Here is a 72,089-nt window from a genome sequence, read left to right on the forward strand (position 1 = left end):
GTTTAAACTGGGTTAGTGGTGACTATGGGAACAGGACCTTACAGTATTTCAGATTTACCTCTTTTATATAGTGCTTGCTTTTATGCATAATTTTCTACCACATTTTGATCTCCTAATCACAATAGAACTGGTAAGAATATCTCACACATGATAATTTTATTAAGTTCTTGTAAAATCTGACTGTATACTTCCTTGCTTGTGTTTTCAAGTAAATTGTGATCCCCCCCCCACACACATCCAGATTTATACGTTAGTGTTTAATAACGGCAAGCAGCATAGCTGAAAAGGAAAATTTCATAATAGCGATTTAGTACTTATTCTATGAAATGTAATTTCTGGAAATATTATGTCACAGTACGGCCAGCAGTGGAGAAAAATGACAGCATGTGAAGTGAAGTTACCAGAGAGAGGAGGACTATTTACTAAGCTTGAATTTTCTAAAGCATCCAAGGGGATTTGAAAAAGTTCCTTAGTGCTATGCCAATGACGCCAGTGGTATCCCCTTCTTTTAACCACAACTGGCTGTCGATCAGACTGAAAAGCCTTTGAAAAGTAAATCTTAACGCACTCTCTGGCTTTCTCTATGAGACTCCCTAAACCAAGAAAAAGTGCATCTGTCTCCTTGTGGAGTTCTCTGTCTCTTCCCAGCTATGCTTTCTTTTGCTTTCTCTCCTTCCATGTTGTATTTCTTAAAATAACAATGGAATCAAAGAGGCAGAGGAGCTAGTTATAGATAACTAATTACAAAAGGGTAACTTTTAGGGATTACACAAATACTCCAGGAACTTTATCATCCGTAATGATTGCCACTACAGCAATCTCCCAGAAAGGGCTGGATATGGATACAAGTTCAAGAGTGGAACTACCATCAGCCACCTCCTCTACATGGATGATATCAAGCTGTATGCTAAGAGTAAATGAGACATTGGCTTGCTGATCCACCTCACACAGATCTACAGTGAGGACACTGGGATGTCATTCAGACTGGAGAAGTGTGGCCAGATGGTAGTAAAAAGAGAGAAGGTAGTTAAGACTGATGGGGTGGAATTACCAGCAGGCCACATAGCAGACATACAGGCCAGCTACAAGTACCTTGGTATCCCACAGTCACATGGGAACCATGATGAGGAGGCACAGAAGACAGCAACATCCAAGTACCACCAAAGGATAAGACAGGTCCTGAAGAGCCAGATCAATGGGAAGAACAAGATCCATGCCATCAGCACATACACCCTGCCAGTCATCAGATACCCTGCCGGTAGAGTAAGCTGGCCAAAAGAGGACATGGATGCTGCTGATGTAAAGACCAGAAGCTCCTCACAATATATGGAAGTTTCCATCCCAAGTCCAACACCCAGAGATTATACACCAGCCAGAAAAAGGGCAGGCAAGGTCTGGTGAGTATCAAAGCCACTATCCTAGATGAAACTCAGAGCATCCAGGAGTATATCAGTAAGATGGCATCCAAAGATGACCTGCTGAGAATGCCTGAGGCAGCAGCAGACATAGGAGGAAGTTCAAGCAGAGGAAGTGCCATGGGAAGACAAGCCCCTGCATGGGATGTACCACTGACAGATAGCTGAGGTGGCTGACATTGGGAAATCCTATGAATGGCTGGAAAAGACTGGACTAAAAGACAGCATTGAGGCACATCCATAGAAGCAGGGGTCTACCACACTAGACAGGACCCAAGGTGCAAGACTGTGCAGAGACACATAGTGGCAAGGCCTAAGTCCACAGATAGTGGCAGGGTATAAACTGCAGGCAGGAACCGCATACTCTGAAGAGCACAACCAAGTAGCTGGGATTATGTGCAGGAACATCTGCACAATGTATGGGCTAGACCCTCCCAAGTCCAGATGAGATTCCACAGAAGGTCATGGAGAATAACAGGGCTAAGATCCTGTGGGACTTCCAGATCCAAATGGACAGGCAGGTCCTGACTAATCAACCAGACATCATGGTAGTAGATAAGGACCAGAAGACAGTGGTGGTGATAGATGTAGTGGTGCCAAGTGACAGCAACATCAGAAAGAAGGAGTAGGAGAAGCTGGAGAAGTACCAGGGCCTGAAGGAGGAACTAGAGAGGATATACCAATAGAAGAGAATATGTATAGCTCAGGGCTGAACAGTGGAGTCCTTGGTTTTCTCTGAGCTTGGTTGTTTTCTTGCAATGTTTTGTTACCTGGCTAGGTAACATCTTCAGTGCTGGAATGGAATGGGGTTTGCTCTCTGTTTATACAGACTTACAATCAAGCAGTAAACAATACACTAATCAAGGAACTACCAGAGGGGGAAAAAATAAAACAAAGCAAAACCCACACCCCCACTTACACTGGCAGGGCATGCCACTATTTATAAACAGCAGACCCATTCCATTCTAGCACTGAAGATGTTACCTAGCCGGGTAACAAAATGTTTGCAAGAAAACAACCAAGCTCAGAGGACACCAAGGACTCCATAGAGAGAATGTGGAAAGTAAAGGCCAAAGTGGTCCCAGTGGTGGTAGGGGCACTCGGGGCTGTGACTCCTAAGCTGGGAGAGTGGCTCCAACAGATCCCAGGGTCAACATCAGAGCTCTCTATCCAGAAGAGTGCAATGCTAGGAACAGCTAAGATACTGCGCACAACCCTCAAACTCCTGGGCCTCTGGTAGAGGACCTGAGATTGAGGAAGACACATACCATTCAGAGGGGATTTTTTTTTTACATATACATGTGTAAATATATGTATGTCTTTGTGTGTAGTTGGGATGTGTGTGTATCTATATACACATATACATGCGGAGTGGGATAAAAACTGTGTGAAGACTGAATTTTAAAAATGAATATTTAAAGCATTATAAAGTCAGGATAATTTGTCCTATTAATAGTATGATGAAAAAATTCAAATTAGAGATCCGACTAAATTTGATGAACATGCTCAAGACAGAATGCTTGAACTTAAAAATTCTCTTTCATATGCAATTGTCTTCCAAAAAGAAAGTTAAAATCCCAAGTTCTGCTTTCCATTTGAATAGGCAGCTGGCCAGATACCAGGGCAATTGTATTATAAGTCATCAGCTTCAGATGGAGGAGCAGATTATATTTTAACCCAGAGTTTCTCAACCTTGGCAACTTGAAAGCGTGTGGACTTCAGGTCCCAGAATTCCCCAGCCAGCAGAGCTGGCTGGGGAATTCTGAAAGTTAAAGTCCACATGTCTTCAAGTTGCCAAGGTTGAGAAACACTGCTCTAATCTGTGATCCTTCCTATGAATGGAAGGATGCCAGAGTCTGTTGCTCTGTGGTAATATTCCATGCACTAGAACACATGGGCCTAACAATTAGAGAAGACCTATGCCAGGAGTAGACAACATCACCCAGGGAACTTTTTTTGTGCCCAGCGGCTCTCTGTCTTGTCTGAGTTCTTAAAAAAAAATTATTTTAATAAAAACCTCCAATAGAAAGCTGCAAAGTATCAGCATCTAATTTAATAATTTATTAAAGAAATTACTTTGGGACACACAAAGGGCCCACAGGGATGGTAAAAAGCATTTTGCAAAGTTAGTTGCTTTCGGTAAATGATTGTTCTATGACTGGCCATGGCCACCGTGGCAGCCATTTTGTGAATGTACTTGCCTGTGTGCTTTTAACTTTCCAAATGTACACCAAGCTGAAAAGGTTGCCTACCCCAGCAGATGCATATGAACTCCAAAGCACATAGGCTCAGGACAGCCCTCCCCAACCTTGTGCTCTCTGGATGTAGTTCCATGCATAATCCCTTGTGCCTACTGCTGACATCTGGAAGAAGCAGAGGCAGAACTAGTACACAAGGTAAAGACAGAAAGAGGCCATATGCTCTCATTCTTCAATCAGAGCTAGTGGTAGGTCTGGGAATTATCATATGATATAGTCCTAAAAGCCAGGACTGTTATTCTCTTTTCCAACTTCTGCAATACATGAGTGAAAAGTATTTTGACAAGAAATCATGCAATGAAGTTGACGAGGAGGAAGTTTAGGACAGACAATAGAAAATACCTTTTCACTGGAAAAAAATGAAATTTTGTTGTATGGATTTGATGATTAGAAATAAGATGGCTCAATAGAAATAATGGAAGAGTAAGAGTTCGATGTATATTGTTACATATATCTGTTGTGAGGAGGGTCAGGAGTCAATTGTTTTCTTCTGATTTTCCTTTTCTTTTTCTTGTTTTTCACACTTTTTAATCTTGTATATTTCTCATTTCTAATCTTTCTTTCTTTCCATATTCTTTTCTCAATATTAGTTTTTGTTAGTTTTTTATTGTTTTTTTAAACATTAATAAAGTTATTATATAAAAAAGAAAATACCTTTTCACAGAGCACATAATTAATCTATGGAATTCATCATCCAAAGATGTGGTAATGGCCATTAAATTGGGTGGTTTCAAAAAGGAATAGCATAAAATAATGGTCAAGGCCTATTAGTCTTGAAGATTTCATCTTAGTTCTGGGTTGGGGACAGCATGCTTTCAAACGTCAGTTGGGGAACAGTGATGGGGAACAGTATTCCTCCATCTTCTGCTGGGAAGCATCTCAAAGCCATCGGGTTGGCCACTGTAAGAAGCAAAATGCCAGACTAAGATGAACTATTTCTTTATACTTATATTGTACCGGATATACTGTAAATATGCACTTCAGGGGTGACTAATATGGAAACAACTAGGCTTGTTTGTTTATTAACATTTTTAACCCACTTTTCATACAAAAAAATCCTCAAATGTTTGATCAGTTCAAGCAAGACTTGTGGCAGATGGACATTAAGAGAAATATCTATCACCATTAGATGGCATACAAGTATGCATGACAAGAAGGAAGTTCTGCATGTGGGAATAAATTTATATAGAATTGGACTTTGCAACAGATTTGGCCTATTTAAAATAAATTAATGGAATGTATAGAATGTGCAACCAGAGCAAAACAAATCTGATATTCTGATCACATATGAATAGTAACTTGGATTTATTTAAATACGTTCAAGACTGAATTAAAAAAAAAACTTTCCAAGAAGTTACTATATGATGTCTAAACTGAATGAAATGTTTAGAGATTATAAGCATGTATCTTATTTAAACTGATCCTAGCTTCAGTGTGACTAAAACCCTCAAAGGAAGTGGACTGCATCTAAAAGATTAAAAAAATAAATAAATGATGCAATAGTTGAAAGAGACACAATGATTACAGCTATACAATGTACTGTGTCCAATGCAAGCTTCCATATTAATATTTAATTGGCTTTTCTTACCAAGTTCAAAAAGGGCTATTCATAGTTAAGCAAATTTTAACAGGTGTGGAGGCTACAGTGAGGAGGGAGAATTGGAGAAAAATCATTTTCTTCTCAATCCATCAACAGAATTTTCCACTGATCAAAAAGTATTGCTTTGGTTGTTTCCATGGATGGAAGTTGGAGGCAGAACACTGAAATGTATATTCCCTTTCCCTTATGGTATACAAAACTGAAGATATCTACCTGGTCCACAAAATACTTGACAATCTTATTTTTCCAATTCCAGAAAGAGAGGAAATTTATCAAGTTCCTTAGGTCTGCTGTGAAGAACTGGTAGTCTGGATTTGTCTTGGCAGGTCACGGTGATGCAGATTAGTTGCCATGAAGTACCTCATAAGTTATTGTGCGAGTAGAATTACAAAATATCACAAATCCCCAAAGCTAAATACATAATTTGTGAATGATCTTATGTAGACACAGCTGGCGGCAGAGGGTGATATACCTATCATTAATGCTCTTTGGCAAATGCTAAAGTGTGCATTTTTTGTCTCAATTGGCATTCACACAATATAGCCGAAAAGCCTTCAATCTCTCTCTAAACAAGAGATTTTACTAATTACCACATTCATTTGAATTTTTATTACTTTCAAATAATGAAAGCCATTATTAGGGCCAATCTAAATCCACAGTGTTTGTAATTTTAGGATTTTCTGCTACAATTTGGCCTTGATCTTCAAAATCTGTGCTTTCGTATTTCAAGGGTAAACTTTGTTCTAAGTGAGATAGGCCAGAAATATTGTGCCTTTGCTCTGACTTAATGCTCAATGAAGTGCACCATTTAATCAAACACTTTACAGTCTATGAAATATGCAACAATGGTAAATGAGCAAAAATAATCATAAAGCAATACTGTTTAGTTCATGCTGTGATATAACTAGTATAGCGATTATCAAGCGTTTCATTTCTAAAACTCCTTTATATAGTTCACAAGTTGATCTCATATATAGTGAATTCTCAGAAAAAAAACATGGAAGAGAGAGAGTAAAGATCACGGCATCTTAACCTATATACATTCACTTGACTGCCTACATTGTTTATAGGTAACAAACTTCATTCACTTCTGTACTTGTGATGGAGCTTTACTTTCTGAGGGTTATAAAAAAATAGGCTGAAGGCCCATCTAGTCCACCATTCTGTATCATATAATGGCCAAAGAGGAAGCTCACAAATCTGGCCAAGAGCATGATAGCTCTGTTTCACCATCACTCCCCACCGCTAATATTTAAAGGGCTCAGATATGGCAAAGGGTAACATAAATAATAAAAGGGAGAACTACTCATTTCCTATCTTGGCTTGATCTTGTCTGAAAAGAGGATAGGCAAATGTGAAGACCTGGCTGAAGTGGCAGGATTCCATCTCACTCCTGATTTAAAAACATAGTCAGGGAATACCTTCTGGTTTAAATGAGACCAAATCAGGGCCTGATGGACTGCATCCTTGGTTACTGATGGAAATTATTAATGGTATGAGTGAACCTCTCTCTGTTCCTGTTTGAGAAATCCTGAGAAAAGGATAAGTAACAGATGACTGGGGAAAGATAAATGTTATTCCCATCTTTAGCAAAAGTAAAAGGAATACCCAAGAAACTACATCATTCAGTCTCACTGATCTCATGGATGATTCTAGAGAAGAAGTCAGAGTGATTGATCTACAAGCATTTTGAAACCAATGTAGACCAAGTCAAGAACAAATCTTGTCAGACTAGGTATATCTTATTGTTTTATCAGGTACCTTGCTCAACAGGCAATGGTAATGCTATAAATATATCTTATTTCAGCAAAATGTTTGACAAAACATCATATGATAGTCTGATTACTAAGTTACAGTAGTTAAGTGTAGATTGGATGGCATGTTTATTATGTGAATCCACAACTGTCTTGAAAAAAATGCTTAAAAAATAATTCCTAATCAGGCTGGAGAGTGGTATCATGTGGAGTGTCACAGAGCTCAATCCTGGGACTGGTATGCTTCAATGTTTTCGTTAATAACTTGGATGAATAAGTGGAAGGAATAAGTCCTGGATCACTGATATGTGTTCACTTTCCTTCCAAAATAGTTCCATCTTGATAATCCCATAATTCTTCATAGAGTCATATGTTAAGTTCCAAATGCATCTTCAGAATCTTTAAGATGTATTGATCTTTGTAACACCTTATTAACAAACTTATAAATATTAACCAAAGCAGAGGAGTAATGGGACAAACCCAGATCATATGATTAAATATACCTTTACCCATTTTACCCTTCCAACACAATGAAGTGGCTAGCCAGTTCTTTTACAACAGAATTCAGTGAATGCTGCCAAGCCAATACTCTAAGCAAAACCAGATAGATAGCCATCATTCAAAGTTCCCACAATGCCTTGTGAGAATTTTAAATGGGGGCTAGATTCAGCATCTATCATTGCTTGGAGCATTGCTGATATCCTTGCCTGCTGACAGGTAAAATTGCCAAGATACACCTGCAAAGGATGGGACCCAGCAGAAAATGCTATCACCAAACACTTCTCAGACTGAGGAGAAAGAGTGGCTTAATTATTTCCCTGCAAGCTATTTTATCACTTTTATCACTTTCAAAATAGCAGACTCACATGCACACACACCAGCTACTTTTCTCTGCAAGGAGACAATATGGACAGTTAATTACAGTGCTAGAGCTGAGTTTAATATGTTCATTCATAGAAAATGTTTAATCATACTTAAAAGAGAAAAATAACTTCATACTAATACATTCCTAATTCATAGCCATAAAAATGTATTCTTCTCTAATTCATGGGAAGAATAACAGCCATGACTAAAAGAAATAATTTATCATTTAAAAAGGAAAACGTATTCCAGTGCCTTAATATAGTATCATTCTAAAAGAGAGACTAAATAGGTTATTGGCACCCTTTAGACAAGGAGTTCAAGAATTATAGTTTGTTAGTTATGAATTTTTAGCTGTTAACAAACTACAATTCCTAGAATTCTTTAATGAGAACCATGAAATTTAAAATGGAATAAACCAGGGTTTATTTATTCAGAAACAGAGTTAACCAGGAAGACAACATTAATACAGTTGAACTACTCCAGTAAATGCTACTTGAAATCTAGCATTTCTGTTTTGACACTTTTAAAAAATGCATATGTCTATAATCTTAGCTACTTCTACCCTACATTAAGGGTGAGGAATATTGACTAATTAGAAGTGTCATGATAATGAATTACAGCAATGTTTCCAAAAGATCTAATTTTAACTTGAAAACCCACATAGCCAGTTTAACCAATACTTTAAGACGTGGGTTAGAAATCAAAATACTGTAGAAAGTATTTAATGGGATGCTATGCTGGAGAAGTTCTATCTATTTGGTCACTAAGAATTGGCACTGACCTTATGGCACAGAATTAATCAATCAATGATCAAATTGCCATTTCTGTGCTTCTTGTGCTTACTCACTATATTTCAAATGATAGCTCTCCAAGTTCTGAAATTAAGTTTGAAACGTCTTGTAAACGTGGCACATGGCAAAGCAGTCATAAGACTTTTCCCATATCACAAAATCATAGTGATTAAATCCTCACCAACAACACCCCTAGATAAGCTGTGTCATGAAAGGTCCAGGACTAAGCAGACAAAGATTCAGCCAGGTTAATTGACACTCCAGAAGACATTGAATGAATGTTCCTTAGCACCAGCTGGTATCACGATCTGCTGCACTGCACAGCGGGAGTGTAGTCAGCAAGCATCTATTAATGAGTGACAATGAGATACGGAAGACACCTTAGCTTGCTCTGAACCAGCCTACAAGTTCAAATGTAGTGGGCAATGCTGTTTCGTGACTAGTTGCCAGCATTGGCACCTTCATGTTATGGCACGAGAAAGGGGAAGCCATCTTCTTTCCCTCTTCAAGCAGCAACGTATCTTATCTTGGCTCACTACGAGCTATAGCTTTTCTTTCCCTTGATAACAGTGGAGTGCCATCTGAGCACAGATGAAAGCTTGTGCCAGGAAGACAAAACCATCCTTTTCCTGATGCATGAGGTGAGGATGAAAGAGTAATAGAAAAAGTCTTGGACACAGATTTGGTAATGGGGCCATTAAAATCAACCTTAAATTACATTCACAAATACCATAACCATGATGTGGATAATAAATGTAATATAAAAAGCACATTCCTACCTAAGTGCTAATAACCAAGAAGGCTGCATTCTTGTCAAACAACATTTCGTTCAGTAATTGAAAAAGATCCATTAAACATTTACTGAAAGTTAGAATGGAAACACATAGATAAAACAAATATGCTTGCCCTCCCAGATCCAACTTAAGAATTAGGGAAAGCTGAATGTTCTTAAAATTGGCTGCATCATACTGGTAACTCTTTTAATAGCCCTGCGTTGCATAGCACTATATGCCTAAAGCAGCTTTTTTCAACCTAACACCGGTTGAGGACCCTGCAAGTTGTACTTCCATCACAAATGGGGAAAGACTAGCTTGTTTTTTGGATCGGGGTGGCAACATATAGCTCTTCTTTTGTACCCCATGGCCCTCCCAACTGTATCTTTTAATCTGCATTTCTTGCTACTATAAAGTAGGAAGCCTAAAAAAGCCATAACAGAATTCACCAGCCAGTGCCTTGAATCATCCACTGCACTGTGGACAAAAAGTCTATTCCACACTTCAGCTGCCAAAGAGTTTGTTTGTTTGTTTGTTTGTTTATTTATTTATTTATTTATTTAAGATTTGATACTTTACTTACCCGTTTTTGGCCTTTGGGACAAGTTTGGTACTTATCACTTCATACTCTGGAGCATTTTGAGCTGGTTTACAATAAAATATGTAATAAAACAATATTTAAAATCATGGTCAATAAAACATATTCATTAAAAAGATGGGGGATGGGAAATCTTTCAGCCTTCCTATTGGGAAGAACTGGGTGAAGAACTGCATTTTCAACAGGGACCTATAAGACACGGTAGGGTAGTAAGCGCCTCCTGAAGTTCCAGAGCGTGGATGCTGCCATTATAAAGGGCACTCCACTGTTATCAAGGGTACAATGTTGCGCCTGGGTACAACGGTCAGGTGGCATTCAGAAACTCTTGGCACACCTAACAAGACACACACACCCCAAATTGTCCCAGTGATTAACTAGGTCTATAGCAGCAAATATGATTGACAGATCCATCAGTCCCATTGTTACATCATAATGAAAACCTTGAACACAGCTCAGTAGCTAAGTGGCAACCGGTGCCATTGTTGCAATAGAAGTATAACAAGCAGCAACCTGACTGCCTTATTCCACACCAGCTGCAGCTTCTGGACCAGGCATCCAAATAGCCCATATAGTGTGCATTGCCAAGATCTATATGTGATGAATAATGGTAACTAGACTGTCCCTGCCCAGGAAAGGGCATTGTTGGTACACTAGCCAAAGCTGGCAAGAACACTGCTAGCCAGGGATCTCACCTGAGCCTCCAACAGATTCAAGAACATCCCCCAACTATAGAACTGACTTTCTGAGAGAATGCAACCTTATTTTGAGACTTGTTCTAAAAGTCCCTATTCCTGAATGTGGAATCTATCATCCAAAAAGTTTCTGTTTTGTTGAGATTCAGACACATCCAGGCATTGGATCATAACGCACACAGGATCTCCTGATTCAGATATTCTGGAGAAGGAATGCTGAGGTCAATCAGCATGTTTGGAACGCCCAGCTCCAAAACTTCTGATGACTACCCCTAGCAACTGCATATTAATATTAAACAGTTGTGGTGGTGGTGGTGGTGATTTTTGTTATGCTTTCAAGTCAGTGTTGACTCCTGGCAACTGCCTGAGACTAGTCCCTGCAGTTTTCTTGGCAAGATTTTCAGAAGTGGTTTGCCACTTCCTTTTTCCCTAGAGATGAGAGAGAGTGACTGGCCCAAGGTTTTGTGCCCATCTGGCTTTGTGCCCAGGGCAGGACTAAAACTTACGGTGTCCTGGTTTCTAGCCTTAAACTACTACCTCAAACTGGCTCTCTCTCCATAGTATAGCTGACAGGATATAAAGGCATGACTATATAATCATATTCTATCACTACATAGATTGTCAATCCTATATCCAGTTTATATTAAATGTTAGAATTGGGTTTATTAAAATACAGTTGCAGTAATAACACAGTAGTAATTCCAGAGTACCTACTTTGCATAGATCAGAACACCACAGACTTGAAGAAAGCTAGATGGCATTGAAACAGAACTCTCAGTGTATATCTATAAAATGAAAATGCTTGACTTCTGGTGAGGATTCATGGCAAACTAGATGTCCCTGAAGAAGCAGGGATGGCATTGCGGCAGCAATCGGTGGCCAGACAGCGAATTCTGGCTGGCAAAATCTCTCCAGAAAAAGGAGAGATTGTGAGATCACCCACTTGTACTCTGGACAGCTGCTCCTCATGAGTAGACTACAGGGATTGAGGTTTTTGTGGTCAGCTCATGAGTTGCACAACTGGGAGTCAAGGGATTTCAACCAAGCTCATAGCCGTAATGCAGCCTATATGGACATAGGGTTCACCGAGCCTCATTTCTTAATCACTTCAGGAAATTGCTTCTTAACTGTTTTTCAGCTATTAGGAACCTTTGGAGTGACACATTTTAGAGTACCAGGTGAGTTTCCTTCAATCCTTAGCTAAAGAAGTTTTAAATACAAGTTTAAAGACTTTAAAAAATTCTTCTTCTTCTTTTTTTGGAATAAAAGGGTGATTAGAACATTGATTCTGAAAACATTACAAATGGACTAAGAGTCCAGATGGATTTGAAATAAGATTTTGAAATTAATTATAAGAATCCTTCCCGTGAGAAAATGCTGTTGTTTCAAATTCTTAAAAAAAAGAAAATGATAGGATGGGACTTTGAAGGTTGAACACTAGAGAGAACTAGAGGAACTAAAGATACTACAAGTAAATGAGGAGTACACTTAAATTTGACTTACTAATACAGATTGGAGCAAAATGCTTTAACATTGGACGTATTGAAGGATATTTGTGAACAATGGACCTAGAAGTTAATTTTAAGAGTGTCTGCCTCTATAGATAGACTGCATTTCAAAGATGCTATGGAAGAGGAACAAGTTTTACTGGACAAGACTGAGACTGATTTGAAAGTGGATGCTACACCAGATATACAAATGAAACCAGCTGATGTCTTAATAATTAAAAGGGATATACAAATAACAAACCAAGAGAGTGACCTGGATAACTTTCCTAAATTGGATTTACAAAAGGAACTTGTTAAAATTTTGAAGGATTTTGTGAGAAGGGACAATTTAAAAATGAAAAGAAATCAAGTACTAGGACATTATTGAAGGGATTAAAGATCAAGATTGTTAAAAGTAAAAGGAAGGAACATAAAATTGGTTTATCTGATCAAGGTTAAAATAGATATGTTGCTATCTCTGGTAACCCTTAATGGACTTTTGCTGACCAGGGCTGAATGAAGAGGCTTTAAGGATTTCTTTATAGATATGAGATATGGGAAGAAAAGATCATTTGTTGCATTTTATGAGAAGGTGATAAGTTACTAAAATTGTTTATACTTGTTGTGATGAAGGGGCAAGTAAGTTCTTATATATTTCTTTTCTTTTTCTTTACTATATTTTTATTTTTTCTTTCTTTTCTATTTTTCTATTTCTTTCTTCTTTTCTGCACTTTCTATTTTTTTCTTTTCATTCTTGTATTTTTTAGTTTGTATTATTTTTATCTTTTTAATTGTAATGTTAATAAAATTATTAAAAAATATAAAATGAAAATGCTTGTAAACTATTATGCTAAAAAGCATATTTTATTTTAAAACTACCCATTACAGTACATATCCTTTCCATGCTTTTTTTTTTTTTTAAGTATTTCATCACTTAAAACATAAGCTGTCCCTGGATGTGAGGATGAAAAAAACTTCCAAGACTCTTAGGTTCCAGACCTCAGAACTGTATCAGAATAAACGGAATTGATAATTGGCAAAAGAAAACCATAAAGTGGAAATTAATGTACTTTAATAGGTAAGCAGCCTTTGCTGGCTACTGAATGGTAAATAGAGCTGGTTGTGATGTCTAATTAGCGGCTTATAAATTATATATGTATTTTTTGAATTCCAATATATGGATAATATGGGTTTGTTTTTTAAAATTTAGTGCAGAGCATTTGATGTGGCTGAACAAAAAGCCATACTACACCCTGAAAAGCAATCAACGTACTCTTTGAATACATCAAGCAGGATAATTTAGATGGTTTTTAATCATGATTATGAAAATATAATTAGGTGGTTTCATGTTGGTTGTTGAATGTACAGGGAAAAGTGATTCTCTGAAAAGGAAAAAAAAATACAACTAACATTACCCAAGAGCTACAAAGCATGTTCACATTTCCACACACTGCTGGCTTCTGTTACTAGTAGATCAGCAGGTAATATGTTTAAACAGATTGCCATTTCCTTTAAGATTCCAGAAGGACTCTTATTTAATGAATGTTGATCCTGTAGCAATGTCTTTGGAAAACAAAAAAACAAAAAACATTCATGTTCTGAAACTCTTTTATTTGTCGTTGGAATGGGGGGGGGGTGAACAATCTTATTTCATTTTAGGCCTACCACATTAAGCCAAAAAGGCTAACGTTTTTGGACGGCAGTATAACATTATGTGCATGCATTGTGTTATGTGCTCCCTTTCTCCATCCCCTGCAAATCCATTCTACAAACACAGCATTTCTTTCCCACTGTGACAGGAGTAGAACTTGGGCTTCCGTAAAGTTGTCCTGCATGGTTACAAAGCTTGTAAATGTGTACCTGGCATCTAGCTCTCCTTGGGATTCTTTTATTCCTGCCTCTGCTTGCTGTACAGTCAAACACAACGAGGCGTGCAGTCCCCAACTTCTCTGGTGTGTGCTATGCTGAAGCAGGTTCCCACACTGCTTGCTCTTTTCTTATATCCTCTTCAATAATAGTCCACCTTTTCTCAAGGACCTTCTCCTAGCCCATCTGTCTCATGGAAAGCTGCATCTGGTTAAAGACGTTTGTATATACTTATATGCCATACCATTTAACTTATCATGAAAACCTATTTTTACTATTGTCATACAATATGTCTTTGCTTCAGAATTTGGACATGATTGGTTTCTTAATTCATGCAAATTTGTTTTTGTATCCATTTAACTTTTTACCTGTTTATAAACTTTTTAAAAAATGCAGTTAAAAAGAATTTTAAAAAATGAATTCATAGCACCTCGTCTTAAAAATGCGCTCAAATCTATGTATTATTTTCAGTGCAACTTTATGAACATGCCTTAATCATACACGTAACATTTCAGGCCCCAATATAATGATAAGGAAACTTTGGATCTCTTACATGTGCTATTAGCAGAATATCTCATAAACATCAGACCTCTGGAAAATAATGGTTTTAATGTGTTTAGAAATTATTTCACTTTGTCAAATGAACATTCTACATATTCTCTCCTGGGGGATAGGGAACGCATTGCATTCCTCGTGCGACTGGGCCTGAACTGCCATAAAGCTCAGTCAGCACAACGCATGTCTCTGAGACCAATTTAAGATCTTGATTCTGAGCATAGTGAGGACAGGAAAAGGCATCCTGAAGGCTCAGGACCACGTTGCCCTCAAACACTTTCTTGCTGTCGACAGTTGCCAGAAATAGGTGACATGATTCCACATTGTTTTGAAGTAGGAGTGCTGAAAAACAATATAGCAGGCCCTAAAACATTAACACCTAGTCAAAAGGAAACACATACCCCAAATCTAGAGAGGAAAAACTGAGAATCTTGGCCTACCCATCTGCACCATTGCCCTGTTTTCTAAGACATGTAGTCAGCAGCTTCTGACCCCCTGATGCATAGGAACAGCTTTAGGTTCTCTGCTAGAGAATCCACTTACTGCAGTCCTGCCTAAATAGTAAATAAATCGGTGCTGCTTCTTTTGGAGACACAATGCATCACCTGGTTAACCCCGACTATCTAAAAAAAAGTCAAAGCAGACTCAGATTTGGTTAAGACTTGGATGGGAGAAAATCTCATGCCTTTATGCTGCTCTGGGAAGTTGAATAAACTATCTTAGAAGAAGGCTGTTAAGCCCCTAACAGCAGAATATGAGCAGGGAAGAGTCACACAGTTTCTTTTTAATTAGGTTTCATGTCAAGAAATAAGTGTCCAGGAACTTAGAAACTGAATAAGCAAAAGTCCCACCTTCATTTATGAGTGAACTCATTAAGTCAGGGCCTTTTTTTCCCAGATTGCAAAACTCAAAGGCTAATTGCCCCTTTTCCAGATAAGCCTGACACTGAAAATCTGCTGCTGTTAATGATGTTTGGAAGTGTTTCTAAATCATTTTTTTTACCAAGGCAATGATGAACCTCTTCAGCACAATTGCCAAGAAAACTAGTTAGACACATCCGTGAAGTTACCAAGAGATGAATTCAACCTGAGAGACTCTGTAACCTTTTTTGCATTTTGAAAGCAATTTGGATAGCTGCAAACCAGCCCAAGTTGCCATGTTGCCTCAAGAGGTTCAGCAATGGATGCTTGTTACTTACAAAATTATTTTACTTTAGTGCAGCGAGTAATTCAGTTTTATTGATGTGCGTATGAACTTACATTATGTGCAAACAATTTGAGCTATCCTGTTTTTATGCCATCTTCCTTACAAGGAACATCCAGCTGTTATAATTTGTCTCATCCTTCACTCTCTTGTAGAACCGGCCTTTGTTCCTTTTTTTCAGTGCCAGGGACTTGCTGAGCTCCACCTGATGTGATTTGTCCAGGCATTAATAATGCATCTTCAAGATGCACGAGTTCTTTTTGAAACAAATCTGCTGGCAGAGGATGGCATTGTATTGTGCTGCTTTTTTTCCAGGGGACGAAAGCAGGAGAACCAAAAAGAAAAAAGGAAAGGTCATAAGGCTTGGGAGTGATGGGTATCCATTATTATAGGAAGGTCACTGCATCTTCATCTGGGGTCAAGCTCCAAATAATTGATATTACAACAACTGTTCCTTAAAAAGAACTGTTCATACCAACCAGCCAGCCAACGAATCCCTGTGGTTTGAAGAGAACAGACCACAAAAAATGAAAATCGTTTTGGATAATCTGGGAGAGTACCCTCCTCCATTATCTCGCCTAGAGAACAGGTGAGCAGGTGCTGCATTTATCCACTCACCAAATGATTAAACCAGAGACAGATGACATGAAAGCAAACAAATCCAGCTTAAGTTGTGAAGATTGGCAAGCACATCATCATGCAGTATCTCCCTATCAAACAATGTCCTGTTCCTTAACAACAGACATAGCAAGAGCACCAGAGGCTCAGCAGAGAAAACAATCTGGAGAATCAGAGATGGTGGACTTCCGGGGAAAGTGAAGAGGTCTGTCAAATTTAGTCAATAGTTCCTACCATACCTTCCATGCTAGAGCAGGTCTATCCATTTCAACCTTAGCAGTTAAAAAACAAAGCCAAAAAAACATCCAGTACATTTAATCAATAACCTCCACTTTCAGGATAGCTTTTCTTTAGTGTTGTTCCATTCCTGTCTCTGTTACCATGGCAACTACTCATAGAGAGCAGTGTGATGCCCAGTGTATACACATTATCCATATCACCTGACATATCCTTTAATCACTGTTATGGAGAATACTGAAGTTTGGCTACCTTGTCTTTCCTGTTACTATCATCCAGAATAGACCTGATTTACTAAGACCAGAACTCAAAGAGACATTACCTAAAAGTACTGAATTCATGCACAGCTGGACCTATGTGACAACCACTGGATTTCCATACAGCTCAAAACTATTTGCATGCTTGGCTTGATAAATTTAGGCTCTGCTTATTAACAGATAATGGTCAACCACAGCTTTCAAATTCAGATATAGACCTAACAGAGCAGGCTCAGCCAACCTGTTGCCCTCAAGTTATTTGGGATTTCAGTTCCTATGAAGCCCTGCCAGCATGGCCTGAACATCATAATTAGACCTATCCAGAAGGTTGGTCATCACTTATAAAATGGCTTGGGGAAAAAAAATTCAATTATCAGAATTTATTTTATTTATTTATTTATTTATTCATATTTATATAGCTGCCTATCTCACAAAATGCGACTCTGGGCATCACACATAAAAAAATTAAAAAACAATAATATAAAGAACAATTGACAATTAAAACAATAATATTACAATTTAAGAAAAGCAAGGAGAGAGCGACAAATATTAACAACAGTGGAGCCACCTCAGCAACTCACCATTCCCTTGGAGCCCCCAAGCCTGATGACACAGCCAAGTCTTGAGGGACTTGGAGAAAGTTAACAGGGATGGAGCCAGCCTGACCTCAGGGAGATGATGTCCATAAGGCGGGTGCCATGGCAGAAAAGGCCCATCTCTGGGGTCCCACCAGATGTATCTCTTTGGCAGACGGGACCCGCAACATGCCTCTTCTGCCAGATCTGATGGGACAAGCAGATGTAATTGGGCTTTAAAGGTCAAAAACAGCACCTTGAATTGGACCCAGAAACAAACTGGCAACCAATGCTGCACATGGAGCAGAGATATAACCTGTGCTGTTCTAGGGGCACACATAACTGCCCATGCCGCTGCATTCTGCACCAGCTGAAGCTTCCAGATACTCTTCAAGGGCAGTCCCATGTAGACAGCAACAGAATGATAACAAGTATTGGAGTAGGTGCTTTTCTTTAATTATTCTATGCCCTGCTTGGATTAAAATCTAAACCAAGTCCTGATTTTTTTTTTCTACACAATAAATGTCATTCTAACTTAATTATATTACCATGTGAAATTACAGCCATTTGTCATCATTGATTATTGTATCCAATTAACCAATAGCTATCAAGGTGGCAGGTAAAAAGATTATCTTGGTTTGGGAGCCCTCATCGGTCATGTTGGTTCTTGTTTAACTTGAAAAAATGCACTTGCCTTGAGTTCCATGCATTGTGAGAGAATGCAATGAGCCTTGGAAACTTTTGGGTCATTTTTTTCTGAAAGCAGCAGATACAGAAAAATAGGCTTTATTTCTTTCTTAACTACCAAAAATACATATAGGAAATGCTTTTGTATTATTGATGATATTTTTTCCTTTATTTTTTTTACAACTAAATGCATAAATTGGACTTTTAATGCTTTATTCACAAATTTTAGATATTCTAGGATATTTTGAACATATTTCTTGCTTTAGGCCTTTGGAGCAGGAGTACAACCTGTGCTCTTGGGGCTGCATTCTACCTCTCAATAAAATAATTAAGGTACAAGATAGGTTTTGTATGAAAAAGAAAGGAAAATCCCCAAATAACCCCCAAGCCAGAAAAATGGAAAACCCACATGTGACATGATCCATTTTATGTCTTCACACTGCCACTCCATATCATTTTCGCACTGTGAGCCTTTTCCTTTGTACAAAAATTGTCCAAATTTCCATACCCCATGTATTGGCTTATTTAATAAGGAAGAATGAGTGCCTCAAATAATATTTTATGTATGTCATGATTGTGTTTTGCTTTCACCTTTGCATGGATGATAGATGTATTTTTCTCTAGAACTGTAGGCTGTCCATTAGAGAAAGGGGTCATTTACACAGAGTGCCTGTGTCTCAACACCATCTCCTGATCCTCTGCAGCTTTCAGCACTACGAAGCTTGCAGTCCTTCGCAAAGGACGGACTATGAGGCTAAGCCATAATGAAAGCAGAATATAATGATGAGCAGAACTTGTTACAACTTATTTCAGTGAGTCCCAGAAGGAACAAATATATACTGAGGCAAAGTGATAGAGGTCATGAAGATCATGGAAATGATAGGGAAAGGAAAAGAAAGTAAAAAGTGAAGAACCATCCTGTCATTCTGGCCAAGCTGATGGGCAGATAAACTCTGTTAACCCAGCCTGCAGAGGCATACCTACCCTCCCCACCATTTTCTTTGGAGGAGCTGGCTCCCTTGCCATCTGCAAAGCTGCCCTAAGGCATTCAATGAGGACTCAGCTGGCCTGACCTGGAAAGTGTGTGTGCGCGCACACACACACATACACGCCTTGGCAAAAGCAGAGCAAGTGGGTGAGATTGACTATGAGATATATTTAATCAGAGAATCTGCCTCTATTGTTTTCTCTAGCAAGAAAACGTATCTTTCTGACCTATTAGCCATAAAGTAAATGCTCTGCAATACCAATCACTTTTTCATTGTCTGTAATTGTACTAGGCATTCTGTCTCTTATGTAGTTTTTATTTTTTAGATTTATTCATTTATTTATTTAATCAATTTATATTCATATGATAAAATCTAGAACAGTGAAGGTTCAAGTCTTTATGTTCCTAATGTACTTTATTTGGGAGGAAAAGTCCTCCACCTCCTTCTCCTCCTTCTGTTAATCTGATTTTGTTGCTTTTGATCTTAATCTGGTCTTAAATCACAAGACAGAACCAGGAAAAGTTGGGTCTAAATGAGAATGTAAATACACTATCTAGTGCAGTGTTTCTCAACCATGCCAACTTTAACCATGTGTGGACTTCAACTCCCAGAGCACGCTGGCTGGGGAATTCTGGGAGTTGAAGTCCACATGTTTTAAAGTTGCCAAGGTTCAGAAACACTGATCTAGTGGAGTAGGAAAAAAAATTGCATAAAGGAATCCAAAGATAAAATCTATAGAAAAATAAGTAAAGGCCTTATTGCATGCATAGTTTATCAAAAACTCCACTAATTCAGTAAACTATAAAATTTTAGAACAGAGATGGCAAGCTTCTTCTGGGCCACACTGGTCTGTGAGTGGTAATAACAGGGGCCACATTCTAAAAAAATTAATGGGCCTGACCAGGCCAGTTGACCACACTATGCATTTCTGCTTTAAAAGTTTAATAATTGTCAGAACAGGAAATATAGTGACTAGTGACTTCAACTACCTTCATGCCAGACAAAGAATATTTGTGTGACAAAGACACTGTACAATAAGATCCACTAAATGACTATACCTTGGAGGAGTTAGTCATTGATCCCACCGGAAAAAAAATGACACATCATCTTAAATGAAGATGTGTCTAGTACTAGCAACATTTGCATCTGAAATGCAAATGTTGCTAGTACTATCAGATGCCCCGGTGGCATCCAATCGAGCAGAGCTTTATGGAAGGAGTTACCCCCATAAGTTTGAATTAAAAACTTTTATAAATGAGGGAATACTTTCAAATAAAATTGAACATTAAGGTCATTACACCAAAGTGCTTCAGGTTATTAAGTTCCAGACCATCTAAAGCAGTGTTTTTCAAACTTGGCAACTTTAAGATGTGTGGACTTCAATTCCCAGAATTCCCTAGCCAGCATGCTGAATATTCCAATGCTGCCAGAGGTGCTAATAAATAAACAACAATTCTGAAACCATAAAAATGTTTCCTATCTTTTACTGGGACAAAGCTGTTTCCTGCCAATTTAATATCAAGAAGTCAAGTCAACTTAGCACACACTACAGAATGTGTGCAAACTGGGGCCCCACATATAAATAATTTTTTAAAAAAGGAAAAGGAAAGAACATGCCTTGCATTTGGATATCACAGTAGAGTTTTATGGATTTCTTTCTTGCTTATCAGGAAAAAACAGCATACTATTATATGTTACTTCTTCATTCTCACCTGGATCTTATTCCTAGTACAATCTTACTTCTAGTAGGAGTGTCCAATAAATCATAAAAATTCGGTCCTCGTGAATTTAACATTACATGAAAACTGAAACTCTGGCTTCTTCCTCTCCAAATAAGCCAGAACCATAAGCCGATAACACATTGTGGCTCATTCTAAAAATTCTGTTTTACTACGACATCCCAGCATGGTCACTCTGGTCTTACGTTTGGCAGAAAAGTGTTAATTTAATGCATTCAGAAACTAATCTAGCCTAAAAACAAGCAATGATGGTTCCTTTATTTGGTATCTCAAACTCACTTTAAAAAATCTCAACAAAGATACATTAGTCTCTTTTACTGTGGACTACTTTTTCCTAATGTATTATTCCCCATCAGTAAAAAGAACATGGTTTAACATGATACCTCATTTTATAGCAGCATTCTAAAACAGCTCTATTGTTTTATTTTGTTTAGCAGCCTATATGGGAGCGCTTCACATAGAGCAAAGGTGAATGTGCAAAGCCTATTTAATTGTGACTGTAAACAATAATCATAATTAATTACTAATTACTCTGAATTGTCTACTGAGGGGCTGCATATGACACTAAAAATTAATGTCTTCAGCATCAGCTTGCATGATTAAGCATGATTAGCTATTTAAAGTGTAGCCTCAGATTTAACTTACTAAAATCTATGCAAATTATTTCTATTCTTTCTTTAATCATTCCATCAATGGCCAAGACAACAACAAACAGCCAATAAATATCTGCTTTAACTTCACAGTAATAATGGCTAATAACAGATTATATTTTCAAATCTTCAGTTCTTTCCACCTTAATTGCATACCAGGATGCCAAGTTTCATAATAAGCAACAACAGTAACATTACTATTTTTAATAAGATGTCCACCAGTGATGCCTTATTTAGAATCTGATGGCAACGTCAATACGCTGGCCAGACCACCTATTTAGAATCTACTGGAGAAAGGTCTTCTCTTCAGCCTGACTGATGATCCTATTCTAGAAAAGGCAACCTGCACAGCTGGCCCCTATCATTGTACTTCAGCTCTATCACAGCTGGACAGCCAAATAACCCAGATAGTCTTATAAAATGTGAAAGAGAGTGAATCCTACATAGTGTTGCCACTAAAATTACTGTTCATCGGGTTTCCAAAATGGCGGCCTCTTGCCTCCATTTCCTTTTTCCATCTAGTACATATCTGAAATAAAAACATTTGTGGAGGTTTCCCATCAGGATTGAAAATTTGGGGGATGATATTTCATAATCTAAATCCTGTACTATATTCAAAATGACAATCCTTAATTTAAAGATTACATTTTTCTGCATTTTATTTAATTCTTAATATTTAATAAGGACCCCGAATACTTAACATAACATTTTGGTTATGGCTGCAGAGCTATAATTCTGATTTAGTTTTTGCATACATTGTAAGTAGAACACACTGTAGGTGAGAGAGAAATTATATCCAGGGCTCCCTTAGGCATGAAAGCCAGCTGGGTGACATTGGGCCAGTCACACTCTCTCAGTCCAACCCACCTCACTGGGTTGTTGCTGTGGGGAAAAAATAGGAGGCAGGAGTATTAGGTATGTTTGCCACCTTGAGTTATATATAAAAAAGTGGAATAATAATAATAATAATAATAATAATAATAATAATAATATCTGGATAGTGGACATTGCAATACCTGGAGACAACAGAATAGAAGAGAAAGAACTGAGGAAAATCACAAAATATAAAGACCTGCAAATAGAAGTAGAATGACTGTGGCAAAAGAAAGCAAAGATAGTACCAATAGTAATAGGCATCTTGGGTGCAATCCCAAAATATCAGGAGTACCACTTGAAGACCATCGGCATTGACCAAATCACCATCAGTCAATTGCAAAAGGCAACTTTACTTGGAGCAGCTTACATCCTAAGATGATACCTTTAATGCCATCAAACAACAACATCTGCCTATTCCAGGTCCTTGAGAAGGACTTGATAGGTGGATAAAAATGTCAAATCCAGTCTAAACATCTGGCTGACTGTGCGACCAACCATAATTAATTAATTAATGCCAGATTTCAGGAAAAGCAAAGGGGCACAAGAGCAAATAACTAATACAAGATGAATTTAAGAAGGAAGCTTAGCTTTTCTTTATTGCTTTCAGCATGATCTTTGATTATGTAGTTCATGCAATAATATAGTGTATATTAACGCTAACAGGTGTTCTTGAAGAACTGATAATTCTTCTGAGGAACTTTTACAATGAACAAGATGGTAGTGGAAGAAGTGAGTTTGGAAAAACAAAATAGTTTGGAATTGGAAAAAGACCGAGACAAGAAAATCTGTCTATTTTCTAGAAAGAATATATTAGAAGAATGGCAAGATTGAATGCATGACAGCTGGAATAAAAAATGGAGGTTGAAATACTAATAATATGAGACATGTATCACTTTTAGTTAAAATTAGGGGGAAAAAACTTTGAAGAGCTTATTATGAAAGTAAAAAATAGAAGATGAAAAATCTGCATTAAAATTAAATATTAAAAAGAGAGGATTGTCAAGTAATGTCAACCAGCATACTTAGCAAATGCCTAGTGAAAATGAAGAAATTAAGGTAGTAGGACTATGCAGACTTCAAAGATGATTTAGAGGAAGTGCTTTGGGCCTCACAGTAGCTGAAGAAAATCCATCACATTCTAGAACTGTGCATGCTTTGAAAATATTTCAGAAGCACTTCAGACCTTGTGTAAGCACAGTTCTTCTCTACTATTCATTAAAGTAGCCCAACATTTTTCAGGCTTCCATGTGAAAAGGTTACAAGAAATCCATTCATTAAAGTTAATGTGACTCTTAAAGCAGTAGTATCTTTTTTTTCAGTCTCCTGTGAAAGTTTGCAATGATCTTTACTTTCCTGTTTAGGCAGCGGAGACAATGGCTAAGTTTGCATAACATACTGATCCACAAAATAGTCAAACATATTCTGTGCAGACTAATTATGTTATGATTCAGTGTGTCATGTGAGTCCAGAAAATTGGTTAATTGAGCAAATGATGGTTAAATTAACCACAGGTAAGCATGTCATACAAAGATAGCCAATATAGTTCATACCTGTTGTACTGCTCAAGCTGTTTCCCTTTCACTTACTATTCTCCTGGTAGTGTCATTGGTAACTATGAGCATGTAGTGCCTTTCAAAAAGTAGATTTTATGTTATACTGAGCCACAATGTAATCTCGTGCTCAGTTAGAATATGCATTCCTGTAACTTGAACCCATTACTCTGTAACCTCTACTCTGGAATGATAGAGACCTTCTTCTGTGTGACATCCTTTCAGATATTTGAACAGTGTTATCATATCCCAACTTTAGTTTCTCGAGGCTAAGAAGGGCATGAATCACTGTCACTAGGGCTTCTTGATCCAAAAAAGGGTGCAACTGATATACCAGCTGAAGCTGAACAAAGAGTCTCCTGGTGATGGCTTCCATTCACTGATCAAGTTGGAGCCATGAATCCAGGAGTACCTCTAAGTCACCAACTTGATTCTTCAGGGGAAATACTTTTTTTTAGCTTGTTTTGTTCCGTACAGTCCCTGACAGCCTCCAAATTACCAGGTAAGGATGTCCACTGGTCCCTGGTATGGCCTGGAATAGAGATCTATAACTTGGTAGCGACAGTATGCTGAGGTGCCTCATCTCAACCGATGGATTATCCCTCCCAACCATTTCATATAGATGTTAAAAGGCATGTAGGAAAGAGTTGAGCTATGTGTCATCCTACACAGCCAGGAGGTTGATTATTCCTTCCCCATCCTCAACTGCCATGCTATACCAGCTACACTTAATTAACCAAAAGTGAATTATGGTTATTCTTGCAAGTTCTTGGTAGTTGCCACAATTGTTTTCAAGATTTTTCAAGATTAATTTCTTTATAACCTGCTCTAGAACCTTCTCAAATATCAATGCCAAATTGACTAGATCCCCCATTTTCCCATTTTTGAAGACAGGGACATTTGCTCACTTCTAATTGTCTGGCACTTCAATAATTCTTTAGGATTTCTCAAAGATTATAATAAAGGTTCATCCAGACCCTAGGGTACAATTTACAGTATTTGGACCTAGAGATTTAAACTTATTAAAAGTAAATAGATATTCCCTGATTAGGTTTCTATGGATCTTAAACTTCCTACCTCATCATCTTGATCTTCACAATTTCCTGTTGGAGCACAAGCTTTCTAATTAGTGAAGACTGACCAAAGTAGGAGTTGAGTTGTTCTGCCTTTTCTTTGTTACTGATTAGCATTTTGCTATCTTCACTGCGTAGGTAGAATGATTCTTTTCCTTTTATTTTGAACTATCTAAAGCATTGGTACTCAACGGGGGCAGTACCGCCCCCTGGGGGGCGGTGGGAGGATGCTGAGGGGCGGTGAACTTGTTTTGGGTGGTAGGGAGGCGGTGGGCATGTTTTGGGCGGTAGAGGGGTGATGAGCATGTTTTGGCATTCGAACTTAATTTTAAAACTCCCAAAAAATTTTATTAAATCAATTATCCGGTTTACACCATTTGTACCAGCAATAAGACAAACTTATGCGACGGCTGCCCTCACGCACTTCTAAGAATGGTGAGATGAATTTGTATTCTAGGTAGGATGACCTTGAAGAACTCGACACTATGATTCTTCTCCGATCCCAACCAGCACAGCGCGTGCGTCAGCTGTCTTCCCGCGTGATTAATCGCAGTGCGTGCGTTGAGCGTCCTTTCAATATGAATGTTTGATTTGACCCGTGTTTCTTGAGTTGCTTTTCATTCGCTTCATTTCTGTTTTTTCCCCTCAGTTTCGATTTACTTTCATTGTTTATTTGGCCAGTCGGCTAGGTAAGTGCGCTTATTAGTTCTTTATCGTGGTCGGGAATTATTAATTTTGAGAAATAGTTATCTTTCCCTCATCATATTTTGCAGCCGCCAACGATGTCGGTTAATAAAAAGAAGTGTCGTCAATACAGTTCCATGTACTTGAAGTTCAGATTTGTTCCTTCGCCGTTGAACTCGCAACTACCCATGTGTTTACTTTGTAACAAAGTGTTATCTAATGAGGCAATGAAACCGTCTCATTTGCAGGAGCATCTGCAAAAAATTCATCCTGACAAACAAAATAAAGATTTGTCATTTTTCACAAACATCAGGGACAAGTTTCTGAAGGCACCATCTGTCTCAGGCTTACTAGCAACCTCATCAAAAAAATGCGACAATGGTTTGATAGCCTCTTATAATATATCAAAATTAATTGCTAAATCGGGGAAAGCTCATACCATCGGCGAAGAGTTGTACTGCCGGCTGTCAAGGAAGTTTTAGAAACGGTTTTACACCATCCAGCCGCATCCAATGTTATAAAAAATGTCCCATTAAGCAATGATACAGTGCGACGACGAATTGATGAGATGGCTGAAGATGTTGAAGCTTCCTTATGCAAACTTTTGATACCCACCGAATTTTCTCTTCAGGTTGATGAATCAATCTTGCCAAGTACTAATGAGGCTTTACTGTTAGCGTACGTCCGGTTTGTGAAGGAAGGAAAAATTATTCAAGAGATGCTTTTTGCAAGAAGCTTGATTGCAGATACTAAAGGTGAATCTATTTTTAATACTGTCAAAGATTATTTTAAAGAGAAAAATATTCCTCTTGCGAACATTATGTCTGTTGCCACCGATGGAGCTCCTGCAATGGTGGGTCGTCATCGTGGGTTCATCGCCCTTTTGAAGAAAGAGGTACCAAGTATTTTAGCTGTTCACTACGTGATTCATAGACAGCATTTAGTTGCAAAAAACCTCAGCGACCGTTTGCATCAGTCATTACAATATGTCATCTCTGCTGTGAACAAAATTCGCAGTAATGCTCTCAACGATCGATTATTCGGGCAGCTGTGTAAGGACAACGATGAAGAATTCAATCGCTTGCTTCTACACACCGAGGTTCGCTGGCTTTCCAAAGGCGCCTGCCTCAATAGGTTCTGGAATCTTTTCGACTCTGTACTTGAGTTCCTCAGAGAGAAAGATGTAGCTCTGAGAGACAGATTGCTACAATTTAAGATGGATGTTGCTTACATGGCCGATTTATTCGCAAAATTCAATGGAATTAATTTGCAGCTTCAAGGCGAAGAGCTCAATTTGATCACAACAAAATCTGTTATTTCTGCCTTCCTAAAAAAACTCACTCCGTGGAAGCAGAATTTTGGTCGCAACGAGTTCAGCCAGTTTCCAATCTTGTCGGATCTGCATAAGAGCAGTGAAATCCCCTTCGATGAAACACAAGTTTACTGTCAACACCTTGAGTCTTTGCACAAGGACTTTTCTGAGCGTTTTGAGGATATTTTGTCCCTGGAAGTCCCTCAATGGGTCATGAACCCTTTTATGAATATTGAGACAGCAGAGGTTCAGATTCAGGAGGAATTGGCCGAACTTTCAACTAATGAAACTTTGAAAGCCAGCTTCCAGAATGGTGATCGTCTCACAGAATTTTGGCTTCAAAGTAACATCAATCGCCTCTACTCAGGACTGTGGACTATCATCAAAAAATTTTTAATTGCCTTCCCTTCCTCCTACCTTGTTGAGCGAGGATTCAGTGCTGTGACTGATCTAATTACAAAAAAGAGGAGTCGACTCCAAATCGTGGAAAGAGGGGACTTGCACCTTCATCTCTCTAACAATATTGAACCGAACGTTCAGAAAATGGCTCTGAACCATCAAGCACAACCGTCCCATTGACATAATCAAGCATGTTTCATTGATATTACTCTTTTAGCGTATTTTTTTGCTGTTTTTTTAATTATCTAATTAAGAATAAAGAATTTTTAAACATTAAAAAAGCATTTGCAAAAAAAATTAAAAAATTAAATTAAAAATTAAAAGAATTAAAAAAACAAGCATCAAAAAAATAAATAAACGTATTTACAGCATTTTGAAATAAATGTATTTACATAAAAGAGCATTTAAGCATTTTTTTTGCATTAGTCATTTTAATTTTAATAAAAGGAATGCAATTACCTTCCAGGGCAAAAGTATCAAGTTAAATTGAACAAATTTGGTGTGTAAGTCCACTGAAAAAAATTACTTAAAATTTTTGCCTTTTATAATTCAGTTACTCCCCCCCCCTCCCCATACCCTAAATTACAGGATTTTCACAAGGGGGGGCGTTGAAAAATTTTCCACTCCTTAGGGGGGCGGCAGCTTCAAAAAGGTTGAGAATCACTGATCTAAAGAAGCCCTTAGAATGGATGTTTGTAGCTCATTGTGAGCTTTAACTTTCCTGACATATCTCTACTGTTCTAGGCTACCAGAGAATATTCTTCTTTTGTGATTCACCTCTCTTTCTATTTCCTATAAACATCCTTTCTTGTTCTCAGATTTTACTAGGCTTTTTATGTAGCCACGTTGGCTTCTTCTGCTGTCCTCCATTTTTTTCCCCTCATTGGAATTACTTGCAATTGTGTTTTTAATATTTCCCTTGAGCTCCCTTTCCCTTTATTGTTTGATTGATTGACTGACTTGATTTAGAAGGCTGCCAATTCCAAAATCATTCTGGAGTCATTAATTTTTCCTGTCATTGCTCTGTGCTTATTAAAATCCACTTTTCTGAAGCTTCAAAAGTTCCTTAAAGCCTAGAAGTCCAGCAGTACTTGATCAGCTTCCTCTAATATTTCTGATACTTTTACTTCCTCAGGTAGGTTTTCCCAAATGGTTAGTATCCCATCAAAATAGTGGATCCTCCTATGCCTTCCTCTGCTTTATCCCACCTTTTATTAGAATATTCTTTGTTAACATTATTAGAAATATTGATCTCAGGTACAAATTGGTAGAGCTCCAAGGTAATAAATATTACTACTCACTTTTTCATTTCATTTCATTTTTTAAGAATACTAACAGATGATTATGCTTTCCAGTCCTCAGCTTGCTTTAGAAACTAATGATATAGGTTGTTTCTAGCTCAAAGAAAATTGTGTGTCTTACAGAAGTTGATTGATAAATATGAGCATGCTTTTTGTGTGAATTCCAAGAAAAATCGCAGCATGGAGATAGGTGTATCAGTTCATAGCTCATTTTCTTACTAGAGAAAAATCCAGACCCAGCATTACTGGATTCTGATTTCAACCTTTAGGTCTGACACAGTGTAATGGGGTTCTTTTTGAACTGGAGGTATATTTTGGTTTGCAAGGATGGCAATTAACACAGATAAACAAGACAGTGGAGGTTTTCATGCTTTTTTACTATTCACAGTGAAGTATTTACAACAGGTATTTATAACAGGTATATACAACACAATCCCAGTGTTTACTCAGTGTCAGGCTCTCCTGCTTCCTCCCCCTTTCACTCTGTCTCCATCTCCCTTTTCTAGGCTTATCAAGAGAGAGTGAAAAGAAAGGAATGGGCTGGATTTTCTGTATAGTGCTCAGCACAGCTTGACTCTCCCTAGATCTGCTCAGCAAAACACCTTCTGCTGTTGGGGGAAGAACCTCTCAGGATCCTCTGCCCAGCCCTTCTCCAGAGACCAGGGCTTCACCAACAACAGCTGATATTCTCCTTCTCATTTTGGGTCTTGCATGAAGATGCCATCTGTAGCCAGCCAAGTCCCTACTTCCCATCTTGGGTGAAGATGCTGACTCTCCGGGACTTCACTTCCCTTCCTCCAGGGAAGCCGTCCATGGGCCTATCTTTTCCCTCTCTGACCATCAACTGCACCGCACATTCATGTAACTTCACCCTCCAACTTTTCTCACCAGCACTCTGTTTTGCACAGGTTTTCTCTCTCTCTTTCTCTCCTCTCCTTCTCTCTCTCTTCAATTTTGGGTCAGACCCACAGCATGTCCCCCAGCAACTGAGGAGGTGGATGTCCCCCCAGGGCTCAACACCTATATACCAGGCTGGACCAGTGGGACTGCTGAGTCTACATCTTCCCACAATAGCCCTGACTAGTGCCCAGGTCAGCTCTTCAGCCCTCAGGATAGCCCAGCTGCCCTTCAAGGCCAGATACTGAGCTGCTTCTCCCCTTTTCTCTCTCCATTTGCTGACTCACACCAGCACAACTGCACCCATGCCAGGCCACTAAAATCTATATACCACAAGGTCTTCCCACAGAAAATGTTCAGTCTTTTGAGTGAACTACAAAAATCCAGTAGCAATAAAGAATATTTTAGAATCCCTAGTCTCAAAATTGAACCAAAAATCGAGGTAGCCCATATATTCAAAATTATAAAGGAAACTATATCATACTTATTTAATGCTACAAACTGCACATCTTTCAAAACTGACTGCAGAGATGTCCTCACATATCATTTGTGGAACATGGATGTAATGAAGGGAGAGGAAGCAAGAACTCCATTTCCAGATTTTTTGCTACATGAGGCTAAAGGTGAATGAGTAGTTACAAGCTTTGTGTAAAAAATACACATACTGATTTGTGTCTGTAACTTTAGATTCCTTTTATCAGAGAGCACTGATTTCCCTCAGGATATCTTAGATGAAGAAAAGTTGGGGGGAGGGGTGCAGAAAAATATAAAGTAGCATTGCTTGATTCTTCAAGAACACCCATATTTTAAAAGGTGTGTTAGTTGGAGAACACTCGATTTGGTTGCATTGCCTATTCTTGTCTGTGATTTCTGAGCTATGAAATTAAGAGATCAGAATTACATGCTATTTGGAAGCATGGAGAAAATGTGCAAATAGCAGATTAATGTATGTACTTTATGTGTGTGTGTGTGTGAGTGTGAACATATATATATATTCATTCCAGATAGTTTTTCCATAGATACATTCCTCATAAATTCATAACATGTTCTGATGCTTGATATAGTTTTACATCTTGAGAATTTATTATTCATGAAATAGGTCTTTTGAAGTGCAATTTTGCTGTATTGATGTTTCATCTTTAAACCGTGAGCCCAAAAAAGGCTTGAAGGTCCGCTGACAATCACTCAGGAATATGTCAAATGCTGGTGTCTAAGTAGGATCTCCCCTTCACAGGGAACCTTTTGTAAATATTAGTTACTAGAATCTGAAGACTAATAGAGCTAGTTAATAATTATCACCATGTGCCCAAACTGCACAGTTTGCTCCCTGATTACAATATTAAATTGCTATTGAGCTGTGGTATTTGCTTCAGGCAATGCTACAGAGAAGCCTCCAAAGACTGCAGTTGGCCTCAGTGCACAGAAGTGGGAAATGTACAACTGCACACAATGCAGAGGCAGTGAGGGGGTTGCCAGAAAACAAACAGAACTCAGACAATAGAAAGAAAGTTTTTATTGGAGTGGAAGTATCCATTCGCTTGGGAGCTGTCATATTTCAAAAAGAAAGAAGCAAGCCCGCACTCACGAACACATGTGACAGTAGTTTGGATGGCAGACCATTACCAGGGGCGCCGTGACTCAAGCTACAGAAAGAGAATTCAGCACAGCAGGCCTGGAGTGCCCGGGTTTCTTTGCTCTTGATAGGGAGGAGGCAGGGCGTCAACCTGCCCAGAGTATCCACACTGATCATTCCCAAGGAATGGTTTATCCCCCAAACAATTTTTATTCCTTTTCAGCAGCTTTGACAACAGCAGAGCATTACGGAGTGGAAATTTACGCTCACCATTGGCAGAATACTTTCATCTTCATATTGCCTACCAAGTTTAGTTATGATGAAAACCTTATGCTAATCCAGAAGTAATCTAATATCAAGTCTTACTTGGTAATCTAATATCAAGTCTTACTTACTACAACAACAACGCTATTAAATTATGGGGACCATATAATCTTTCTCTGATTAGCTTAATTAAAATGTGTGCTACCTGATCCCCAAAATTTCAAGGCCAAAGTCCAATGCCACCCCAGGCCCCTCTTTGCCACATACCACCAAATGCCTTCTCTTTTTAGATAGTTACAAGCTTTCTTTTATTACACTGCTTTATCGGGCAAATTTATTGCGCCATAAAGAACCCATCCCTGCCAAGATAAAGAGTCTGGTTACTAGTTAATCAGTTAGCTAGTTAGTTAATTTGTTAGTGGATGCCACTCTGTATTATATCATAGAGATATTTAATCCCTGTCAAGAGTCACTTTTAAAGAATGACTTCCCAAATAAGGACGTTTACTATTAAGTAGCAAAGGTCCCCACTCTCCCTTCCCATTTTTCTTTCTGCCACAGCTAATGGAAATGAAAAGATCAAGGCCCACAGTAGAAAACAAGAAGTAAAGAACTGACTAGTGCTATATATGTTACCTTGTCAGCAGCTATTAATTATTTATTCAGAGCTATTGGAATAGCAGCAGACTCAGGTCAGTTTCCTGATTATGCTGGAGGTGGTCGTTTTGCAGGTGTTTATTATTTCCATCCCACCCATTCATATGTGTCGTTTATAATGCTTTCTCTTATGAAAGTGAAGAAGCCCATTTTATAAAAGTGGAATGCAGCTTGGTTTAATTTCCTGGTGATTATTAAAGGCAATTCCACTTTAAGTCCCAGATTCTTTTCTCTAACAAAAGCCAGGTCGATTTCAAATCCTAAGTACAGACCATGCTATTATTTATAGGCTGGTAGAACCACATCAAGCAAGGCATAATTAGGGTTCTTTTCACTGAGATACCAGGAAAAGCCTTACAGTGTAATGGTATGTTGAGTTGTACTGTGTTATTTTAGCTTAGCTGAAGCTACACTTCAATTACGTACAGGTTTGGTTCCTTTCAATAGGCTGTTCACTCTTGTCCACAGTATCAGTTGGCTAAATCCACGATGATTCTTTCCACAGGAGATCAGAACAGCTACACTAATATCGTCTCAGCCCAAGAGTTTCCCAGGATGACATTTTTAACCATAGCCTGGAATTGTAACGGTTGTGATTTTCCTAAAGAGTTTTTCAGTGAAAGTCTTGAGAAGACAACAACAGGGTGACAAGCTGTGAGTAGGTACATCTTTTCTCACTGACAAAATATCTCATCAGCCTTTATTAGTTCATGATGTGCATCGATGCCAGGCTTCTTGGAAGTGCAGATCCACTCATCACAAAGTGAAAAACCATACCACTCAGGGCAAAAGATCACAGGTTTATTCTTATGCTGGCCTCTCACCAAACTCAGCTCTGCAGAGACGCTGAGGCTTCAATTCACCGAGGGTGAAAATTGGTTCTACTGGGAAAGCCTCAGAATCATTTCAACCATTAAAATGTGACTGTGTGTATCTTAAGTATAGGAGAGGTCAAGGGACTCTCTCTGTCGCCTGCTGGAACAAGCCAGAAAATTGCATATTCTGTTCCAGACATGCTGTTGCAGTGTGAGTAAGTCAAGTCTGTACATGAATCTCATTACAATCCTTCTGCCTAACATATTAATTGCCTTTTGTATTTATTGTAACTTCATGTCACAGATGAAATTAAGAGGACAAAATGGGGAAACTAAGCTAAGAGTTCAAAGATGATAATTCTATAGAGTTATAGAAACAACCTGTTTCTATTAAAGCACTATAAAAATATTGACATTAGAACAACAACACAACTGATATACAATGTTGTGAAAAAAAAATTGTCCCCTTCTTTGGAGGTTTGTTTCATTTGTTATACAAACAAAGCAATGATTACATGTGAAAAAAAATAATTGTACCCTTGGATTTAATATCAAGCTGAGCTACAGTGATCACAACTGCTTCCTGTCTCTCACATTGCTATGTAGGAATTTTAGTCATTCCTCACAGTAAACTGTTTTAGCTCATGAATAAGTGAGGACTTTCTAGAAAACTAGCTAGTTTATGAATTATAAGAAATAAGCATCAGGTTTTGGCACTATTTGTTCACTTAGGAATAGGAACCCCATGAAGGTGGATAATATTCAGTGGAAAAAATGCAAACATTCAGAGAATCCCAAAGGGGCAAATAGTTTTTCACAGGTGTGGTGCTGTCTACATTTATATCTGTACTATCTCCACATCTATAAATTAGAGCTGGGCATAAATGACCTTTTGAAATTCTCCACCACAATTGTGGCCCCAGAAATAGAAGATATGATTTATCTGAATTTCTCCAGGGAAGGAAATAAATCTTTTATAACAATTTCTGAATAAGAATCTCCTTGAGAATGGTAATAGCACTGCAACTAAAAAAAAAAAAGAAATAGTGGGAGAAGTTCCTTCATGATATCTTTCCTTTGGATTTAATAGAATCAGAATAAGACGCCAGGGAGGCTATAGATTGTTGCAGAGTTGATTCTACAATAAAGAGATTTATGTACGCTGCTTGGCTACTAATTAAATAAGTGCAAAAACATTACTCAATACTCTCAATAATGTTTTTGGAATTCTATGTTGAATGAATTTTTAAACTAATATCTCAATTATCAGATTGAATGCTCAAAGAATGCAGCATTTCTTTGTTGAGTACAAGTTTATAATACACTATGGAATCTGAACCAGAGAACTATGGTTACCAACTTTGGATCAAGCCAAGATATTAAACCACAGTTTAAAAATTGCTTATGAACTTGGATTGTTCTGAAGCTAGATGTACAAAACGGGATCCAAGACTTCTTTGTTCCTTTCAAATGCTGCAATATCAGAAAGGAAGTGGCTGAATTTAGTACCAAAAGCCTTATCATCTTCTCTTCTCTTCTCTTCTCTTCTCTTCTCTTCTCTTCTCTTCTCTTCTCTTCTCTTCTCTTCTCTTCTCTTCTCTTCTCTTCTCTTCTCTTCTCTTCTCTTCTCTCTTCTAGAAATAAGTATCTGAACATGGCTCTGTTGTCCCATATTTGGACAAAAAGTAAGGGGGTAAAGTTGAAGTTCATACTGAAAAGTGAAAGTATTTCTCAAAGAGGACAACTGAAGCAATTGACATAGATCCATCTTAGCTTCAGTGAAATTCATTTACAGATGTGTGCATCCTTATGCTCCTCTTCTCCCCCCTCTCCCTCCAAACTTCTGTACACTGCATTTGTAATAAAGGTCTATGAGTCTGCCAGTATCCCACATAAGCTCATTAAATGCATTGGAATGTGATAGATTGGGAGTTATTGATGTATAGTATCACTGGTTAATTTGAAGTAGGTCAACAAATTATTTAACAAGTCCATCAAAAAAAAAGTTATTCCATCTTCAGATACAGAGTTCTCTCCACCTAAAATCCCCCTCCCTCTTAAATCTCTAACCTAAAAAGATTCCAATATATGTTTGTACTTATACACGTGTGTCATCCCTATGAGTCATGAAGTACAGTAGAGCAGTTCCCAACTGTTTCCTTTATAGAGAGCACTGTAATATCAAAAGCTTTTGAGGATTATCACATAAACCAGAGGTCAATGATGTGGTATCAGCAGCATGGTATCCATGGGACCCAACTACATTTTCTTTAAAAAGATTGAAATGGCAAAAATCTTCTGATAGTAACAATCTCATGTGATTTTGGTGTTCTCAGATGAATCCATCTGAGGTTTTGGGTAAGAATGCCAAAAATCATGTGTGATTTAGTGATCTCCTGAGATTTCAATAATATTCCCAGACACCAAGGAACACTTGTAATATTTTTGCAGACCATTAATAATTTCAGGACAATAGATTGGAAACCATTGCAACAAATAATTAATGTTTCATTTAAATTCTTCTGTCCACTCCTGAAACCACAATTTTTTGCCTACATCTTACTGATGAATCTTAGACTTATGATTTTAAAAACCAAATAAAATGGATTGCATAAGTGCAAAGTCTGCTTGTGACTTTTCAGAGTATTTCAACACATGGGAATAATCCAAGATGGATTACTTCAAAACAAGACAAATTGCCTTCACAATTCTCCTGTTACTTATTGGGCATCGATCCTATACTTTGCATGTTTGGAAAAGTCACAAACCAGCACCTCCAAAGAGGGTTTGCATTAGTTGACCTTTGTGTTCCATCAGTAATGAATAGTGTTGTCATTATACTTCTTCAGTTGTTGCTTTTTGGAAAAAATACTATACATAAACAAGTGTTCTTTAGTAACTACCTGTATATACTGAGGTAACAGAGGCTTCTATTATATATTTGCATGATCTTTGGGAAAGGCTCTTCTTCACAGAAGGCAGGAGTTTTTTTTCCTAATGTACTACAAATTTAAGGAAATATTCCATGAACAACAGAATGTTAGTCAGAACCTAATGATATACAGTACTTTTAAAGCATTTGCATCTCACATTGGCTGGTGTTCTTGGTTGTTTTCTAATTAAAAGCCTGTATCAATCATCCAATAGACCTGCATGCATTTCATTCACTCCGTATCTCTTTGGTAAATTTAAATAAATACAAAAAATATTCCCCTTAAATGCATATACTTTGATAGTCAGGTTGTGTGCATAGATCCACTAGCCCTCACCAGGTCTTCCAAATAACAGTGTTCATATGCAGGATACAATGTGTCAACACTATTCATTTGTAATGGGATCTTTCTCACATTCCCAATAAAGTAACAGTAGGTGATAAAAAGAGGTAAGAGTGAAAAAGGAAGATACAGAATTGAACAAATGGCCACTGAGGGACTGGCTGAGGTTTTAGTTACCTGGCCAACAAACTGCTACAATAACTCAAGCACACAACCAAAGCATGAGCCAAGAGTTCAACCTTCTTGGTAGTGAGGAATGTTCTGTGAACGTTCATTAAAGGGGAATATGGTTTTTTTAGTGAAAAGTCTATTATCAGTTTGGATTCCTAGGTTTCTCATGAATGGAAAATGGGGAGATCTGTGACTGGCAGCCTTGAAATTTAAAGTGAGAGACAGGAAGGGAAGAGATGAGATGTTCAGGATAGAACACAATAATCTCCTTCATTATTGCCCCCTTGCCCTTTTCTCACCTTTTTCTTCTATATTGGGTGCAGACTCCACAGGGTTATGCTGTGCAGCACCAGCTCTGACCTGTGAGCATTTTTGTTGTGGTGCAGTTCAGCAATGAGACTCTGCAGTAGCTGTGAGTCCTAGGAGAAGACAGAAAGATAGATAGATAGATAGATAGATAGATAGATAGATAGATAGATAGATAGATAGATCAACAAAAACAAGTAATGAAGTTCTTTTCAAAAAGGAGAAGAAAAAAGGTGGGAAGGAGTTTTAAGAATAATGATACCAACATCAGCATTGCTGGCAGTTGCTTCCTACATTATCTGAGCTTGTCATATGTTCTGAAATGTGTTTTAGAACAAAATTGGTCTTACTTTAGGTAGAATAGAGCAGGCATTTTAGTATTACTGACCAACTGAAGCATCATTTGATGTTGTGCTTATTATGTTTTATTTTAGGTACAGTGTTGCTGCCTTTTCTTCTGCAGAAGACCATTTGGTGCCGGTCTGCTTCTGGGTCCAATTCAAGGGGTTGGTTATGACCTTTAAAGCCCCTCATGGCATGGGGCCCAGGTTACCTGAGGAACCATCTCATCCCCATTACATAGACCTGTCCCACCCGGTCTGGCAGGAAGAGTACGTCACGGACCCCATCATCTAGAGAATTCTGACTGGCGGGATCCAGGAGGAGAGCCTTTTCTGCCATGGCTGCCACCCTCTGGAACATTTTGCCCTCTGATGATTGGCCTCCACTCAGTTGGCTTTCCAAAAGGGCCTTAAGACTTGGCTCTGCCAACTTCCATGGGGACCCAACGGGGATTCGCAGCACTGGGGGTGGTTGGTAGCTTAAGGATGCTCTCTCCATCTTTTTAGTTTGTACTCTGGTTTTAACTTTTAGTTTTAATTTTAATCTTTTGTAGCTTTTAATTTGTGTATTTTTTCTAAGATTTTATAGTTTTTTATTTGTAACATTGCCTGTAGTCACTTGTACAGTGAGATGGGTGGCATATATACATTTGAAAGATAAATAAATAAATAAATGAACATTTCCTTCAAGAACTTGTAGGATAATGATGATGATGACGATGATGATGATGAATAGAATATATTCACTGTATGATGTTCTGCCGTTCTACTTGGTATGTTGCCAAGGTAATGTTATGTACTCAGCAAAAGGATAATCCAAGCCCCTTTAATATGAACTCATTCCATGGATTGTCAGGAATCACTCATCTCTAGCCTGAGGCCAAGATGCTGGGAAATAATTAGCTGTAATGCAGCAATAATCCCTGAGTAAATGTAGAGTAGCATATATTTATGTTGAAGGTGAAATACTTGTGGCAATGAATGCCCTCTCTCTCTGACTCAATATGTACTTCCATGTTGCATCATGCATCTGTCAAGGGCTCATTGTCAGAACTGTTTTCAGCTTCTTGTGCTTCAGTCTTTCATGCATGATTTCAGCACATGAGGTATGTTGCTGTAGAAAATAAGGGAATACCACAAAACAATTTGAATTCACCAAACCAAACTGAGCATAAATTCAGCCTGGGGATTCCTTCTCTTCCTTTCATTTTTTTTACAGCAAATGGTTTGAAGATTTTGTTAGGTCTCATTCTGTTTGAGTTTGAATAGGAAAGAGGCTGACTATATATGTAAAGAAATATTCACCAACCTAAAGCCTTTCTGATACATTGATTAATGGCCCCCATCACTCTAATGATGATGAGAATAGTCCAGCACAGTTTGTTGGTAACATGTAGAAATAACTGATCTAAGCGCAAACATCATCAAAGTGACATAGTACCAAAGGATTAATAGGTACATGAATAAGCTATCACTGAAATTTTCAAATGAAATTGATAAAAGGGTCACCTCAAAATCCAAAACTTAAAAGGATCAAAATGTACAGCAGAAGAGCCTCTTTTAAACACTCCTTTAATTGTAGTTTTGGTTTTGAAACTGAAGGCTAAACAACATGTTAATTGCATCTTTGCATTTGTTGTATGCAAATGTGGTATGCATTATGGCAGTGTTGTCCAAACTTGGCCACTTTAAGATGAGTGGACTTCAACTCCCAGAATTCCCCAGCCAGCCATGGGAGTTGAGTTGAGTTCTGGGAGTTGAAGTCCACTCATCTTAAAGTGGCCAAGTTTGGACAACACTGCATTATGAGAACTATGGTGCAGTTTGATAGAAACTTAACCTTTTCTCCTATGATATGAAGCCAATGAAAATAATTTGCACTAGGGTAGATTTTGAGTTCTTATTTTCTAAAAGTTATTTTCCCTGAAAAGAAACTTCTGTTTTTCTGTTTCAGAATTTCTCTATAATTCCTTTTGTGGCATATTTACACACACACATACACACAAATGGGAATATCAGTCTCCTGGAAAATCTTCCACAAAGTTGATAGTGCCCTGACAAAACAACAACAACACTTGGTTGCTAAGTGAGGATCTGTTGTCTCCAGAGGACATATCAAAAATAGTCATGGCAGCACAGAGCCTTGCAGCCAAATGGGAGACTATGGTTTTGCAGTGGGTCAGCTGGAGCGCTACGGATTGCAATATTCCCTCAGGCTTCTTTTCCGTACAACACAGAATGGCCATTCAGGGGAGGGCTATTCCCTCTTTCCAATGAAAATTACTACTTTTGTCCTTGGTTGGCTTCAGCCTGCCTCAGTGGCTGGCTGGCACTGTGATAGAGGTTCCACTGTGAGGACATGTCCTCAACAAATGTTGGAGCAAGGAGAGTATAGGTATGAACTCATAATTCTGCCCTTTGGAATGTAATTGAATCATGTAAAGTTTGAAAGGCACTATGTAATGAAAATAAGTGCAAATTATCTGTACCCCATCTGTAATACGATGGAATTCTCCAGAAATAAATTGTCATCGAAAAAAAAACAGCCAATGAGCATGCTTGTGCCATTTGGGATTAAAAATTTACCTGGAAGTCGCGGAGAGGGCGGAGCTGGCGTCGCGGCGATACGGCGGGCGATCCTGGGCTCCCAGGATCACAGTCGATATCTCCTCCTCTGGACGGTCCCGATGGACCTAAGCCGTCCCGTAGAGATGGCGATCGCAAAGGGCACGTCCCGCGGATCTCAGGGACGCCGCAAGTCCCAGATTGATCCCGGGAGAAGCTCTTGAAGCCGGCGGAGGAGAGGCAGCCAAAATGGCTGCGAAAGCCGGGACAGCTCCAAAGGAAGAAGGAAGAGAGGAGTGTCAACTGGGTGAGATGGACTTTTACTATTCAACTATTCTTAGAGAACACCTTAAGTAACTTAAAGAGATTTTTAAAAGTGAAGAAAAGTGGATTAAGCGGCGAGATTGAGCCTTATAAAAAAAGGGGGGGAAATTTTTTTTTCTTTTCAACTTTCCCTTTTTAGTGGAACTGGCAAGATGTTTTTCTCGTAAAAAAAAAAATATTTAATTGGATTGGCTTTTTTTTTTAATACTCAATAACTCTTTATCTTAAGCCTTTTTTTTGACTAAGATTTCTTTATTGCTATAAGAAATTTATACTTTTTGATTTTGAAATGGGGAAAGTGGAGTTAAGAGAAAGTAAACGAAAGAAAGTTGCACTGCCATCTAGAGGCTCGACATAGTGCTTTTTTTCTTCTATTGTGACGCATGCTCAAGGACCCTGTGCTTTCTAAAAGATACTGGGATGTGCATGTTCATACAGGTGCCATCCGTAACTATAAACAAGAAAGTGGAGTTGAAAGCGATTTTGAAAATATCAAGATGGAAAGTTTGAGCTAGTCACAAGAGCCCTGATTAGTGGCAGTAGCTCTTCTTTCTGCTAGAAGCTCTGCTTTGCTCTCCATTCCCCCCTCAGTTGGATTTTTTTTAAAGAGACTTAGTCTTTTCCCTCCTCTTCTTTTTCTTTTCTTTTTTTTCTCCTCTTGCTTTTTTTTTTTTTCTTATTTTTGGCAAGAACAAAGATAAAGAATCCTTTGATTCAATGAAGGTTTATCAAGATAATAAACTATACGAGAAACACAATGCAGAAAAAGATTTTTAAACTATTGAGGATGACTATAAAAAACTGGAAGAAGAGCTGCAGAAATTCCCGCAAAAAAAAAAGAAAAAAAGAAATTAAAGCTAAAATGGACTTAATTAAACATAAAACGGGATCAATGGAAAAGGAAGAAATAGTACAAGAAATCAGAAACATTAAACAGAATTATTGTGAGGCTTATACACTGAGAATTAAAAGGGTTAATCAACTGATAAATGAAGAGGGACAGACTTGCTCTTGGCACTGAGGGTGAGAAAAAGATTATACAAGATTATAATGGAAAATCAAAAGAAGAAGTAAAACAATATTGAAAGAAACTACTTCAGATGTTTAAAGAAAAAACGAGGGGAATACAACAATGATGGAACTGACAGAAGCTTCAAAAAGCAGAATGTTTGAAAGGACATTTATTATTGCTTTCTCTTATCCAATAATATAGAAAAAGGAATAAACAGCTAGATATTTTGGGATATTGAATGAAAAGGGTGAACTCAAAATTATGCAAGCGCTGGAATAAAGTATAAATCTGAGATATATAGTTAAAAATTGTATTTGATTGTAAATGTTTCAAGAGATTAGACCAAAATTTATACATGGTTGCATATAGTAACATATAGATTTTAAACTAGAGACATTCTTGTTGAAACATGTAGTGAAGAATCTGGTTAGAACTGTAACCCGGTTAGAACTGTAACTGATATTGTAACTGATACTGGTTAGAACTGTAACTTTTAAGAATTGGAAAAATTAAAAAGTACTTATGCAGGAGGAAGTTATTGAAAATTATGGAATGTGCAGAGATGAGTTAAATTGAGATTTGAAATTAGACTAAGAAGATAAGTAATTTTATATGACACTGAGAAAATATAGTAATCTAATGGATTAGGAAATTTTATAATAGAAATTTGATATTAATTATTATATATATACACATATAATCGATAGATGAAAATGTATTACTAATCCTATTGAAAGTTAAAATTTCTTGTAATAAATGATTTTATAGATTAGCTATGAATGATTAATAATTGTTAATTGATAAGTATACAAGTATATTTTGAATAGATGATATGAGAATTTAAGATTATGAAAGGGGCACCAACGAGTTGGTAACTGGTTGACACACGATATAAAATGGAAGATGCTTTTTTTATGCCTTTCTATGTTTTTGTTTGTTCATGTATGTTTTGTGTTTGTTGTAAAAATAAAAAAATATTTAAAAAAAAAAATTACCTGGAAGTCAGCTAAATATCTTCATTGGGAATCAGTGAAATGGCTGATGCTGGGGTGATTGGAAGCAAGGTAATGACATATCACAAACAATGAATGGCCATAACAGAATCTGCATGTGTTAGATGGGTAACTGTCCTGTAATGGTGATTTAGTAAAACCAGAAGTATAGCTTTACATCACATGGTATGATCAGCCAACAAAATCTTAAGTGTACGAGATATTGAGGGCTCCCAAGAACTCTTGCAGTGCACCTGGCCCAAACAGCTCCCTTCATAAGGAAATCCAGGGTCCTCCCTTGAAGACTAAAAGGTAACATATCAACAGTAAAAATGTCTTCTTTTCTTTTGTAGTCTAGAATCTCTCAAACTGGGTGGGAGTCTTCTTCTGCAGCACAATGCATTCTAAACTCTCTACTCTTTGTTAACCAAATAAAATGAGGGAACCATTTAGGGCACAGTCGACACCTTTTGACCATTAAGGGCTACATTGTTGAAAGAGTTTTCTTTGCCTTCCTCGGCACATCGCACATATGAATTTCACTGACATTTTCTTCTTCTTTGGGAAAATGAGGAAAAGCATTTTCTTTTCTATCAGACTGAATGAGAATGCATAACAAATTTGGGGGCATAATTAAAATGCAAGTTTCCTCAAGGGGGAAATGTTTCTTCTGCCAGGGAAGTGAAGTGGACAATGAAGGCACCTACATGTATTCTCATCAAAATAAGCAATGTAGAAAAACATAGATACGCATCACATAGAAGTATTGCACAAGTTTTGAAGCAAAAATTATCAAAGAGAAATAATGGAAAATGTGGATACCACAGTGAGATATCAGAACACAAAACGTTATATTTTAAGTAAACGTTCTAGAACAGAAAGTGGGTCCAGTAAAGGATTTTAGAACAAATAGAATCCCTGCCTGGTTCAAGTTAGTTTTCCTTTCCTTTTAGTTTTGTTTTATTACTACATTTCTTAGCGTACTCTGTCCTATTGAAATGGTTCAAGCAATAGGGTGCTTGGCTACACTTTCTGGAGATTCATTCTCCATTTTAATAGATCTTACTGTTAGGAAAATGTTCATGTTGTTTAGTCCACATTTTTCTTTGCTCAATTTCATCCTATTATTCTTCAATATGCCCAGCAGAGGCTGTTGAAAATAGAAACTGCATAGACAGACCAGACACGTTTGGTGTCCTCAGAAGTAATTTACAGCAGCAAGCAAAGCAATGGATTCAATTTGCTGAAGGAGAAGCCACAATACAAAACCCCATTTTTGGATGATATTAATAGAGCACTTTTTAATCATATGTAAGACCTAGACATATATACATAGAGGATCTAAAATTATTTCATGCCTTTTGAAGCCTAAGGGGAAAATCTGTACATGCATACTTTTCCTATTGGGCACCATGATGTCAATCATATTAAATGGATGTTAAGCAGGCAGTCAGTGTTTTTTACTTAAATGGGAAAGAACATTAATAATAAAATGAGAAAAAGCTTATGTGCATCATGTAAATTCATCTTCCAAGAAAAGAGTATCTGATGACCATATGTATGTATGTATGAATGTATGTATGTATGTATGTATAGTCAGAGGATTATGGAACTGTCCTTTGCAGAATCTGTGCAAAGATGTTGGAATTTGTGTAGGAATGTTTACAACTCTGGATGACTTATGAGTTACACTGATAAACCACTGCTGACTTCCCCAATTTTTCTCTCTAATAGTGATATAGATGTAGAATATAGAAGTAAATTCTTCAACATTTATTTACATTTGTTAAAATAGTTTTTCCCTATCTGGTACTTTTCAGAGGTATTGGGTTTATAACTCCTAAAATTCTCACCCTGTTGGCCCTTCAGGCTGGGGATTCCAGGATGGCACTACAGGTAGTCCTTATTCAGTGACTACTCATTCAGTGATTGTTCAAAGTCATGAAAGCACTGAACGAGGGGACTTATGATCATTCCTCATAGTTGCGGCTGTCACAGTGCCCCCATAGTCACATAATCACAATTCAGGCCCTTGGCAACTGGCTAACAATTATGACATCATAGTGTCCCACGGTCATGTGATTGCCATTTGCAACTTTCCCTGCTGGCTTCCAACAAGCAAAGTCAACAATGGCAGCTGGAACTGCTGGAACTGCCATTGTAAGTCAGCACGGTCATGTGACGTTGCACTTTACAACCATGTTGCATAGCAACAAGTTCCTGGTCCCAATTACCATGGTTAACTGAGGACTACCTGTAGTTTAAGGAGGACTAGGTGGCATTTGAGAGCCAATTTGGTGTAGTGGTTAGGGTATCAGGTTAGAAACCAGGAGTCCATGAGTTCTAGTCCCACCTTCAACACAAAACCAGCTGGGTGACCTTGGGCCAGTTATTCTCTCTCAGCCCTAGAAAGAAGACGATGGCAAACCACTTCTGAAATCTTGCCAATAAAACTGCAGGGACAAGTCCAGGCAGTCGCCAGGAGTCAACACTGACTCAAAGGCACCAAAAAAAAAAAAAAAGTGTGGCATTCATTTTTCCTTAATGGTATAGTTCTGAATATTCACACAATATCCACTTTTTATACTTACTGTATCCATTTTTAGTAAACTCAATTTATACCTTGCTTCTCAATATGTTTTATGAAAATACTGCTTATTGAAATCTGGCATAATGGAAGTATGCTTTACTTTCAATCCCAATTTTACACAGTTTATACCACTATCAACTAATTTAGTGCATTCTTTAATTTCTTCTGCTTTTTTAAAAACTGTAGTTATGCTTGGTTATGATTGGAACATATATCATAAAACATCCTTGGACAACTGTAATATAATTTTAGACCAGAAAATGTTGACATGTTTGGGATGTTGGTCCAAAACATTAAAAAACAGGCACTTGGAAATGATCTGCTACCTCTACCAAATCCACATTCAGTTCACTGCTAAGAAAACTCTTTGCATTTAAATGTGGGGGAAATCTGCAGCCCTCCAGATGTTAACAGATTCTATCTTTCAGCAGCTTAGCCAACTTGATCAACGCTGAAGGACACTGAGAGTTATAATTCAGTAGCAGCTGGAAGGCCAATGATTTCTCCTTCCCAAGTTAAGTGAAGTAGAGATTCTGAGTTTGGGAAGTTTCAAAGGGGGAGAGGTAATTATTTTTGCCATTCTGAGTTAAGAGAATGACTATTACAAGCTGCTCTCTTCTTGGATAGAATAAATTTCTTGTAGGTCAACCTGCAAAAAAAGGCCTACTTTTCCTTCTGGTAGAAATCTTCTCATGCTTCATGGAAGAGTACTGCAAAGTACCACCCCACCACACTCTACCCCCTCATGTGTAGGCTTTGTTTCATATGAAATCCTTGCAATATTTAGGCATAGGAAGCTGGAAAAGGAAAACAGACAGCAGTGGCTTGCATGTTTTGTATTGTGGCCTATAGATATTTTGCCACTGTGCTGTTATCTAGAGAGTTCATGTTGTGCAATGGCTTCAAGACAGTAGGCCCCCTACTTTAAAATCTCACCTCAGCCATGAACTCAACAGGTAGCCTTAGGCAAACTGTTATCTCTCATCTTCAGCATGCCCTCTGTATCTGCAAGAGGGTAGCTCTAATAATAATCCTGACCTATGCTGAGATACATGTGAAACACTCTGAATGGAATCCTGTATCAGTTTTAAATCTTATTAACTACTGGAGATGAAATGAATATTGATCCTCAGTAAGATAAATAAAAACCTTATCCTTAGCTATGTTTATGGTGAATTACTTTTTGTAATCCTTTTGGCCAATCTACCCAGCAAACAGAAGAAATGGGTGAGACAGGGAAGTCATCAGTTCATAATTCCTAAATATTCCATATTGAGCTTGGATGCTCAAACATTTTGTAAGATGTTCAACGTGTGATATAAGAAGATCAAGATGTTCAACGTGTTTCATGTTTGACACAGCCTACATAGCTCTGTCAGTGCCATTCTTCCTTCACATATTTAGATTGCATTCAAATAATAGATATATACTCTCAGGAAAATCTCCTGGAGAGAAAAGATAGGTCCATTCAAAACAGGCAGGGCTGGAAATATACAAGCTTTGGAAATATTGGTATCAGGAATAAAGGGTTTCTTCTACAGATATGTCAAGTTAATGAACAGACGATCTCATGCATGCAAACTATAACATCGGATTGCCAACATCTCCTTTTTACATTATTCTGTGAATTACATGTAAGGTTTATTTATAAGGACTTTAAAAGGCAGAAAAAGAGACTTAGCAGTCTTCTTGCCTAGCCTAGTATTACCCTACCCAAAAAGGAGAGTAAACTATAGCTTTATGGACTCCCACAGAAGTTTTTGCCAATATACTCATTTAAATATTCACACTGGAAGAATATAATGATTTTTCTTAACAATTCAATCTCACATCTATAAAATGTATAAAAAGTGCACAAAAATAAAATAACACTCATTTACACAGCAACCCTCATTTAAAATATCTACTATGAAACAGAAAGCAGCACATCTCAAAAATCTGTTACTGGCACATTTACTTCTACAGTAATGCATTAGATGTTACATGGCTGTAAATGTCCCTCAGTTCATAACACCAGAATAACTAATACTATATAATGAAAACCATGGACTCCTTTCTTTCTATAACAATACGTTGCTTGTTGCTCTTAAGACAGGCAAAACTAGGGAGTTTTCAGGCATTTTAAATCCATTTTACAATCACTGATTCCTACTGTTTACACTCTTTCACATGTTGGGAAAAGTATGGAAACATCTAGCTGCACACATCCAATGAAAACTCTCCAACAGCTTTTGATTTTACTTGTGCTTTTAAACATAAATCTCCCTTATGGAACTAGGAAGAGAATACTATAACAATTCAAAAGGAGAGGCTAGGGATTGCAAGGGGTCTCAGAAAACTCAGGGCCATCTGGAAATCATACAAATGTCAATCTTGTTAACAGGATACCAACCTTTAGCCAAGAATATAGCCAGAATAAGTCCTTCCATGGTTGCAGACCCAATCATGAGTTCTGGCTAACTTCTTGGAGCACATATAATACCTTTCAAGACATCACTGCTAGTAACATTCCAAGGATCTTCTTTTCATCATGCTACAATCAATCATGGAGAAGAGATTGTACCAGATACAAAGTTTCTCCCAATTCTGATGCTCTGGTTTTAAAAGCTAGCAAATTATCCTGCAACCAATAATTTCTGAAATCTTTAGATGTCGCCACCAATAGGTCCACTTCATTTTGGTTGGCTGCTGGTCCAGTAAAAGCAAGGGCAGCTTTTGATTCAGCAGCATGAACTGAGTAAGGAGCACACCTGCTTTAGCCTGTTGAAGAAAGGTGCTGAATTTGCACTAACACCTGTCACAAAGCACCTTTTTCAAATTGTTGGCATAGTCCTATTGTTAACCTGGGCAAACTAGAATGGCTATAGAAAACGGCAATTTTCAAATGAAATGGGAGAAAATATGATGCTAGTTCAGACTTCTCCAGAATTTGGGGCTTCAACCAATATAGCTCCTAAAACATTTGGAGGACAGCCAATTGGAGGATATGTGCTAGTTCATGAGCATTTTTAGACAATTTGACTAGACATGGTATAATATCCATAAGCAGGTACAGTTTGTAAACCTAAACAAGTTTCATGAAGTTAAAATAGGCAGCATTCATCTTTTAAGAAAAGCTGTGTTTTAAAAGACTTTTAGAAATGCACACTGTAATGCTTCCACACCTTGCCTATTTATTTTTCTGGAAGTTATTTCATCATTGTTTGTTTCTTCAATAGAAATAACATGAATAAATGATATTAATCAGAAGCTTATGGAGTTGGCAGAATTTTTATTGATCTTGATTCTTCTACTAAAGAAATATGTTTTCTTACCATCTAACCTTGCTGGTTTATTTGGAAGCAAGCAAATAAACTGTGTTCAGTCCTGCTTTCCCCATAGTAAGAGCATTTAAGGCTGCAGTGTTTGTGTTCTCCTTTCTGCTTTTTATCTTGGAAACACTGCAACCTGTCTAGTAGAAAGTCTTTGGGTTTTTCTAATATGTGGCTAGCTGCCAAAAAAACAAGCAGTAATTTAACTATATTTCTCTTCCCTTCAAGAAACTCCCATAGCAGAAAAATTCACAGCTTGTATAGTTTTGATCAATCCATCCATCAATGCATTGGCTATGTTTCTAATATGAGCGTTTAGCTACTGGAAAAGCTCCAGACATCAGAAAACAATGCAACTAAAGCCATGTTACAGATAAGGTCCAAGAATTCCCAGCTGATCAATCTTTAATCCGCAAGAGGCGTATGCATTGCAAAATACTTTTAAAGGAACATTTGTCATCACAGAGATTTTAGGTATGGCAAGATTTTTCCATGTGACTTTCTTCTCCAATACATTACATTTGCTACTTGGAAATACGTGGCAGGGGTGCTCTTCGCCTTCAGATTAGCTAGCGCGGCTACATTTCACTGATTATTTCTTATTCCTTTTCTGTGTATAACATTGAATAATTTGATGGATACATACGTATGTTTGTATTTATGTTCTACCTCAGGGTTTTTCAATTTTTTTCAGGTACCTGTTAGTTAAAAAAAAAAAGTTCTGGAACAAGTAATCAAGAGGCTAGCTTTGGGGATAGAAAATTGGCTGCTTTTGAGTGAACTTTTCTTTTTTCTTTTTGCCCTTAGTCTCTCACAGGACCCCATCAAGTTCTTGCAGAACTGTAGGTTTTCACAGAACGCAATTTTAAAAACCCTGTTCTAGCTGATAAGTAACTTCAAGATGTATGAATTAGGTAGGTTTTCATTTAAAAATAAACACAATTAAGTTCTTCCTCATATCTATTCCCACTAACTGAAAGTTACAGGAATTGAAAGTTCATCCCCAAAAAAGCCTCGGAAAGCCCCCAAAGGAAATATAAACTCCATCCCCTTTTTTGCTTAGCTGTATTCCTCTGCCCCATCTCTACTCCGTTCCATTATGTCTTATTGTATTATTCTATAAATGGAGCAAGTCACTTGGGCCAGGGAAAGAATGCAAGTAGCAGAAGTATTATCACCCTTTCTACAAAATCTGCTCATTGCGGGGTCTGTGGGATGCATTTAAAAAACCACCAATAAATGTGTCTGCAACTTTCTGCAACATCCTGTCTTCTTACTGTTCAAAGAATTTTATAGTCAGGGATAGGCTACTTGGTCACATACATGGTTACAGATGCTCACTGTGAATATGTATTGTATAAACTATCTGATACTTTCCTATAATGTTTATTCCCAAGGAAAATGTGCTTATTCACACATTAGAAGTATTCTAATTTATAACTGAAGTATTACCTGGTTGTCTAAAACCATTGCACCCAGAGTGTAAGACGATCAAGCTGCACCTTCTTTAGAGACTCAAGGATTCACACAAAATGCTGTACGTCTGCCTTGTTTGGGTTTTCTTAAGTCTGACTTTGTTTATTTTTGCTTGTTATTTCCCCATTGCTGGAGTAGAAATGAAATCTGTCTCACTCTGGCACAATTTATCTTTCTACTGTGGTGTTTAGAATTCAGAAATGCCAAAGAAAAACACAAATGATAATAAAAGTGTGTGTCATACTTATTTCTTTATTTGTGACTTAAAAAGTCTCCTTTCCTTCCTCTATATTTATGACTTATAGAGGTTTCTTCTATAGTATCCCTGTCTCTAAAATTGCTAAAAACAAACCAGAATAGTAATTCTTATTAACTGCAGCGACACCTGCACTGATAGAGTCAAATCTGGCCAACAGCAGGTCCTCCTGCTGTTTTACTCAGCTGGCCGTCTGCTCCATCTGTGGCAGAAGCTTCAGGTAAGTAATTCTTCCAGTCAGATAAGCTCTTTATGGACTTTTTGAAATTCTCTTGAAGAAACAGCACCCTTCTGTCTAACAAGGGCCATTACACTGGATAAAGCAATGAAACTATCATGCAAGCTAACAAAATGACAAAAAGAGAAAACAGGTTTTTAAAAAGTTTCCTTCTTTTTCTCAAGATCGACTGTTTGTATCTAAAGTTGAAAGGGCAGGAGTTTGGACAAAAACAATGGGACAGAGGAGAACCACCGTTTGATACTTTTTGTAACAAAGTTCTGTTAAGCCTCTAGCTATAAGTTCTGCCTTTCCTCTTATATGTTAAAGTCACTAGGGTATGATGTGAAAAAGTTTTTGGTAATATCTCCACTTTATTATGTTGTAAGTTTTATAGAAATCCAAAACATATCTATTCTTGAGAAACATCTGTGCCTTTCAGAAAATATGTATATACTTTAGAATCACCATTTTTATGTCTCCATATATCTATAAGCTCAAAGTTGTCCATCATTTCAAAAAATATTTTCAGCAATTTACCTTCTGTTGATTTAATTCCTTTCACAGAGGTTCTATCTTTTTTGGGGCAAACCACTCTATTCCAATCTCCCAAAAAACACCAATTTTCATAAGACAATTCTATCAACTTTTCCATAAGTCCCTTAAAAATATGGCTTTGTTATCATTTGGCACATATATTCCCAATATATCATAATTTTAGTTTCATTCTAACTGATTTCAACCCCTACATATCTGCTATGGTCATCGTTCATTATCAATTTCGGTTGTAACTTTTTGCCTATATACAAAACAACTCAATTTTTTTTAGTTGTCCCTGCCAATATAAATTCTTGTCCCAAATATTTATAAATCAAATATTTTTTATCTTTTTTCTTATATGTATTTCTTGTGGGCAAATTACATCTAGTTTTATTTTTTTTTCAAATGATGAAATACCTTCTTTCTTTTTTGAGGGGCATTTGCTCCATTTATATTCCACATTAGACATTTAAAATCCATGTCTATTTTATAAACTTAGAAAAGTCTATGCCAGTAGTGCCTAATGTTGACTCCTCATCATTTGCTTGCTGTCTTTGTTGCATAGTTTCCTCTTTTTGATCCAATTGAACTTTCTCCATCTTCTTTTTGAACTTTTCATAAAAATCTCTCACCTTTTGGACTGAGTTGAGTTGATATCTCTGTTGATTAAAAGTTAGGATTACTCCTTCCAGTTTATCCCAATGAAATGGTATCCTGTTGAAGTTTATCTGTCAGAAAGGTATATTCTTTTCTCTTACACAGTATTCTAATAGGTATTTCTTTGAGCACGATTACTTCTGAGTTATTTATTCTTAATTTAGTGTTAAAGTGTTATTGTAGAACCTCGTCTCTTGTCTTCTTCCTGACAAATTTAGTGTTAAAGTGTTATTGTAGAACCTTGTCTCTTGTCTTCTTCCTGATAAATTGTACAAGTATATCTCTTGGTGCTTTTCTTAATTTTACATATCTTGTATTAATTCTGTACACCATGTCCACTTCTGCATCCATATCTTCTTCATCCCGTTCCAAAATTTTGTTAGAGATTCTATAACTCTCTCTCTAATGTCTTCAGTAGGTTCCTCTGGAACTGCTCTCAGTCTTAAACAAAATTCTTTCTCTCTTAATTCCAATAATGCCAACTGTCTAAATCCTTTTCTATCTCTTGATTTATTATTTCTATCTTATTTTCCAAAATCTCTACTTTTCTTTAATTTGTTTAACCTCTCCACTCATCTGTATTACAGATTCTTTCAATTTTTTTATTCATCTTTTCTTCTACCTTTGTAAATTTTTCCTCCATTCTTTCTATTTTGCCTTGGAGGGTAGCCAGACTTTAAAAAATTGCCAGACAATAAAAGAGATATGGAAGATATGGAGAAAAATGTTGTGGATCTGAAAATGGATTTAAAAACATTTGACTACAAAAGTGACATGGAGAAAGAAGCTGTATTGGACTTAAAAATTATGCTAGTTGATGTTTTAACAATTAAAGGGGATATTCAGATTATAAATCAGAAGAGTGACTTGGAGAGTTATCTTATTTGGATCCACAGAAGGGAAGTACTAAATTTCTGAAGTTGTTCCTGAGCACAAACAGGGAGCAAACAATAAGAGATCAATATGTGGGACTTTTTTTGAAGAAACAACTGAAGATCAAGCCTTTCAAAAAGAAGAAAAAGGAGTTCAAGTTAGACTTATTTGATCAGGGTTAAATAGTATAAGTTCTGGTTTTGGGTTGTTACTATTGGAATTTCTTTATTGACCAGGACTGTAAGATGAGGATTTAAAGATTTTTTCATATGAGATAAACTTTCTATATCCTTTTTGTTAGAGAAAGTTATAGTTTAAAAAGTAAATTTATAAACTGAATAAATAAAATAAATAAAATAGACCTATTCAATTTAGTTTAAAACATACTGTATATGTCATTATTATTATTGGTATTCTTTATGCCTATGGAGATAAATCTTTTATGTTTTACTTATTAAAGTTTTAAGTCATAATGTAAACTGGATTTATTTGTTTAGGGTTAAAACATATAGGTTATTATTACTGGTACTCTTAATGCTTTTGCTGAGCAAGATGGATTGATGAATTTCTCACAATCTGACTATTCTTAAGGGATGCGCAATGGGAAGAAGGGGTGTTTTTCTGTAATACTAGAGAAGGTATTAAATTACTGCAAATATTTATCTTGTGGGGGGGGTCATTTTTATATGTCTTTCCCTTTCTTTTCTCTTTCTTTTTTCTTTTTCGTTTGTATATTTCTTTTAGTTTTGTATTAGCTTTTATCTATGTAATTTTTTAAAAAAATATTATTTAAAAACAAGAGAGAGAGAATATGAGCAGAATGGTGGTGGTCATTCATGTCCTACTTCTGGGTTTCCTGCAGGGATCTGATTGGCTGCTATAGTAACAGAAAACACAGGTATACCAATCTTTAGTTTGACAGTACAACTCTTGGGTGCTTATGCTCTTCAAAGTCTTGACTTTTAGAAATCCTAGATGGCAGTAAAATTTCTAGAGGAAATTCAGTATTTTATCGTATATGCAACAAATATGTTGTTGTTTTTTTGGATGCAAATGGCATCTCCAGGTATCCACTTATATGTACACAATATGCAGGATGGAAGCCAAACCTTTCTCCAGGTTGCTGGGGGGGTTTGATAGTAATTAGGAAGGAATTAAGATTCTTTGTAAGTGTTAGATGTGGCTGGGAAACCATTTTAATAACTGAGGCCACATCTTTTTTAGTACTAGTTTTTTTTAGCAAACAGAATCTAAAGGGTGATCATATCATGACACAGATGAAGGGGCTGGTTTTATTTTTTATTTTGTTTGTTCTCACATGATGCTTTTTAGATGCACTATACCTATCTGAAGGCTTGGAAAATGACAAATATAAATGACAATTTATATTTAGCCACTGAATTTCAGCAGTGTGATCCTACAGATTTAGGGACTATAGAAAAGGTGTTCAGAACCCACATGCAGACTGGAGGCTGTAGAATACACATCCCTCATGTAGACAGAGCAAGATACTACCTGTACAATAATTCAAAATGCAAAAATTGATTGCATTGACAGATTTCTGACCTGCAGCCAAGATACACTGCACACATCCAAAAGAATCCATGCAAAGATTAAGATGCTCTTTAACTTGAGTTAGAGTCTAGAATTTGGCTGTAAATTAAAGGAAAGAGCATGTCATCTTTGCTGCTGCCAAGCACATTAGTGCTTCATCTCAAATAATTAGAAGTAATTTAGTAAAGGACATGAAAGTTGCCATTAAAGAAAAGAGGCAGGAGAGATAGCTCATCAAAAGCCATTCACCACATTGTAAAAGCTGTGAGAGGGTGATAAAGTGGTAACATGCTTCCACACCCACATTTCAGATTGGTCTTCTTACCTTACCTAAGGCAGAACCACGTATAAAACAAAATCAAAAACAAAAGCAGCAGCAACATTGAATTCTAGTGCGGAATCTGTAAAGGACAAGCCATGCTGGAAAATTCAGAACAGGAGAATATTGTTAACTATTAAAAGCATTTCTAGAATTATTAATTGTATGGAACTTGAAAGGTAATGTATATTAAAAACAACTAAGGTGCCTCTGTGGAGTGTGCAGAACCAATTCCATATTAGCAAAAAAGGGAAGTTAGATCTTAATTGTAAATATGATGTTGCTAATTATTTGCAAGAAACAGAACTAGATGCTTGCTGTATACTCTTGCTTTCTAAAAAATAGTACTCAGATGGCTTGTATGTGGATAACATTATATGGATTGATAAAAACTACGCATACAACTAAAAAAAAATTGGCTTCTCAATTACTGGTTTCACATGTTGAGCTAAGTTGTTTGTCCATTTAGATAAAGAACTGGCTAGGCTTTTATAACATACTAAACTAAAACCAAACTTTATGGCTTAGTGAGTTGTAGGGACTAGTCAATTATAGTGCCTCTCAGTAACTATGAGCACATTCACAATTAATCTTGCTGGACAAAAAGTTGAATGTCTATGCTCTTGTGCCTTAAAACCTTGCTTAGAGATCTGCATTGTTTAGATGTTGTAAAAGTGACTTTATAATAGTTTGTTAAACTAAGTATATATTAAAAATAAGCACAGATTATTTACTTGAAATACAGTAGCAATAAATATCACTGTAATTTAGAGAAAAACAGCCTGTGTGTCTGGAAAGTTCCTGTCCCTTTTCTACCCTCTAACAAAACTGTAACACAAAAGAAGATTTTTAAGGTGTGTGCAGTTCCCAGAGTTTTTCTAGACCTGAAACTTCTCTAAAGAAGCATTTTTCCCCAAAATGTTTTGGAAATTTGGTACACTGAATTGATTTTTAATTTACTAATATACCACTTCATATGAAATGTTGTATATCAAGAAATGGCTTTGGTTAAGAAACTAAAGTCTAAGAATCAAGAAGAGTTTCCAAAATATTTTGTGTATTACATATATTGTTGTGGGGTTTTTTTTGTAGAAGTAATATTTTTACTTTTATTAATAGATTGTATATTATAATAATAACATTAAATATTATAAATATAAAAAGTCTTTCCAATAATACATCAAATGTTGCAGAAAAAAATGAAATCATATGAAAGAAAAAAATGATATTTAGGAAAAATAAACAAAAAGGACAAAAATATTTTTTGTCCAAAAAACCAATTTTACATTATACACACACACACACACACACACATACATACAGTGGAACCTCGGTTTACGAACTTAATTTGTTCCGTGACTCTGGCCGCAACCCGAATTGGTCGCAACCCAAAGCAAATTTCCCCATAAGGTTCAATGTAATTACCATTAATCCGTTGTGGCGTGGAGGACAGGGAGGCGGCTATTGCTTGGAGGGAGAGTCCCCCTCCCTACGACCACGTGTCAGGGGCGGAAAAATGGCCACGGACCACGTGTCAGGGGCAGAAAATGGCCGCGGACCACGTGTCAGGGATGGAAAATGGCCGCGGACCACGTGTCAGGGGCGGAAAAATGGCTGCGGACTGTGTCACGGGAGGGAAAATGGCCGCATATCCTGCTCATACCCTGAAGCAGAGTTCGCAAACTGAGGTAAATTTTTGCGGCCGGAGCTGGTCATAATCCGAAAAGTTCGTTAACAGAGGCATTCGTAATCTGAGGTACCACTATATATATAAAATTGTGTGTAATTAAAAATTCCATTTGTTTATTTTTAATTGCAACAGCAAAATAATTCTATTAAATAAATAGCAGCAGCAGTTCAGCAGTTAACACTAAATTTGATGTCATGGCCAAAGTCAACAGACCAATACATTAATACAGAGTCCTACCAAGTGAAAATTTTATCATGCCTGTGCTGTTGCATACACCCATGGCTTCTCCATGACTACAAAAACAGTGGCAACCCAACACCCACTTAGGACCATTCCCCCCCCACCCACCCCACACCTTCCTCCATCTGCTGAGGATGAAAGTTGAATCACAAGCAGGCCATTCAGGTGTTTGCTATGAACATAGGCATATGTAGGATGTATGAGTCTTTTAAGGTCACCATGGAGAGCTACCTGGGTTTAATTTGTAAATGTAGAAATCCTGGGTAAGAACCACATACTATGCGAATGGATGTTATAGTCTAAAAAAGATGCTTGAATCCCAGAAGATCTGGCACACCTTGGTTAGAAGTATGGTGGCTACTCCATTTTGTATTATGAACAATGTACTTTCCTCTGATTTGAAAGTGAGATCACAGAAAATTATTCTGCACATCCTAGGGCACTCTTCCACTGGCCTCAAGTCCTGTTTGCACTAAGCTCTGCCTCTGTCTTCCTAAATGAAAGGGGCATGAGGTTCAAGCCAGAGTTGGAGATGCAGCTTCTTCCCTATGCACAGAACCTTTGCTATCTTAACATCTGGACAAGAAGATTAGTTAAATGCATTTGGGAGTTGTACATTGTGAGGGCAAAAAGAAATAGTCAGTGATATTAAGGTTTACTCAGAATGCATTTTTTTTTTTTTTTTTTGGTCTGCGCTCAGTCATTACTGACCCTGCAGTGACTGCTTGGACGAGTCCTTGCAGTTTTCAAGGCAATTGTTTCGGAAGTGGTTTGCCAGAGCCTCCTTCCTAGAGCAGAGCCCAGCTGGCGAGCGCAGGAGGCGGGGTTTCCGTTGCTTCACGCCCTTTTCGGGCATGCACGGTTTTTCGCACTTACCGGCAACTGCTCCCAACTTCTGTGCAAGTGCCCCCAGCATTTTTCCTCCCACCGGAGTGAAAGTACCCATTTATCTACTCACGTGAGTTTTCGACCTGTTGGGTTGACAGGAACTGGGGAGGAAACAGGAGCTCACCCTGTTTAGCGCGAAGGCTGGACTCGAACCGCTGAAGCGTCAGCCATTTCTGGCCGGCAACTTTCAGCGTCATTAAGCCGCTGCGCCACCGCGTCCCCCTCAGAATGCATTGCTGATAGAATAGATAATGATGTGTTCCAGATCAAGTAACATGGATTTGGTTTTGATGAATGCAGGCTTTCCCAGCTTGGTAGCCTTCAGATATATTGGGATTACAACTCCCATGGTTGCTAGGGATTTGCAAGTTTATGTTGATTTCTAGAAACTGCATTTCTAATACTGTATATTTGGAGAAAGTCAGAATGGAAAAAGCTGAATTAACACATATTCCATCCTTATAAAGGACTTAGTTATCCAGCCACTTGATATGACCAGCTAACTAACTAATCAACAACTATAACCATATAATGATCTGAGGCCAGTGCTGCTGTTTTGATTGTCCAGTTTCTCAAAAGTGGCTTGAAGCAGATCTACAGACAGCTTAGCAGCTGTATGTTTCGAGATGCTGGAAATGCATAAGACAATAAGTACTTTCGCTTCCAACTGAACAATTGGAGGGTGAAAAAAATGGCATTTAAACAATACTGTATTTCCAATCATGATTATATTGTATATTGTGTGCACGTGCCTTTTGATAAAAGGGGGCAGGTTATAAGATGATTAAATAAATCAAGTCATCAGCCAAATACAGACACAGGCAGGATCATACAGAAGTGGAAAAAGACCTCACATGGAAAGATCCCTCTGTTTTAAATTTAAGTCTTTAAATTTACCCACCATTAAATTACTTCATTAGGTTAGTAGTAATTTTAAAAAATGTGGCCTTATGAAGACAAAGGAGGGGGTGTATTTATTTGTTTCATCAACCCTCTGTTCATTTGTGCTTGGAAAAAATGATAGTAGAAGAGAAGAAGAAAAATAATAATAATGGAAGTCATAGAGGAGTGCAGAGAAAACATTGACAAAGGAATGCAAGAGTCCTTAGAAGAATTGCTAAGAGAAAATAATCGAGAAAGGAAAGGTCAACTTAGTCCTGGGAAAGTAGAGGGCATGAGAAAGAGACTCAAAATAATTCAGTCTTGATTCTGTTTGGTATAAGAGCGGGCAGGAGAAGCTCTGGCAGGCTTCCAAGATTCTGTTATTATACCCTACAACAGTGTTGTCCAAACTTGGCCACTTTAAGATGAGTGGACTTCAACTCCCAGAATTCCCCAGCATGGCAGGGAGTTGAAGTCCACTCATCTTAAAGTGGCCAAGTTTGGACAACACTGCCTACAACAAGAAAATTGGAGTCATTGCGGTATCTGCTTCCTAATCTGGCCTACCTTGAAAGGCTGAAAAAGCTCAAACAAGGCCAAACCCCCTCACCAATATTACAATAAAACAGGGGAGTTGTCTAAACTCAAAAAATAAAATTACAGCTGGAAGCTCAGTAAAGCAAGGATGAGGGAGCCTGCCTAAATTCCTTCTCTTGGAGTCCTCATTCAGGGTGCTACTACTTAAAATAGCATTTCCATTGCATTTGGTTAATTGTTCATTTAAAAGGCATGAGATCATTACCAAACAACATTTTTCATCCATTTTGAGAATGTTTTAAAATATTTACTCTCCTACTGTTATTTGTTGGTTATTGCAAGATATAAATAGAGAACATTTCAAACTAATTGACACATATTTATGCAAAGTGAAACTGGAGATGACTAGGAGCCCCAAGATGATTCAGAAATAATGCTAAAATATATACTTGAAAACCCTAATCATGCAATTTTATCTGAAGAAATAAAACATAACATCTTGACATAACATCTTAAAAATTATTTCAGTGTTGCTGATGGTTGCATGTCTGTAAAATCTGCAATAGTTTTTTGAAAAAAAAATGTTTGGGTTCCAAATGAAAAGAAACAAAAGGGAGTGGGGATGGGGACAATTAAGTCCCAAGCATCCTTTACTGAATAATTGCTGGATTAAAGCATATTTTGGACTTCCAAGTTATTCCAAGACAATCCTGAAAAATACATGGGATATTATCACAGAGATTTATTAATCCATCAAATCAGAAGGGGAAAAGTGGATAGAGATGTCTCCTTCCATTTTCTAATATTACAACTTACAACGACTCAGTGAAATGCATCAGCCTCAAAATATGCAGCATCAAATGCAAAATGATTAAATTTCTTTAAAGTAACCTTAATTTGGTGTTCTTGAAACCTGTTGGATTTCAATTTGCAGAATTCTCAGTTTGCCTTTATTTCTCCACTACAAGTTATAGTGCCCTCCACTCATTCTTGAGTTGGCAGAAAATTACATCAGCAGGAAATCTACTGCCCCATTTCCAATCCCTATCCTGCCTATATTGCCTGTCTCTCACAATCACTGTGAGATACTGCCTTGAACAGGGTTAGAATAAGGAGAGAACGACTATGTTAATCCTGCCTAAAGCTTATCTCATTTATTTTTATTTTTTTTTAATTTTTCAAAATACAAATTACAAAAGAAAAATTTACAAAAAACTTAAAAATACTAAAAATTCATATGCACAAAATTAAATGAGACTGTGTGAAAAGTTAATGGGGGAAAAAAACAAGAAAAACCAAAGAAAAGAAAAGAAAAATATTTTTAAAACCCCAAATAGATTAAAGAAGAAAAAAGAAAAGAAAAAAAATCTACCTTATCTATTAAAATTATCAATAATCACTGATTTACTAATAATTACCATAGACTACCACAATACAATCAATACAAAATATTGTAAAATAATGGTTTCTCTTCAGATTGTGTAAATCTTTTGCCTTTCAGTAAATCTCAGTCATGGATTGAGGACAAGATAAAGGTAACATTGTGGGACATGGCAGAAAAAAAGATGTTGCCATAACATATTTACGCTGTGACTAAATGCAAGCCAGGGACATAGCTTACGAATCTGGAGGACGTCAGGTCGAAGATGACGGCTTTAAGGCTACTTCAGCTATTATCCATCATATTTTACAGCAATACATTTCCTGATTATGTATTAAATGCTGCTGATTCATTTTATGTAGGCATAAAAGCTGCTTCAAGCAGTCAGTTGTATGCAGAACTAAATATCTCCTCTATGTTCATAGAGTTAATTGGGTCCAGTTGGACATCTACTTCAACACCTGTCATTGCAGGAAATCCAGAGCTAAAGCATCTCCAGAAAACGGTTGTCCAATCTCTGCCTGTGCCTCTAGTGAGCAAGTGTCCATCCATTGTTAAAGTGCTCATATTGTTAAGGTCAATGGAAATTTCAGGTGCCCTGAATAGGAACTCCTGGCAGATAAACAAAGGGAGAGGATTCTTGCATTCATAAGCGATTTGTGGATTATAGTTTTAGTCTGATCCGGCAAATCTTTTAAAATGTTTTTCTACAGACATTCTATTGAAAATTTACATGGTCTTTGCTTTCTTTAACTTTGCTTTCTGCAGAAGCTGGTATAACGAAAAGCACCTGCCTTCCTGTTTTGACATTAGCATTTCAAATAGCTGTGCTAGCTGTTTAGAGAGCCGCTGTAGAATGATTACTAAAAGATATTTCAAGAATGTACTATATAGCACAAATATCAACCTGTGTCAGAAATCTAAATATTCCTCTTAAGATTGCTTTACCAACCCTGATATTTTCCTCTTCTCTTATCTGCCGCTGAAAAGCAAAGAAACAAACATTGCCTGCTCTGAGTATAAAACACAAAAAGGAATCTCATATTAAGCTGTTTGACTGTCAGCAAAGTTTCCATGTCTCCAATTGTTGTCTATTCTTTTTTGTTCCCAGTCTTCTCTTTCCAAAAAGCAATTTGTTCCTTTGACCAGTGCCTCCCTGCCCTTGACTTATGCTGTCAGTTTCTGTCTGATTTCACTCACAGCCAGCCCTCCCTAGTCTTTGAAAATCTGGCAGAGATTTCACGGGGCAGCCTCAAAAATAGCAGAAGTCTTGGAACAAGGAGCAAAGGGCCAGTATGGGTGACTGAAGCAGAAGAGAAAAACTGTGTGGTCCCTGAATCTTACATTTATTTTTAGCTGAATTGCTAACCACAGACAATTCTCAGGTGCATTGGAGGGTATGTAGATGTCTCCTTTTGATATTAGCATTGTGACATATGCTTTGATCGTAAAACATTTTGCCATTAAGAAGTAGAGAGCTGCATGTTTTAGCAGTAAAAATTAGAGTTATCTTATCTCTTTTTCTTTAAAAATGTTGTGGAAGCTTATATACACACAGACACACACATACATATACACATGCACATAGAGAAATAATTATCATAAACAGCACAGAGATATTTGAGAATTTAAGAGACGGAAAATGCTTCAGCCAGACTGTATTAAGTGCTTTAACTATTATTTATCAGGACTTCATTACTTGACAATGATAAACAAAAGCCCCCTTTAAAATATACTTTGCTTAGCTTCAATAGACAATTGATCCTGTACTTCTATTGTTTCTCCACAGTTACTTCAGAAAAACTTCCTTGGGTATCAGTTACACAATAAATATTCCTTATACCCTAACTGTATTCCAGCATCACTTTGAAATTAAACATTTGAGGGTGTTCACCCCTTGACAAGAAGGTGGCTTTAGTACATCCCCTGCTCACCTTGGATTTAACTGTGACAGATAACTAGGCCCCAGTTTTCAACCTTTCCTTCTATGAGAAGGTTGTGGAGAAAGCAAGGAGGTGGCAGTTACAAAAGGCTTTGGAAGCATGGGATGTAAATCATATTGGTTGCTCTCATTGATGACTGTGGCGGGACTTAGTTAGGGGAAGTGCAATCTTATTTACCCTGATGGATCCTTAGAGGACTTCCAAACCATCAATCATGGTATTTTTCTGGAGGGTCCTATAAGGGTTGGGAACTGAAAAACTTGTTCTGCGGTAGTTCTCCTTACAGAGTGAGCAGTTCCAGTTGGGGTGTATGAAAGCTTGAGACCTTGAGCATTCCAATATGAAGCCATTGGAATAAGTTATTTGACAGTTGGGGTACAATATCATCAACATGCAAATGATATTCAACTGTGCATCTTTACCCCAAACTAAATGAGATATACAGTACAAATCTTGACCCATTTTCTAAGGTTGTAAGGGTTTGGATGGGGAAGAATATGTTACCACGTAACCCAAACAAGACAAAGTGGCTGTTAATCTGGAATTTAACTGATTCTGGGACAATGTTAGCTCTGATGGAACTGTGCAACTCCAAAGCAACTTAGTCCATAATATGAGGTTATCCTGCATTCACAGCTCCTGTTGGATCAGCAAGTGGAAGCTGTGACCAGGAGAGGTTTTGTCCAGCTTCAACTTGTGTGTCAGTTATGGCCATCCATAGAACAGGAGGCACTGACAACAGACACTCATGCCCTCATCACCTGGACTACAGTAACTCACTGGACATGGACTACCCTTGAAGAACACTCAGAAACTTCAGCTTATACAAAATGCAGCTGCTTGTGTACTGATGGCAATGCCCCAACACTGTCATATAAAACCTGTACTATGAGTGCTGCATTTGTTGCCATTTGGTTTCCATGTACAATTCATGGTGCTGGTGATAATCTATACAGTCCTGACTTTACAAAATCTTTACAAGACTTGAAAGTGAGCATTCTCTGCTGGGCTTTCAATCTTGTGGAACTAGTTACCTCCAGAAATATAATCAGCATTCTTTCTGTTAATATTCAGAGAGTATACAAAGACCTGGCTATTTAAGTAGGCATTTGGGGATTAAGAAGGCGGAGTAAGTGATTGAGAAGATTGATGAAGTAAGTACGTGGGATGTCTATGGGTGCTGCTTTTGGGTTTGTTTATTGCTGTTATTGATATTAATTGATTGCATGTATTTTTACTGTTGAATGTATTGCTTCTGTATGGCTTTTATACGCCACTTAGATTCACTTGATGAAGCATCATAAAAGCACTTGAAAGAAATATTTTATAGAAAAAAATGGTATTCATGTTGTACAGAGTTTCCATAGTGCCTTTTTTTAGAAACAAAAGTCTCTTAATTTTAAAAAACAGAAAATATTAAGAAACCAATTAGTTGGTATGACTAATAGTAGCTCATCTTCACTATATGATAGTGAAAGGTTGTCACTAGATAATGGAACAAATTGGTTTTTGGCTGTTACAAAGATCAGGACTAAAATCAAAAAGTTTAAATTTCAAAAAATGAAGAAGAATGACTGAATATTAGGAAGAACATCTTGGAGGAATGATGGAGCAGTGGGAGGCCTGCATTAGAGGTTTTAATCAGAAGGATCACCGTAGAAAAGGAAAAGGAAGAAGAGAACAGTTTTCCTGGAAGTTGGGAGGGTAGATATAGGTTACAGAATGGAAGAGATCTGAACACAGAGCAGCAAATAGGAGGAGGAGACCTGTGGACAGTTTAAAAATCAATATGGTTTCAAAGAAACCAAACCCTTACTAGTCTGTCTCTGAAAATAAATTTTTGAAAAATCAAAAATTGATTTTTAAACATGTATCTTAACTAAGGCCCAATCTATGAAAAGCTAAATTAATAGACAATTAATATGAGGTATCATATTTCCAAAAATGGAAACAACCACTTCCATTGTTGTTATTTTGTGGTTCAATTCTTATGATTGTTTGCAATCCGATGGACATAATTTTACCAAGATTTGTGTCAGTAACTGCTTCTTTGAGTTCCTGTAAACTCATACTTGTGTCAAGAGTGAGAGTCTCTAGCCACCTTGTCTTTTGCTGACCTCCTTTTTACCTCTTTAATTTTTCCAAGCAAAAACTTCTTCTTCAGTTCTGTTGCATTTGCATTAATGTGTCTAAAATATTTAAGCTTTAGCTTCACTATCAGTGCTTCCAGTGAGCAGCCTGGTTTTACTTCATGTAGTGCTGAATGATTTGTTCTTGTTGTCTGAGATATTCTCAACCATTTTTTTCCAGCACCGCAGTTCAAATACACCCATTTTCTTTGGTCCAATGGTCCAGTGTTTACAGTCATATCGAATAACTGGAAAAATCATAGCCTTGACAATATATATCCCCCCCCGCCTCAAGCTTAGGGAGCTAATGTTTGTTACTATATTTTCTTCACCTTGTTCATTGGGATAGCATTGCCTATTGATATAATCTAAAGGATTTTTTTTATTACTGAACAGCAGATCAGCGTCTGCATTTTCTTCTTACACTTTCAACAAGAGATTCTTCACTTCCAGCCATCGCAGTAGTATCATCAGTGTATTGTTGTTGATATTTGTCCAAGTGATTTTAATTCCAGTTTCTATTTCTTCAAGTCTAGCATTTCTCACAATATATTCTGCAGATTAAATAAATAAATAAGGTGACCATATTATAACAGTTTCAAAACGTTGAAGAATTTATTTGTTCCATATTCCATTTTAACTATTGCTTTCTCATCACACAGATCCTTCAGTAGGCATACAAGATTATCTGCTACATCCATTCTTTGAGGGCAATCCATAATTTCTTGTAATCTACACAAAACGTTTGTATAATCAATACAGATGTATTTTAAAAATTATCTTGTCTTTCTGTGCAATGTCAGGTGCCCCTGCCTTTTTGGAATCCAACTAATATTTCAGGCAATCATAAGTCCATTTATAGTCAAACTCTGGATTGCAAAATATTAACAACATGTGAGATAAATGCAATTGTTTGGGAGTTTGAGTATTTTTAGCATTCCCCAGTTTTGGTATTGGAATAGTTCCTCGGCCAATGCTTACAAATTGCATGAATCACTTTAACTACATTATCTTGTAATTCTTTAAAGAGTACTGCTGGTATTTCATCAACTCCAGCGGTTTTGTTGTTAACAATATTATCTAGGGCCTGCTTCTCTTTACTTTCCAGAATGTCTAATTTTAGTTCAGGGATCAAACCTTCATACATATTGTTGATCTTTGTCTTCTACCATATCTATCTTTTTAATGCAAAGATGGTTGAGGTAGAAGACAAAATAAGCAAAGTTCAATGATTCCTCCCTTAATCTCTGTAATTTCCTTAAATAAACCCCCTGTCCTTCTCATTTGATTGTTATCCTCATCTTGTTAACTCATCTATAGTGAAATAATGCATATCTGTATTGGTTAATCTTTATTTAGTAATTTGCCTCTTTTTCTTGAGCAATCTGCTCTGCATGAGTTTTGAGTTTTTGCTATTGATTTAGTTCCTGTTCTTGCTGCTACTACATATGCCCTTCCAGTAAAAGAAGTACACATTTGCATATATGATTTCTATGTGCAATCACATATTCTCTGTTACATGTCCTATTTATAGTTGGGAATATCAGCCTCAATTCTCTTGGGATCTTCTTAGGATCTAGTTTACTCATTCGTTTAAAACATTTATCTCCTGGTTATCCTCTATAGTCTTGATTGTGCCTTGATCATGTCAGACCATTCTCAAATAGACTATATTGGAAGGCACTGCTTGATGGATGAGGCATTTAAAGCCCTAGACATTACTGTAGATCAAGAGTAGACAACCTTTCCCTAGTCTTGAAAGGTATCACCTTTTTAAAATTGGCTTGCAAAGGCTACAGGTCATATATTATTGGAGTGCCAATACAGTGCCATGAGATTATTGGAGGGTACCTTTAGGGAACCAAATTAAGTCCTTCTTTTCAGAAAAAGTCATGCCACCAAAACCTGGCACCAGGCTTTAGAAGGAACTCTGGAAGCCACAAAAAGGGACAGGTGGCCTGCATGTAGCATGCAGTTTATAGACTGGACACCTCTGCTTTAGATAAACAAAACAATTCTGCTGGGCCCTCCTCTTGTAGGATTCACCCACTTTTCAATTCTGTTATTTTCTACAATGGCTAGAGATTAGAAAGTAGGAAAACAATCCTATCTTTCATTTAGTCTATGTGAAATAGCCCACACTTGAAAAATAACAAGATATTTTGGCTTCACCTTCACTACCTATTAAACTACTCTGGAGGCCAGCTGTGCTATTTATATCAGGAATAGGCAATTCTATGCCCTCCAGATGTTTTGAATTACAACTCCCACAATTCCTGAGTATGGAACATGCTGGCTTGGTCAGATGGAATTTTAGTCCAAAACATCTGGGCGAGATACCAGGTTGCCTACCCCAACTTACTCTCTAATTTGTAATGCTATCCATTCACTAAAGGAAACTATAGATAAGTTCTTTGTAGGATAACATTGTATGTCTAGAGGCACTTCTCTTTTACAAACTTCTTGTGAAAACAAAAACAGTGAAAGAGAAGCCAAGATGGGTGATAGTCTCAAGTGACTTTTTGCTTCCAGCATTAGTCTACTAGGGAGTATTTGCTAAACTATTACAACAGCAACAAAAGAAAAAAGAATCCTTCAGCTGCATTTTTTAAAAAAACCACTTGGCCCTGGAGAGCTGTTGGAGAAGTCCCCTGAGATGACTCTCGAGTAAGTAATTTGAAGATTTTGGCCCATGTTATACCAAGGGAGAGGGAGAACACACCAAGACCATTAAGCCATTTTCAAAATATAGTTTTCATTAAACCTTACACAACAATTTCATCCATTCACCGAAGCCAGGGTTTTGTTTGAGCCATTTGGGCTCAGTTCCAAAATGTGTTTCACTGCAATATCTCAGCCCAGAAAAAAGGGAAAGACCTAGCTGGCTAAGTTTCTCATCATCACTGGAAAATCAACAGTGGCTAAGGTCAGGCTCAGAGCTGATTTTACAACAAATTATATTCCAGGTGTGGAATATTCTGATCTTTCTTGCAGCCTTAATTTTATTACATTTATAATGAATTCCAATTTCTATCACATTACTATTTTAATGTATATTCAACCTTTCTCCAGGAGCATAAAGTGGGTGCAAAGCACTCTTTCTCCCAATTCCCCCCCCCCAAAATAACCCTCTTTGATAGGTTAGATTGAAAGAAGGTAAAAGTCACCTGGTAAATTTCCATGGCTGAGAATGGATTTGAATCTGGGTCTTTCTGGTCAATACTGACTCTATCCAAAGTTTAAGCACTGATCATAGCCAATACAACTGCCAAAATATCACTTCCATAGTATGCCTTTGAGTGTGCTAAACATCATTTTGTCTATATGCATATTACAAATAGAACTACCCAAATTACTGAAACAGAAGTTTTGGAGGAACGTTATTGTTTGCAAAATATAAATAATGATTAAGGGAGAAAATTCTTAACAAGAGGCTAATGGGGAAAACCTCCCCAAAAAGGCAAGAAGAACTGGTCATTTTCAGTGGCCCTGGATTCTGATGACTGTTGGGAATGGAATGGAATCAGAATTAAGGGTTGGATGTCTGGAATCTCAAACACAGTTGAAGCACTTGCTTCATATATTTCCTCTCAGAATTTTTCCCCCAGTATTTTTGAAAACTATTTACATCACTACTACCCTAAAATGGTAGGCGTGCAACCAAAATTATTAAAAAGTGCCTACAGTTATTTGCCTGAGCCCTTGAATTTTAGGATTGTTCCCTCCTAACTAATCCCTGTGCCTTTCCTTGCTTCTCCAGATATTTCCACACATGGATTTCCACATTATCTCCATTGACATTAACAGGGGACCTTTCTTTTTTTCTTTTTTTGTCCCCCTCCTGGTACCATCATTGCTCTGATACTTCAGTAATCACAGCAATAAGGAACTGTCTGTTTGTTTGTTTCCCCCCCCCCCCCATTCTTTTCTTCTTCTGTAGGTCTATAGCAACTTTACAGCAAGGAAGTACTGACAATTCAGCTTCATAGAAACAAAGCAGCAAAATTCCTAGTTGCAACTTAAATATGTTTTTAAAAATGAAGAGAAGGGAAGGGAAGATTTGTGGTATTATGGGCAAGGGTGGGAAAGCAAGGGGAGTATGATTCAAATAGCCTGGGTAGAAAACAAAAGGGTGTCCCCTGGGAGATGTAAGGGAGCATGAGGCTTGCAGTTTATTCATTGACCTCATGGGCCATGTTGGATCAACTGCAAGATTACTAAAAAGAAAAACAACAACTCCCACCAGTAAAGATCATAGCAGCTTGGCACCCAGGACAAAATGGGTGCCCAGGACAGCACCTAGCTACTTGGGGGGGGGGGGGGCATGACAGGCCCTGCAGCCAATCAGAGCTGGGGCTGTTACCAGAATGGAACAAAGCACTGGAGACCATCTGCCCTGAAGGGCTTCAGGTAGCTCAGGTTGGAAAGCAGTGGTTTTGAATCAAAGTTGGAAAACATAGGCATGGAGTGCATTTGCAATGGGCTGGGAAGAGGAAGAGGACAACGTCATCCATTCCTGCACTCAGGAAGCAGTGGATGGTTTATACTGGTGAAGGTCCAAGCTGAACGTTCAGATTTGCCCTATACTTCTAAAAATCCTTCCTAATATAATTTTGACACTCCATGTTTAACATTGTTCTGCAGCTAGACAGCAATATCCAGTTAAAGACACACAAACAGACACCAGCAAATGGATATTTGAACACTGATGTGTTCTCTCAGTTTGTTCCAGACATACATGCACATGTTTGCATGCACACCTGTGACTCCTACTCTTTTGACAATCATGGACAAAAGATTATCAAAGAACTATGTCTACTGATGCCTGGGAAACAGTTTCTATAGCAACAGAAACTATTTTAAATAGCTACAACTTTTTCTCCTCCTACCGGGGAGAAAAACATAAATGGGAATCAAATTAACTTTATTTGTAGTTATTTATTTGTAGTTATTTAACTGTTACAGAAGGAAACTCTGGATGGAACTAAGTTCTCTGTCTTCTAATAGAATCCTCTTGTTATATAACCTGCAACAAGCAACCTTTTAAAGATCTTTGGCAAAGGCAACATTTTTATATTGAAGTCTGTCTTCTGTGAGAAGGCTTTTCTGCTCCTCCAAGGTTCTCTTGCCCTTCCAGCCACAATTCTCCACTAATACTGCCTTCCAGTGCAGTCCTCACATTACATCTTACACTGTACTGAAAGACCCGCTACTCTCAGGACTGGTTTTTCTAGGAAAGCCCAGGAGGGTGGATTACAGAGAGAATAAGCAAGCCAAGTCCCATTCCTTTGGATCTAAACCACAAAGTATGGGTTGAATTATATACTGGCAAATCATACAGAATTATTAAAAAGAAGAAGAATCTTAAATAACACTGGCTGAATTAAGAGTCGCACGTAACAGATTTGCAACAATGTCATGAGCCCAAAGCAGAAATTCTAAACCAGCCTTTCCAACCTGGCACTTTTCCCCCAAATGTGCTGGAATTACAATTCCAGAATTTCCAGCCAGTACATCTGGGGAGTATCAAATTAAGAGAAGTGATCAAACTAGTGGCCTAGCCCTGCCACAGTAGCACATACATAACTATACCAAATAACTGATAGGGTGCTGTCTCATTCCTTGTTTTGTTTTGATGATATGTGCCAAGTTTGTTATCTGAGATGAGTTGTCTCATCTTGTGTAATTAATGGAGACAGCACTGCAGATCCATATATATTTGCATTTAATTAATTAAATACATCAATATTTAATGCTTTTTCATAAAGTTAAAAAAAATTAAAACACATTTTTAGGACTTCAGTTCCAAAATGGTAGAGATTATTCTATTCTTATTTGAATAATAAGAATAATAATATTAACTATATACTGACCCATTGGAAATCATTGTCCTTTCATCACTAGTGCAATGCTTATGGGAAAGACCTGTCTGTGTGGGATTTCTCTGGAACCCTTACATTCATAAACAAGAATAGATTTTGCATTATGTAATACTTTCCTTCTGAGAGTACTCCCTCCCCACACACACAGAGAAGTATACCTACAGATATACATGTTGACAGTGTCACACAGTACCATACAACACTCATACCCACAGTTGCATAACTCCAGCAATACTTACTAGCTCAGTATTTGACACATAAGTAAAAACAAAATAATGCCAAAAACAGTATCTTATTATGCAGCATCCTCTGTTCTTTCTACATCTTGCAGATGTTTGGGTCCCAGTGTTACATCTTAGCGGATAGAGTTAGCAACTGCTATAATTAAGCAATACAGTACCATTAAGTCACTTGAGAGGGAATTAAGATCTAAACTACTGCTCTGTGCCAAGGAAAGAAAGACACTGAACTGAGATCTCTATTCAGCATATGAAAGGTGGGAAAAGTTTTATTTTAAGTTCATTATTTTCTTAATGTGGGATTTTATTTTGAAATAAATATGGACAGCAGCCGCATTGCCTTGTTTAATCCTGTTTGATATGCCTCTAAATATGGACAACAATGAAAATGTGCAATAGAGATGCATGTTTCACAACTACCTCCACTTTACAATGGCCCATAGGTAACAGTGAACTGTCTTTCAGAGGTGATGAAAACCAGGGGGAAAGGAGAAAAGGAGGAAAATTAAACAGCACCGCTCAATGCTATTTAAACAAAAGGGATGCAAAATTTTGCTGAGAAATAGGGGCTACATTTAAGCAAAGCTGGGCTGGGCACAGATGTGACTGAAATGAGGTGAGGCCCTGCCAAAAAGCGAACTGGGATGGAAGCCTTCTCTTCCATCTAGCCTTTTACATACAAACAAAGCATTCCTTTGAGGAACATTACGCTGAGACCTAGTGATTGACCCAAGTTCCCATAGTCATGCATACATTTTTAGACCTAGCTATTTACATACACCTAAATATATAGATTGGGACAGATTATCATGGAGAAAATCTATCTACATGGTCATTAAGAGTCGACAACTTGATGGCATGTAATCAATCAATCAACCATACAGATTATTATGTTATATATTTATTTCTTACAAGATTTTATATACTACCCATTTCCATAGAACTCAAGGCAGTTTACAGAAATAGAAAATACAAACAATAAAAACTGGGACACACAGTGATCTAACATGCGGCCTGCACACCATTAGGCACAGAACATTTGGCAGAACAGCCAGATCATAAGCAATTTCTGAAAGGCAAAGAGGTTGAGTAAAACAGAAAAAACGATATCCTGAATTCCCTCCAATCTACCCCACCGAACTTTGTAGCTCCAGCAACTTTGCCATTCCCAGTGTTAAATGCAGCCCTTAAAAGGTAGTTTACAAACCTCAGTAGTTAGATGCACATAATGCACTAAGTAATAAACAGGCAAACCACATTATAGTGTAGTGTGATGTGTGAACCTGATCTTTCCCTAATTGTCCAAGGGGAAATGAATATGGCATTTCAGTGAAATTGCTTTCCCATGGAACTTTCCAGATTTCCAGATACTGCCAAAATACAGTTTCTGGCATCTTTTACTATCCTTGGCCCTGGTATCTGGTAGCTCTAAGTATGATCTTAAGTATCATCTCAGGACTTAAGTATCATCTCCAGTCCACTCAGCTGACTATGGGAACTTGGGTCAATCATTAGGTCTCAGCGTAATGTTCCTTAAAGGAATGCTTGAAGATAAAATGTTGGTGTAGAGAATCATGCATGCCACCTTCAGTTTTTTGCTGTTGTTGAAAGTAGCATTTAAATGCAATAATTAAAAGAAATAAGCAATGGAAATGTTTCTAAAACACAATCTTATAATGAGTTTCCAATGCCATTGTGCAAAAGGGACAATGAATATTCTACTCTCTTCTTAAGATATGCTAAATATGAGTTGACACTCACTGCATTAAAGGATTTTTGGTGCCCAAAGTGATAGCTAATTGCTACACATTTTGCCAGCATGAGCAGAAACCAAGGGAATCATCATTACAGTATATTGCTGCTCTGAGGGAACTAATCGTTACATGTGAATTTGGAAATATGGCAGATGAGATGATTAGAGATCAGTGTATTGAGAAAACACAATGACTCACATAAGACAGTTCTTGTCTCTAGAATCACCCGAAAAACTCAAAGCCAAACTGAGTCAGCTAGAAATAAAAAGCTCTGAACTAAGATACCGAATGTACTAATTCTGGAACCCCTACAGAAAATTTCAATATCAAACAAATAGTTGCACATACCCAGACAACTTAAAGTACATGTTTTGCCAGGATTTTTCAACAAGAAAATAAGATACGCTTTTCAAAATAACTCGGTTCTATCATTGTAAAAGACTGGGTGCAGGGTTAAGCTATAAGCATCAATGTTTCCAACCTAAAAGTACGTGGAATTACAGAGAAAGATGTTACTCATATCAGTATGGAAAAAGTTAGTCCTACATATATTGGATGTTGAAAATTGTATGCATGTATTCAAATAAGAATCACAGATTCAAATAAGAGATTATTAAACTAATGTCTGCAACCGGTTTAGCTATTTTTCTACTGCACAATTCTAGCAACTTGTAGTGATTTCACTTGAAGTACCTATTAAACAAACAATTTATTGGGAAAAAAATTAACAATTAAA

Source organism: Python bivittatus, unplaced genomic scaffold (assembly GCF_059951505.1).
Source record: "Python bivittatus isolate LINGU-HERP-01145 unplaced genomic scaffold, Pbiv_v1 ctg000840_np1212, whole genome shotgun sequence".
NCBI classification, from domain to species: Eukaryota; Metazoa; Chordata; class Lepidosauria; order Squamata; family Pythonidae; genus Python; species Python bivittatus.